The sequence below is a fragment of the Silene latifolia genome, chromosome 11 (assembly GCF_048544455.1).
Source record: "Silene latifolia isolate original U9 population chromosome 11, ASM4854445v1, whole genome shotgun sequence".
Taxonomy (NCBI): Eukaryota; Viridiplantae; Streptophyta; class Magnoliopsida; order Caryophyllales; family Caryophyllaceae; genus Silene; species Silene latifolia.
In genome coordinates, this window is record NC_133536.1 from 124,726,173 (window position 1) to 124,798,261 (window position 72,089).

At 36.9% G+C, this 72,089-nt stretch overlaps 2 protein-coding genes and 1 pseudogene across 3 annotated transcripts; 1 reads left to right on the top strand and 2 right to left on the bottom strand.

Moving 5' to 3' along the window:
* Nucleotides 1–10,658: 10,658 nt before the first annotated feature.
* On the top strand, nt 10,659–16,560 carry LOC141611896 (uncharacterized). The gene is made up of 9 exons (XM_074430547.1): nt 10,659–10,941; nt 11,204–11,229; nt 12,239–12,323; nt 12,396–12,605; nt 14,446–14,568; nt 14,961–15,018; nt 15,131–15,204; nt 16,047–16,135; nt 16,244–16,560. The coding sequence occupies exons 1-9, from the start codon at nt 10,843–10,845 to the stop codon at nt 16,311–16,313; spliced, it is 834 nt and encodes a 277-aa protein (XP_074286648.1). The 5' UTR covers nt 10,659–10,842; the 3' UTR covers nt 16,314–16,560.
* A 110-nt stretch (nt 16,561–16,670) lies between these two features.
* Nucleotides 16,671–45,842, bottom strand: LOC141611897 (myb-related protein 315-like). Of its 2 annotated transcripts, XM_074430549.1 has the most exons (4): nt 45,655–45,842; nt 45,353–45,538; nt 25,512–25,641; nt 16,671–17,264 (listed from the first exon to the last, which is right to left on the bottom strand). In XM_074430549.1, exons 2-4 carry the CDS (start codon nt 45,483–45,485, stop codon nt 16,754–16,756), a joined length of 774 nt encoding a protein of 257 aa, XP_074286650.1. In that variant the 5' UTR covers nt 45,486–45,538; nt 45,655–45,842; the 3' UTR covers nt 16,671–16,753. The 2 variants fall into 2 exon arrangements, with proteins under 2 accessions (XP_074286650.1, XP_074286649.1); XM_074430548.1 differs by having other exon boundaries at nt 45,353–45,842.
* Nucleotides 45,843–51,164: 5,322 nt separating this feature from the next.
* Nucleotides 51,165–51,263, bottom strand: LOC141616019 (small nucleolar RNA R71; annotated as a pseudogene).
* Nucleotides 51,264–72,089: the final 20,826 nt, after the last annotated feature.

Below are 72,089 nucleotides of genomic sequence, written 5' to 3' on the forward strand. Positions count from 1 at the left end.
TTGTAATATCTCTGGTGTGTTCATCATATTTGTATAGTGGTCGGATATATATAAATATAAAACTATATTGTCATATCTTGGTAAAGTCGGTGGCGTTAAATGTCAACTTGATTGTTCTAATATACTCGCATGAATATTTATAATAATTATGTTTAAATGTTTACACATGGATGGTAGTAATGAGTATATCTAAATGTTCACACATGTAGGATGTCATCTGAGTTCTAATGTCTTCTATGTGAGTCTGTGTGCCTATAGTTATACTTATTACTTTCATTGCATTAATTTATTTTGATTGAACCTAAACTTATGATATGATAATAAAATAGTTTTGTTGTTCCTTATGGGATATGTTCATAGTTGTATTGTTATGAACTGCTAAGGTGATTATTTTGACGGAAAATTTTTTTTTTTTTTTATGTCGCCTATGTTGGCCAATTATAATGAGATAACCCTTTGATGATTCACATGTTATGCGTATGTTTAAATGATAGTCGTTATAGTTACGTTTAATTGAGCCGCGAGTTGCCTAGTTGTTCAAACCGTGCAAACCAGAGAACTTGTTCACCTTGCTAATATTTTGTCATAGATAATGTTTTACAAGTTATATGATGGTATACGTACATGTTTAAGTTGTTTATGCGAGATCTTTTTTTTCTTTGAAAATGAGTTATACTAAGTTCTTTGGACACAATTGAATGATATGGTTGCTAAAATGTTAAACACATGTGTGATATGGAAGTAATGTTGTTGTTGTCATGGATCATATGTTGTTACTTTTATTGGGAAATATGTTTTTAATTTATATCGTGCAAACAATTTTGATAATTTAAAATATGAATTATGAGTATGTTGTTGATTGTTTAAATTCATCGGTATAATTCGTGACCTAAATCAGTGAGTGAGTAAATGGCTGTATGGACATGTCAATAAGATCCTGTGATTGTGATGGATAGTAGTGGTAGATCTATTTCCTGTGATATGTTTACAAATGTGAGAAGTTTCTTAAATTGTTTTGTTATTTTTACTCTCGCTCGTTCATGGTCTATAATTGATCATCAAATTTGCTTAATTACATACATGTCCATTGCCCTCGTGCCTACTCTATCCCAACACCAACTTTGATTATGAAGACCATTAGTTAGTGAGCTATTTTCGTCATATGCGAGGACGTGGTTGAGTTTTATTTTCTTTATCGAGGTAACACGATATTACCGTCCCTAATACTTTTATTATTGTTCGGGGTTGTATGTGTATGTGTCATTATTTGTCATCGTTTTATGATATCAATTTATACATGGTAATTGTGAATTTTTGATGATCGTCACTATTTCGGTTTGCAATTATATAAGTACGTATTATATATCTTATTGTCAAGAGGGGGATTTTGGTGAGATGGGTTTGGGTAGATTTGAATGACATATATGATTGGTTGAGCACAAGGATTGGAAATCTATAAGTTCGTAAAGGAAACAATTAGATTTGGTAATGGTTGGCAGTAATGGCTTTTCGTTTGGTTGCTAGGAGATAATGGAGGTACTACGTATTAATTAAGATTGTGTTGTGCTATTGATTCTCATAATATGTAGCTTAAGTTATACTACGATATACCGTGTGGACTTTGGCCTTGAGTTGAGCCTTATTTCATTCGGATTCTCATATATTGATTTTTGGTTCGTATTGTAGTTAAATTGTCTAATCCTTGACCTGACTCGTGGGTGAGTAGCTTAGAGTTTTACTCGCCCGAGCATACCTTTGACTTTATATCAAAGCGACTCGAGATACGAATTTTATGCTAATGTACCTGATGCCGAAAGTACGACTGAACCACCCAAACCAGACTTTGGGGAAGAGGTGAACTAGGAAGGGAATGACATAAAGTCACCAGAATCAGAGTAAGCGCGACCTAAGGACTGTTAGGTTAGAGCTAGTAACACCATGACCGGTCTGTTATGAAACCGTGTAAACCTTTGGCTCCTTCTTGTTGTTCTTTTAGTTTGATGTTGTGTTTTTAAGTTAAGCATGAGCTAAGTAATAAGTGTACTTGTTGACAATCAGTTAATTCCATAATAAAACCTTGTTTTCGACTTTAATGTTACTGCGCAATCTCTTATCATGTGTTCTTTTCTGTTACATGTTGTTGACAGTGATTTTGTTGCATAGGAATATGAAAGTTGAAAAGAGGTTACGAGGACGTAACCATGTTTTTAGTTGGGTAGGATTGTAAAATCTTAATGTTTATGTTGCACTGTTTGTAGATTGTGGTTTTGATCAAGTTGATGTTCCGTTGTGCGGTACCTATGCAAACGAGTTCTCTATGTTTTGTTCTTACTTCTGATTAGTTGGGTTATGTGAAGATGAGTTAAACTTCGGGACGAAGTTTATTTTTAGGAGGGTAGAATGTAACATTTCGTGTCTGTTATATTTAATTGATGTGTCAAAAGTGTGTGTTAACTGTGTTAGAAATGCGTGATGTCCGTATGTACGATAGACAATACCCCTTTTGATGTTTGAGTACGGGAGCGAACTTCGGGACGAAGTTTCTTTTAAGGAGGGTAGACTGTAATACCCCGTATCTTATATAATCGATCAAACGGATATTATTATATATTAGTTATTATACATTTCATATTGGTTGCATCGTAATATCGTGAATGTTATTAAGTCGGGTTTATATCGTATATGTTGAGTCGGGCTACATCACATTTTGTCTTTTGGGTCAAGAATCGTATCACCCATCTACCCATCTACATTTACCCAATTACCATACCCGTTTAAACCATTTGCCTTACCCGGAACATGTAACCATCACTTACCCTAAACCTAATCTAAGAGCCGCTCTCCCTGTCCCCTCTTTTAACAGTTGAGTCATTTCTAATTTCATTTTATCATTCATAAAACCATTTCTAAACTTAGAGAGAGGGAGAGGAAGAAGAATTGTCGAGCCTTTCATTTGATTGAAGATTTCTCATCGATTCCAACCTAATTCGATCTCCCTGTTTGTAAGTCGATTTCATTCCATTGTTTATACTCTTTTAAAGTGTTCGTCTTCAAAAAGTTTGAAAAGAGAGTCCTGTTTATTTGATGTCTAGTTTATGCATATAAAATCTCATAGTCAAATTCGTTATGGTTTGTCCTAGGTGATTTATTTATGAACATGTCGCTGAAAAGTCCGCGAATCTGATTTGGTTGTGGAAAATGATTTGAAACCCTAATTTTTATGTCGATTCAGTTATGAGGCTTCTTCATACATCATCTTTGTATAGTCTAGATGATAATAGGATTTGGAATTACTGCAGAATGATGTTTTAAACTCGTTTTATGAATCAATACTTTTTATGCGACGGTTTCTGTCAGTTTTTGGAAATCAGTCTGAAAACCCTTGATAAGTTTGGAATTTGAAAAAAACACGTTAGATATAAATTGTAGCTAAGACTCATGGGGTTCCAATTCAATTGGCCTTGCATCAATTCGAATTTTCTGGAATTAGTTATTCATTTTATACCGAGTCTGCCATGAGCAGGAAAATCAGGAAAAGTCGTGTTTGTTCTTTAAATTGATATTCCTATTAAGTTATGATGAGTCTAGGTTATGTGCATGATTAATTGACTGAGTAGATGGTAATTATACATAATTATGTTATGTAGGTGATGGATAAGTGAAGGAACATAAGTGATTGCTTGTGTGTGCTTGGATTGCGAAAAGGTAGGGAAATACACTTGACTTATTATCGTTGATGTTGAATTGTGTTGACTTGTTTGTGTTTCGTATGACCAAACGGTGAACGTTGACTTGCTTCGGATGTTGATTTACGTTATGATTCATATCTTTGGAAGGTGATTGACTGAATTGATCGTATTGAGTATGTTATCACAACATTTGGTAACCGGCATGATTTTATGATTGATCGGTTCAAAGATATATATATTGTGTTGCATTAATTTCTTTTGAGCATTCATATGCATTGGAGATCGAGGATGTTGTGGTGATGTGGTGTGGTGAAGATGATGTTGTGATAAGGCCCGGGCGGGTTCGCAGACTTGCCTGGTGTCCTCAACAAGGAGCGGCAGATCGGCTACGGTCGATATATAGTCTACCGGGGATCGGTATGGTGGGTGTTCGGGTTATGAGATATGAGTTGAGATGGAGATGGAGGTGACGGAGGAGCATGCATATCATATTTTGTTGTTTCATTGTATTCCCTACTCAACCTCGTGGTTGACCCCGTGTATTCGTGAACACCTGTGACGATCCAAATATTGGGGAGCGGGCTTGACAGTACCTCGAGACAGAGATAGGAGCCGGATGGGAAGGGAGCTTGGATTGCCGACTTAGAGCTAGCCCACTTTTAGTTCATTGTTAGTTATCGACTTTATTTTTAATTTGAGACTTGTTTCATTTCAGATGTAAACATTTATAAACTTTTAATTTAAAATACTGTTTATCTTTCCTTTGTTATGCACTGCCTCGGATTTTCGAGATGGTAACACCCTTCTTTATCTAAGGAGTCCTAGTCCAGGCCTTTAAATAAATGGGGGTGTTACAGGTAGCTGCTTGTTGTTTGTGCGATTGGAATCGGGTTTGCTGGTGAGTTGCTTGGTGGTGATTGAAGTCGAGTTGATTGGTGCGGGTGTGTCATGGCGGAGCTAGGTGGTCTGCTGGGCTCGGGTTGCGAATTGTGATCATGGTGGTACCGCTGCTGCTGCTTGATCTTGACGTAAATTGTGATTGGGGTAGAGGATGGTGAGTGAGATGGTGGGGAATCTGGGTTGAGAATTACTCGGGTTTCGATTCCGAGTTCATGCTTGATGATGGTGTCGGTGAAGATGAATGGAGATGGTGAGGGACGGTGAATAAAGGACAAAAATGGTGATTAATGCTGTGTGAATTGAAAAGAGTAGTATCGAGAATTCGAGATCTTTCAATTAAATTGTTTTTTTTTTGGAGAGAGAAAGAGACGATGGATTGAAAAGAGTTGCAGGATGTTTTAGTAAAGAGTGGTGATTGTTTTTTTTTTGTCGTCTTTGGTTTGTTAATTCAATCTCAACCGTGACTTTATCTTTATCCAATGGCTGAGATTTGTGAGCACGCAAACTCACAACTCACCGTAAGAACCCAACTCACGAGATCCCGCCTCTATATATATATATATATATATATATATATATATATATATACAGAAAATTCAAAAAAATTGAAAAAATTCAAAAAAATGCACGTTTTTTTTAGCATATAGGTCGAATCGGAACGGTAGTATTTCAATGATGACATTGCATTTTCATCCGTTTATGCCTAAGCCTTGCTAATTGACATGTTATTAGTAGAATCATATGCATAGTCTACGAGTTTTCGTTAATTTATCTTGCTGGACTTGAGACTTGACTTAGAATTTTGGCAAACTACATCATTTTCTGAGATTTAGAGCCTATAACGGGTGTCATTTATGACCAGTTTATCTAGGATTGTGAGTAGTTACTCCTTATGAGACATGTTATATCAATATGCATAAATATGAACTTTATCTGCTTAATAACTGTATGCATTCGGTTCGTGGTTAGTTGACACATGTGGAAGAGGTATCCTTTATTCGTTTTGCCCATAAGCTCCACACTGCCAAAAATAGCCTTTTTGTCATGTTAACTACATCCTACATTTAGCCTGCTCTTGTCAAGCTAGTAGTTTATGTTCTTGGGATTGTTACTTCATTTTTGGTTGCATATGCTCTTTTGAGATGATGTTGGGAAGATGAAAAAGGAAGGAAAGAAAGAAGGAAAAAAAAAAAGAATGATTCGAAAAAAAAAAATGCATGTTGTACTGTAGAGGGCGGTCGATCGACTGCCCATCTTGGTCGATCGACTGAAGCCCGGGAAAAGAGAAAATTCGAAAATCACATGGTTGGAGTTTTGATTAGTTGGTGATTTTATACTCCCATGTATTATTTCTAATTATTGGGGAGTCTAGTTGTTGTTGGGTTGTGAGTTTAGTGCTTGCTATTAGCACCGTTTTGATTGAAATTTTGAGCAAGAAGTTGGATGTTGTTATAATTTGGTTCCCTTAGTTACTAGCTTGGCTTTTAACTCTGTTTTTATCCAAATTTATCTTAGCCTCTTCTTACCCATTACCTCACATATCCATATTTACCTCGGCATGTGTCTGTCATGGTCATTTGATTGGTTGGTATGCATATGTACGGTTGTAGAGATTACTTTCATATTAGATTGCAGGCATGTTCTTATAGGTCGTAGTTAGGTGAGAGTCTTTACAATATTACTTCTTTCTATCTTTTACATATACTCACCCGTGTTCATTGAGTGATAGGAGCGACCCGTGAGAGTCCATCATGATAAGTCTCTATAGTTGACGGTTCAGCAGTTTTTAATGACTTCATAACTCGTTTGCATGATTCATATTGCTAATTGATTGTTAGATGTTACATTAAATTGGTTTAGGCTTTACAGTTTGCATTTCGCTCTGAGATTGAACTCGTTCCATTAGGTTTTAGGATCGAGTCTAGTTCTTGCTTGGGGACAAGCAAGAGTTTGGTTTGGGGAAGTTTGATGCGTGTCCTAAATATGATGTTTTACACCCCATTTTACACGCATTTCAGAGCTCAAATATGTAGTTTATGCTACTATTTTCCCTATTTCCGTCTACTTTCGTGTTTTTGTATAATATTGCAGAAATGTGAATAATCCAGCGGAAATCGAGCCGAATCCGTCCCCGAGTATCCAACATTGCATTTGACATGGAGTAGAGACTCGAGAAATAAACTTGGTGCGCATTTCGAGGCCTGAAAGACAACTTTATGAAGAATTAGAAGCGGACTACCAGCTATAGTGGTCGATCGACCAGAGCGCGACTTACAGAAGCTACTGTTCAGTGCAGACCAGTCGATCGACTGCCCATCTTGGTCGATCGACCATCACGCGAGCTGACGCGCAAATTGAAGAAATAGAACGAGAATTCCAAAGCCCATTGTATATTAGGTTTAGGAATAAGTGTTACGTTATGTTCCTATATAACGTAACCTGACTTTATCAAGTATTCATTCAGTTTTTAGATTATCATCAAATTTATTAGGGTTCTATATTGAGTTTTGCATTAGGGGTTTACATTCATTCAATACAATTTACTTTTCGTTCGAACTTTCCCATTCTCCTTACTTCCATTCGGTATTTTTCTGTTCTTTAGTTCAGTTTCGTTACTTTGTTCGTTCATAGATTAGAAATTGCTAAAATAGTTTTCCCAAAGCCAATTATTGTTTTATGTTAATCATTTATTTAGCTATTTTAATCATGAATTCGTCTGTTTTATTAATCAATTTTATCGTTGTTATTATTTCCAGTATGAGTAGCTAAACCCCATGTGCTAGGATGTAGGGAATCTGTAGTATATGCGGTATTAGAATAGTATAACCTGAAATCGCGCCATGGTCGATCGACTGGCCACGTGAGATATGCTTCGTTTTAATTAATTTAATTGCTATTTTTGACGAATCGAGTGCACGCGACTAGTTGAATGTTTAGGAATTGACCGACCCAATAAAGATCGAAAGATAGGGGAGGGAGATAGCCTACCTAATTAAGACGACTAGATTAATAAGATCGAAAGATGAGTTAATTTAAACTTTTTAAATCACTTTTCAGGACGAAAGTTAGCATTAGTGATATTAGGGACCTGTAGCGAGATCGAAAGATGCTACCTGTAAGAATGGACCGAGAGGACTTCTTATTTTCCCGTCTCACGTGTTTGTTTTAGATCTACCTAGTATACTACCGCCGAAACTATAGTGAACCGACCATCTTAGCACCCTTTTAATATTTGATTTCATCCGTTCATTTAGTTTACTTTTCATTTACTGCCTTTAGTTATAGAACAACTCAAATCAAATCCCCCTCACATTTGTTACTTTAAGACTAAAATTAGACAACTTTTATTTGCATCGCCTCCTTGTGGTTCGACCCTGACTGCCACTAGCTATAGTAGTAGTTTGGACTATAAATATTATTTTTGGTGCATACAACGACATGCATCAACACCCTAATTTATCCAGGAGCGTTTAGCAAGACCTTCACAGGTAAATAAGGGCGTTACCATCTCGGTTTCCTAAGGCAATATATATCATAACAACAATTAAAGATACTTCATTACAAAAATTAGTGAATTATAAAACCGACTCATAAACAATAATACAATCGACAACTTTACAGCGACAAGACAAAACCCACTAAATGCATTATTATCGCGTCTAATTAAATGACTCCTAATGCTATGGAAGTCCGCGACCCAACTCCAGAACCAACATCCACAACAATAAAATATCCAAATCATAACCTCTTAGACACACTGCTCACCATTTGACCGGAAATATCAAATGGGTCTTCGCAGATATTTTATAGAAGATTTACATAACATGTAACACTCCAAGAGATTGACAGAAAATTTTTCCCACATCGGAAAAATAAGAAGCTTATTATATGTTTATAAGGGATTCCACTCACCACTTAGTAACAAGGACTTGTACTTTTAGGCTTAAGTGAGGACAAATAATGGACCCAGAGGTACAACATCCCATCTTATTGGGGTTATGTTACGACGGTGGTGGGTCGGGTTGTTATAAATGGTACAGAACAACCCTGCGACCGTGTGGTGAGCCTGTGGTTAGGAGTACTCGGGTCACCCACCTAGTAGGGGAGGATTCTAGGCTTGGCTGCGATCAAGTTGGTGGTACAACGATGACGTTGTGTTCTCTAAATTGGGAAGTTTCTAACACTCCAAGAGATTGAGAGGAAATTTGTCCCACATCGGGAAAATAAGGAGCTTATGATATGTTTATAAGGGATTCCACCCACCATTTAGTAACAAGGCCTTGTACTTTTGAGGCTTAAGTAAGGACAAATAAATGCTACGAATCACATGCCACCTCTCTCATGTTTACTACGGATCAAAAGACATGTATCTCGATGCGTGTTATGGATCACACGTCATCCCGTGCCTATTATGGGTCATAAGTCACGACGTGTTTGTTGAACAAGTCATGGAAAACACAGATCATTAATGTGCACATCTCTCTTGTGGCGGGTACACAAGAGGCGATTCCATGCCGGAGTCAATCACCCGTATTGACCCCTCATCAACAATCACAATAAAACATCGGAACAATCTCAACCATCTTAATCATCATTTCCAATAACACAATCAACCTCATCATCATCATAAGCAAGATCAAACATAAAAGAGTAGGAATAACCCTGCCTTTTAGCAATCCGATTATAATCACTACCTTTCCCACAATTCACAATGAATATAGTGAATCCATCACCTACATCATCCAATCATATATATGCAATTACTAATAATCAACCACTATCTATTACAATCCAATTAAGACACAACTATACAAAACTTATCACTTCAGAGTTGAAATGAACATTAGGACAGTGATCTTGATCCCTCCACGCCGCATCTCTTCTCTCTCTCTAGGGTTAAGATGATAGAGTAAGGTAGATTGTGTTTAGTATTGATGGCTAGGGTTAAAACAGGGTTTAAGAAGAGATATAAAATGAATTAGGAATAAACCTCTTTAATCACAAATTCATAAATATCAAGAACCAGTTATTCTCGCTGACTCGCTTCACTCGATCGAGTACCACATTGAGTGACCCCGAAAACAGCTTAAAACCTTAATGAAAGATATACGACAGAGGATCCTTACCGTCCTAATTACATAGACGGGTATCAGAGTTATTGGACCCGACTCGTAACCGATCTGCCTTACCGTTGACAGGTTTACGCAATATAAAGAAGCAAAAAAAATATAAAAGGATTTTTTGTTAAACACAACCTTTAAAAAAAACGTTTTGCAAAACACTACTTTTTTTAAAAAAAAGTTTGTAACACAACCTTTAAAACCCAAAAAGTTGCGAAACACTACTTTTTGATCGAATTCTGTTAGTTTATTTCATTTCCGGTGTCATAATAGTTCGCACGTGTCATGTATGTTTGACTTTTTCTGTTATTTTTGTTTTCCCTCGAATTCATCCTCCTCTTTCTTAATTTTCCCTCCATTTTTCCTATATTAATTCCCCCAGCAAGATTCAAAGGATAATCGCAATGAATTGAGGTTGTTTATGAATTAGATTATTCAACTGTAAAAATTTGGGATTGTATAAGGTGATTTAGATTTAAAATTAAGAAGTAAAGAGAGAGTGAAATAAAATGGAGGAAGGAGTTTGGTCATCACACATTCACACGTGATAGATAATTTTTTTTTTATTAAGAGATGATTGAGTAATTACACAAATTCTCATTTTTGAGGGATAATATCCGTCACAAGCTTGTAACGGGTCAAATAATACCTATATGGGTAGATAAAGACAAATGATTTGTAACTTCCTAGATACTCTATTTTTGTCTTATCTACCCATGTGAGTGATATTTTGACCCGTCATAACAAGGAGACTTATTGGGGTAATTAATACTGAGTCATCAACGGATTTTTATTAATTGGGTCAAACCCCGGCCTAAAAGTAGTTTTTCGCAACTTTTTGGTTTTTAAGGATTGTGTTTTACAAACTTTTTCTTTTTAAGGTACAGTTTCGCAAAGAGTTTTTTTTATGGTTGTATTTGACAAAAAAATCCAATATAAAAATAAGAATAAATCGAGGGTTTGCCGTGGTTGATCTAGCTAGTCACAGAGTCCTACGGTCATAGACATACCCTTGCGAAGAATTAAAATGACCAGGAAATGATGTTGAAAGCTAAAGAAATAGGAGAGACAAGGAAGCTATTGTGTCCGAAAGCAGCTGAAAATATAATCAGATTGTAAGATTAGTTGGTGAGATGGGCAATTGGATCTTGATCGCTCCGCTTCTCTTTTGTTATACATTAACATCTCTTTGGTGCACCCATGCCTCTTCCTTTTCCAATTTGCCATCTCAAGTATGTCCCAATCTCCTTTTACTTCCAAATTTCATTATGAACTTGCATACTTGATTTCACTAGACGCTCGGTACCAATCATTTATTTATCTTTGATTAAAATACCGCTCACCCCACGGAGAATTACAATGGTAAATAAATGATTGTGATGAATGGAGTATTTGACATTAATATTGGACTGTTCAATGCTACATGAATTTACTACACTCTTTTGTGATGTCAAAGTACATGTAACATTTATTTCGATTTATTTTCTGATACAGGATCTTGCAGATGGCACACATTCACAGTAATCATCTTTTTTTTTTCAATTCCACATGCTGTGTATCTCTTTTGCGGTTCTTGTTATTCTTTTGCTTGCTTACTTTTCCTTGTTCAAAATGTTTTGATTATCACCTACTACTAAGGGCTTTCATCTATTCCGGTGTAATTGTTACGGACAATAGACGTTGAAAACAAAAGGAAGGTGGAAGTGAGAATCTTGAAGAGAAAATGAAGGAGAACTAGTATCCCAATATTCAGGTTGTGCATTACCGAAGAGGGGAGGTGTCGAACTCGTATACTCCTTGATGATGTAACTATTACCTATGATCATCTGTTATCTCTATCCTCCATCCCTACCGTCCACTTTCTTTTTTTGCCGATCCCTGATAAGAAATTATTGCCAACATAGAATTCAAGATTCCCCCTGTTATGTTCTAAGATAGTAAGAGGGGTTTCTATGAAAAACCAAGCATTGTTAATCCATGAAGTGGCCAAGTAAAGATCTTATCTCCAATGATTGTTACAGCATTTCCAACTTATCGGATAATGTAGCCAATAACACCATGTTGCGACACATCTTCTTTTCCGTACTCCTTTGAAGTCATATACACTTTCCTTGTAACTTATAGGCTTTTGACTATGGCCGTCAGACTAACCCAGTGTTCTTTTCCTTCCCCAAGGAGTTGGCTCTATAAGAATTTGGTCAACTTGCTTTGTGTCCACACATGTAACACCTACTTTAGTAGAGAGGCAATAAGCAGGCTGTTGTCCTAGTCATAACCTCGCTTGTGTTACTTTTTATTGACACTGTCACTAGAAAGTCTTTACCTTTGAAGTAGCTTTGCATTTTGGTTGCACTTGACATTTGGAAAAATCAGGCTTGAATGGTTATCACATGAGAAATAACATGAAAAATGTGAAATAGTCTCTATGGATTTAATTGTGATAGTTGATGAAACGATTTGATGTTTGATATCTGTTTTTGCTCATAAAATATTATATACCTGTATTTTTTATTTGTTGGCATATTTTAGAAATTGTCAGCAATTTGGCCACCTTGCTGATGAGATACATTGCTCAAGAGAACGGAGCAGGGCAGCGTGGAAAGTTGTTGATGAGGTACGCTAAAATCTGAGTAGTGAACCATTCTAGGTCTAGATTGAGCTCCTGATATTTCATTGATTGGTGCAGTATCTCATGCCTTTCGTGGAAAAAGAGAATTATCAGATATCAAGGAAATGTAAACTTCATCCAGACAATGACATGTTCAGAGATCAGGAACTGCACAAGTTACATCATGACGTGAATGATTGGAAATGTGGGTACTGTAAAAAGAGCTTTTATGCAGAGAAATATCTTGATAAGCATTTTGACAATCGACACTATAACTTGCTGAATAATGTGAGTTCTCTTCACTTATGCTAAATAAGTTAGATGTCATCTTTGATCAGTTATCTAATTGAGTTTATGTTTCATTAGTTTCCCTGTTGTGCATAGTATGTTTTCTCCTACATGAAATAAAAAGTTGTCTATCTCTAAACTTCACCAGTAGAGCTTACTTTATTTAAGTTTGAGAAATAGAGCATGACATTCATTTTTATTTAGTACGTGTAATGTTCTAATTAAAGTACAGATGACAAATTTAGGGAATCAGTTTTTGCTGGTTAAATGTAATGTGATGTCTGTGTCATTGTGTTGGGCAACCAACATTCCTGATTTAAGAATTATCTGACACAAAAACACAATGTCGTAGTAAAGACTGTCAAACAACAACTCATCTGGTGTAAAATTCCTCAAATTCTCCCCTTGATAATTATTTATACAATATTATCGTGTACAGGTCAGAATACCCTGTAAATTTATCCGTAATGGAAGTAATTTATTAGAGGCTAGGTGCATAAGGAATGAATTCTTTTTCGAGAAAGTCTATGTATGAGCAACTCCAATGGTACAAGTGTGTGTGTAATCTAGCATGTAAATTTCAGCACCTCTAAAACAAGTGACCTCTGAAAGACAAAGCTTGACTCAAACTAGAGTACTATACGCCTATACTTGGCTACTGAGAGCAAGCATATGTTGTTATTCTACATCACTCAGTATTTCATTGATTATTGAGATAATTCTTACCGCCATTATTCTGTTCCATATTTTTAAAGACTTGAAAAGATCAAGTTATTGATGTTCTTTAACATTCTAGTTCATTTCCAACTCATAATTCCTTAATTCAAATTCCGTGTAAGAATATGTTAGGCACGTCCAGTGGCGAATCTTAGTAAGATTTTAAAGAGGGGCCGAAAGAATTTTTTTTTATTTTTTTTAACAGAACATAAAATTGATTGAGTAGCATAAAAAAAATAAAGTTCTTACACATTATGCTTTGCCTAAAAAAGGATTACACTTTTAGAAGTAATACAACCGTCTCAAAACCTTATTTTGTTTAAATGTATTATTTTCGAATTTTTACAAGTATATAAGTTAGATTACTACTCTGTATTTAATAGTAAAATTTTGAGCTCAACATTTATGCAGAGGAGAAATTTTTTATATCAAAGTTCAAAACTCTATGGCAAAGCTCAGAAATTATATAATATCAGGCTCAGAAAGAAATCATTTTTTTTGTGTGTGATAAAGTATAAACTTAAAGACCATTTATACGTTAGTTATGTAGAACTACTGGTATAATGAACAAATACATAGCATAAACTAGGTCTAAAAAAATCAAATTTAACGTACAATTCTGACTTGCGTAAGAAGTTCCTAAAACAAAGCCTTTTTAATAACTAATTTATGGGGAGTATTATATTTGTAATAATAGATTTGTTGTAAACAATTTTTATAAAAGCGACAATAGCAAAAAAAATTGAATAAAAAATATGGAAAAATAACAAAAGTAGCATTTTTACATAACTTATACGCGATAAGACAGAAACCAGTTGAGTTTTGTACTCTTGTGACACTTTTTGTACAATAGTGCCTTTTAAAATACCAACTTACCAAGACACACCTACGTGACTACCTAGAGTCCTACTCTCTTACTCCGTATTATGGAGTACAAGGCTCCAGTTTATCCAACTTGTTAAAGTGAGGGGGGCCAGGTGGCCATTTTCAGTGTATTTAAAGCCCAGCTCCTTATAATGTTTGACTTGGGCCATAATTAGAGGGGGGGCCTGGCCCCTGTCCAGAGCTGAAGAGATCCGCCACTGGGCACGTCAATCTTCTAATGCATTTTTGTTAATTAAAGAGCAAGGGGAACTGTCTGGCGGACTTGTGTGGAGCATTACACTGTGACCTGGTGATGGATTCACAGTCGAGGAAGACGAAGTGTAATCCAGCTGCAGCTGTGAAAAACCGTCATTTGTGTGAGGTTTGTCACTGATGAATGATGATTGAAGCCTTTAAAAATTAGATAATAAGTACTTCCTCTATTCCATTTATATTGTCCCCAGTTGACTTAGGTGTTCAAACAATGACGATTTTCACCAATATTTTCTTAAACATGCATTATTTACAATTTTTCTTTTTAAAATAAGAATATGAAAATTGTTATTTTGATAACTCAAGCTTGACAAATTTTACAGTGTAACTTGACTTGTATATGTAGAAATTAATGGTCACTGTTGACAGCTGTTGACCACCATAATCAAATGAGGACAAAAAAAACTTGGGATGGAGGTAGTATTTTTTATCTTTGATTGCTCACAAATTGTTCTTTAATTCTTGTATAGTTTGGTAATCAATGTGATCACTTGCATGCAGAAAGTGGCTGACAATTGTTTTCCAGTTTCCGGGGGTCCATCAGCAAGTCGTCTACATGGTATCTGGCTATCTACTTATCTTTAATTCACCCAGTCCTACACCTGAGAGCTGGTGCCTTATGCTCTGATCATGTGACTCAAATTCTGTCATTTGTTGCCTTAAAATGACAGAGTTCTTCTTGCGGCAATTTTGTGATGCACATAGTTGTTCTGGAGGTCTAAAACCATTCTCAAGAGGTGGCAAGGTAATTAACAGGATGGTAAAAAGTAGTTTTGATGTCAGCTTTCAGCATACGATATGTTAGAATTGACAGCATTTGGCGTGGGCATTCTTCTTTGTTACCATCATTAAAAAAGTTAACTGCTTGGTTAACAAGGGAATGCTCAAATTCATTTTGAGTATTATTTCTTCTATTCAAAATAGGACACTTGCTAATGTTGAAAGTCTCAACACTTTCGTTGAAGTTCCTCTCCTCCATCAATTTCAGTAAAAAAAAAAAAGCCTAATGCTTTAAAAATTATCTGATGTTATAATAAATTTAATAATGCCTTTCTACTGTAATACTCTGTCTTTGTCTCTTCTGTTTCATGAAGTGTTTAAGAAGTATGAATTTGTGTGATAAATAAGGAAGAGTTACTTACATTGTGTCATGGTCAGTAATTTCTTCAATTTCGTTGGCCAATTTTTGAATCTTCATGTATGAAGGTTTCCTTATGAGTTGGATTGGATGAGTTGTCCTTACTTTTGAATTTTGATACTAGATACCATACATGTAACGGGAGATGCTAATATTTGTTTTGTGAATAATCATTGATTCGGTGGATTTAGTTGGAAATTATTTATGACATCTCTCCCCCAGACCAATATCATTGTATGGGCTATTATTGTTGATAATCCTGTTGATAATATGTGATGACGTGGGTTCCTTTCACAATTGAGTCCCATACAACAGTCATAGTGAGTAATTGTGGGACTGGGGTAATGTTGTTTTGTAACAACAATCTTAGTGAGAATTTGTATTTTCTCTTTGTTGCTTTCAGTCTTTCACTGCTATTATGGCTGATCTCTTTACTTTTGGATTTGCAGAAACATACCAGCAGTTTTTATATTGTCGTTTCTGTTTTGATCCTTATGTTGTTGCCGCTGTTCTATGGCTTTGTATATATGTACCAGAGGTATGTACCACTTTCAGTAATCTGCGGATTCCTCTATGTTTATTTATTATCTGCATCTGCTAGACAATTTATGCTTTCTAGATATATTTATTTATTTATTTATTGTAGGGGTTTGAAAACGAGTACGCAAGATCTGAGACGAGTTTCGCAAAACAGGCTGAAGAAGAAGCCCTCTTAGACAGTCGTGTAAGCTTAGTCGCATGTTTTTGAGGGCTATCTGCCAAAATGTACGGTATATTCTTTTATGACGGAACAAAAGTTTTGAACTTCATTGTTCACAGAGCGTCAACTGTCAATTGTCGTCATTATAAGCATCCAAACAATTTGTGTTAATTCTTGGTCCCGACGAATAGTTTGTGTAGCAAGCCTTTTACCATTTCATTTGCTAGTGTGACAGTTTACAAAGCAGCGCGAGGTGCGCATAAGCCTTTCTCAAGTGACACAATCAGCATTGTCCTTTTTTTTATGCCGCCACCAATAACAGCCGTGACAGCCATACGAAGAAGAGTGAGGTTGACTTTATAAAGAGGTTGAATTCAAGGCACAAATACAATAAACATTGGTCAATTATCTTGTACAACATTTCCAGATAATTTACATATACACCAAAGAAAATTTTCAATCAGCATCAGTTAAGAATAAAAAGTCATCTTCTATTCCACTAAAGCCATCCCATGAAAGCATAGAATTCACACTTTCGACCCATGGATTAAGGGACTCTTGCTTGACGGAGTAGTTTCCGGCTATAGCACAGTTAAGAGAATTGTCCTCAGACACTGAAGTGCTACTTGATCTACTGTTGAACATTACTTTGGTTTCTGAGTTAGCTGAAGGATCCGCCATATCCAAGTTATCCAGATTCATATTGTATACACCATTCGATCTATGTAGAGAGAGCTCATTGAGCTCTTTCTGGGCATGGTTTTCTTGCAAATGTCCATACACGAATAATTGCGGTTCTTTGGGTGAATTTGTCTCTATGCATTGGTGTTCTCTTCTGGGATCGATTGGCTCGTGTGTTAAAGGGTCTATGCCAAGGAGTTTAAGTTTCTTCTTAATTCTAGTATTCCAATGGTTCTTGATTTCATTGTCAGTCCGCCCCGGAAAATGAGCTGCGATTTTTGACCATCTACATCAATCCAAGCGTTAGCGATTGTGATACTGAAGTGACATAATGTAATCTGAATTAGCTTTCTTACAATGGGGCTGAGATGAAATTTATCATCAAAAATGGGTAAGTCTCAGCCTTGAAGATAGGTTCGTATTAATGTCCATAATGGGTGTAAAGTCGCTCAGCGAGCAACTTATCTACTATACGAGTATTAATTTTGGAATGGGTGTTTGTTTGGTTTAGCAACTTAACTACTATGTACAGAAGTCCATAATGGGTGTAATGTTGTGGTTATAAAATTACTAGGGGTGTTTGGTTGGAGGTTTTGGAATAAATCCAATTTAATTTTGGAGAATTTTGGATTGATGTTAGATACATGATGAATTCTAACTCTATTCCAACCCTTTGGATACAAAATTGCTATGGCCCGTCCCTATATTACTCAGCCCGCCCCGTAAAATGAGCTGCGATTTTTGACCATCTACATCAATCCAAGCGTTAGCGATTTTGATACTGGAACGACCTATTGTGATCTGGATTAGCTTTCTTAGAATGGGGCTCAGATGAAATTTATCATCAAAAATGGGTAAGTGTCAGCCTTGAAGATAGGTTCGTATTGAAGTCCATAATAGGTGTAAAGTCGCTCAGCGAGCAACTTATCTACTATATTAATTTTGGAATGGATGTTTGTTTGGTTTAACAACTTATCTACTATGTACAGAAGTCAATAATGGGTGTAATGTTGTGGTCATAAAATTACTCGGGGCTACCAATTTGTCAAAAAATACAATAGAATATGATTTTCTCTCTCTAGAAAATATGCTCTCTTCTGAAAACATTTCCTCTTCGAATTCCGACGAGGATCCTAACAATCGCTCAACCAAAAAAATCAAAATGCATAGTAATGAACATGGTCTGGAACGTAATCTGGAAACAACAGTCTTGTTTCCCAATACTAACAATGGGAATGGTGTGAAAATCTCCTATAAGGATTCTCTCAACAATGGCGGGTCACCATCCTTTGGTATTGATCAATCGATGGGGTTCAACGTTACCAACAATGGGGCTTATGAGGAGGAATCTGACGATGACACTGAAGACTCAGAGTTCGCTAATGACCCGCTGTGTCCAACCATTTTGCTTACGAAGGAAGAGAAGGCGAAGATTCGTAAGCACTAGAAGGATACTCTTATTATCAAAATGTTTGATAAGAATATAGGTTATTTCACGCTTTTACGACAAATTAAGAAAAAATGGGCGATAAAAGGAGGACTTACTTTGATGGATGTAGGTCATTCTTTTTATGTAGCCCGATTTACGAATAGGGAAGATTATGAACATGTGCTAATGGAAGGGCCTTGGATGATTGGTGATCACTACCTAACGATTCGCAAATGGGTGCCTAATTTCATAGCTACGGATGAACCTATCAGATTCTTGACCACATGGATCCGCATCCCGCGTCTATCAGTGGAATACTACCATGAAGACATTCTTCGAAAGATTGGAAGCATGGTGGGGAAGGTCATTCGAATTGACAGGCCTACTGCGCTTGCGGAAAGGGGTCAGTTCATTCGTATGAGTGTCGAGGTTGATTTATCGAAACCGTTACTATCCAAGTTCCGTATGAATGGAAGGGTATGGATTATTCAATATGAAGGGCTTCGTATGATATGCTATAAGTGTGGAAAGCTAGGTCACAATGAAATGAATTGTCCTCTGTTTGAGGGAAATCAAGAGGCACCTAAACAGGGGTCTGAATTTTCAAATCAGCAGGCAAATACTCGAAAAGAGGTTGGACAGGGGAGACTTGATGACTTGGTACCTAGTCAGACCTATGGTTCCTGGATGCACGTTAAGAAACCAGTACGACGAAAAGCTACGCGAAATGAGAAAAGCAAGTCTAATGAATCTGAAGGCCAAATTAAGCCTACTAGTCCGAAAATGTCTAACATGCGAAATTCTGGTTCAAGGTTCGAAGCTCTGGAGTTGGAAACCAGTGAGGTTGAGGGGTTGGATTCCTTGCAAATTCAAACTCACCAAACTCCAATTACTCCTCAGGTGGTTATTCAAGGCAAGGATATTGCTAATACGGGGGTAAATCAAAGCAATTTTGGAAACTCAGCTAAAGTTATGCAAAAAAATTCTGCTAATTTGGCTAATTTGGAGGGCGAGAATAATGATGGTAATGAAACAATGATTTGTGAATCCATTCCTAATAATGCCAGCCTAATTCCGCTCCTTCCAAATAATCTTATGCCTAATAATCCTCCAGCAAATAAGGAAAAGATTTCTCAGCAAAATCAACCGTTGACCACTCCAATTAATCAATCTATTAGCAATCTTTCACAAAGGGATAAGTTACCTAAAACTCAGAGAAAAAATATCTCGAAGATATCTCAAAATCCCAATGTGAATAAGGAAAATCAGAAAAAAATTTCACTTGCCTGTAAAATCCCTCGAAACGTTTACAAGAAAAGCAGTCGTCCTATCATCCCGTCCCAACCACAGTATGACCTCAACGTCGCCCCCACTTTTGATCCCCATCATCAGACAAGTAACCATCCCCCCATCCATACACCTCTCCTTAATGTCACTAATGGACGTCCCTACTCTGTTAGTGGCTCTTCCCCTATCTCACTCAATGGTGATAAGATTGAAGGGGACGGGTTTTCTAACATCGTTGCCCCTGGATTTAGGAATGGAAGTGGAAATTCCGAAGCAAGTAATGGGGATTCTCATGAAACTCTCTGAAGCTTTTATGTCTTCGATTCCTTACATCCCTGATAATTTAATGGATCGTTTTCCAAATCATTTAAACCGTCGGACAGCTTTGAGCTTGATGACGTGGAATGTTCAAGGAGCTGGTAGTACGGCTTTTTTAGCTATGCTGAAAGAATTCGTTCGTATTCATAAACCTCATGTCATTGCTCTACTTGAAACTCGCATAAGTGGAGCTATAGCACAAAAGGTTTGTGACAAAATCAATTTTCGAGGAAGGACAAGGGTAGATGCGGAGGGTTTTAGTGGAGGGATTTGGCTGTTCTGGCATCCGGAGGAAGTGACAGTCACACCTATCATTCATCACTCGCAACACATTACGGTCGAAATTTCTCGAGCAGGTGAACTCCCTTGGTACTACTCGGCCATCTATGCAAGTCCGGATGCTGAAAAACGAGAAGTGCTATGGAGGGATCTTGAGGAGTTTGCAAGAACCCATAACAAACCATGGTTGGCTATGGGTGATTTCAATGATACCCGCTATTTGAGCGAGCGCAATGGCAGCAGTGATGGTATGAGGAGAAGATGTAACAAATTCAATGCCTGGTGTGAAACTAATGAATGGATTGATCTGGACTATTCGGGACCAGATTATACGTGGGCTAGAGGAAATACGGTGAACACGAGGCAATGGGCTAGATTGGACAGAGCGATGTGTAATTCTAACTGGCGTGTCATGTTTGCTGAAGGTTCGCTACGACACTTGATTCAAAATCAATCGGATCATTGCCCCATTATTGTGAGTACGAATGGCTTTGCCCCAATTCCTAAGGTACTCCGTCCCTTTCGCTTTCAGGCCGCTTGGATGTGTCATTCCAAGTTCTCTGATTTTTGTAGTTGATAATTGGTGCAATGATCAACCCCTCTTCCCTTTTATTCATAGTTTTGCCGAGAAGTTGCAGACATGGAACAAGGATATCTTTCATAATATCTTTGCCCGAAAACGTAGCCTTGAACGTAGGCTATTAGGAGTTCAGAAAAAGCTCTCGTATGGAGGGCCAAATTATCTGTTTAAGTTTGAAATGAAACTCAGACGGATGTTAGACGAAGTTTTACGGGAGGAAGAATTATTGTGGTTCCAAAAATCGCGGATGGAAGCAATATGTGATGGGGATAGAAATACGAGAATGTTTCATTTAAGCACGATAATTAGAAGGAAACATAATCGTATCGAAGCTCTACAAGACTCGACAGGTAATTGGGTTTGGGATGCTAATACTGTGAAAGGAATGGTGCTTGATTTTTTTCATGATTTATTTGCTGGACCGACATCTAGTATTAATCTTGAGGGACTCACACTCGGCCTGTTTCCGGCTTTATCCATGGATGAAAAAGAGAAGTTGAACCGTAATTATGTGGTGGCGGATGTACGGTGTGCGTTAAATCAAATGTCACCTTTCAAAGCTCCGGGGCCGGATGGTTTTCAGGCGCTATTTTATCAATCTCATTGGGATACGGTTTCTCCGAGCCTTTGTAACATGGTTTTTAAGGCCCTCCACGAGAATGTATTACCTGAGGGATTAGGGGAGACTTTTATCTCTTTAATTCCCAAAGTTGATCATCCTAACATGGTATCGCAATTTCGACCGATTGGCCTATGCAATGTTGCTTACAAGATTATCACAAAAATGATTGTTAACAGATTGAAACCAGTCCTTCCGGTTTTAATTAATCCTGTGCAAAGTAGCTTTGTGCCTCGCCGTCAGATTACGGACAATATTATTATTGTCCAGGAAGCTTTACATTCAATGAGAAATTTGAAGGGCAGAACAGGAATTATGGTCCTTAAACTGGACCTCGAGAAGGCTTACGACAAGTTGGAATGGCCTTTTATTCGTTTTACTTTGCGAGATATGGGCCTTCCTCTGCGTATGGTCGACACAATTATGCTATGTATTCAGTCGGCTACTTTGAATGTTTTATGGAATGAAGAACGAACGGACCCGTTTACTCCTACTAGAGGCATTCGACAGGGTGACCCGCTATCACCCTATATTTTTACGATTTGTATGGAGAAATTAAGCCAACTCATTGAGGTTCGAAGCCAAGCCGGTCAGTGGCGTGGTTTCAAAATTTGTAGAGGAGGGCCAAGTTTATCGCATTTATTCTTTGCGGATGATATTATTTTATTTGGTGAAGCAACGATGGATCAAGCAAGGGTTGTGAACCGGGTTTTGGATGCGTTTTGCCAGGCCTCGGGACTGAGAATTAGCAGGGCAAAATCTAAGGTTTTCTTCTCTCCAAATGTTGATGGAAGTGACGCTTTAAATATAACTGATGAATTACAAATTGCATCGACAGACGATCTCGGCATGTATTTGGGTATACCAACATTGAACGGCCGGGTAACGAAAGAAACTTTTGATTTCATAGCTCAAAAGGTGGATAAGCGTTTGTCGGGTTGGAAAGCAAAAAACTTATCCCTAGCTGGTCGTGCTACCCTTATTCAGTCCACCTTATCCTCCATTCCGTCTTTTGCAATGCAAACGGCGAGACTTCCCCGGGCTATATGTGATGACTTGGATAAACGCTCAAGACGATTCTTATGGGGTGGCGATCAAGATAAGAGGGGTCTAAGCCTTGTTTCATGGGAAAAGGTGACGAAGGACAAGGCTGATGGTGGTCTCGGACTTCGATCGATGAGGCAAGTCAATGTTGTTTTCATGGCCAAGCTTGGCTGGAGGCTACTTTCGGAGCCTAATGCTCTTTGGGCCCGTATCTTACGACACAAATACTGCAAGGGTCGGTGCGATATTGACATGTTTAAGGCCAAGCAGGTAAGCTCAAATGTTTGGAGAGGCATGGTAGAGGGGTTTAAGGATTTAAAGAAGGGGTTGCATTCGTCTATTGGGAATGGAAAGAAGACATTGTTTTGGAAGCACGTCTGGGCAACCGATGTTCCACTGGAAACGCTCACCCCTTTATCGATTCCCTCAGAGTTGGTGGAGGCTTCGGTGGAGGACATGTGGGAACCTACATCGGGATGGCGTTGGGAACTTTTCGCGGATTTTTTCTCCTCGGAAATTTTACAGACGATTGCATCATATGAAGTTTATCCGGGTGACGAAAACGAAGATCAAGTGTTTTGGGCAGCGACACCTTCGGGTTTCTTTTCTATTAAGTCGGCTGTTAAAATGCTTCGCAATGAACCCGAGGATGAGACGGATTCTTTTTGGAAGTTTACCCATGGAAGACTTGGGCTCCCCAAAGGATTCGGATTTTTTTATGGCTACTTCTTCATGACAGGGTAATGTCGAATTCGAACAGAGCTATAAGAGGTTTTACTGAAGATCCGTGTTGCGGGGTATGTAATGACGTGGAGGAAACTACTTTGCATTTACTAAGGGATTGTAGTATGGCGAAGAAGGTATGGAATTTCTTCCCGTTTGCTCGCTCGGATGCGTTTTATGTTTCCACTGACTTGCGGAATTGGGTTATTTTTAACCTGAGTGTAAGGAAATTAAATGGAATGGATGGTTGGCCTACTACTTTTGCTGTCGTTGTCTGGTGGTTATGGAGGTGGCGGAATTACCGAGTTTTCAATCGAAGTGAGGAGATAGCAACAAATATCTACCCTTTTTTGATGCAGCGAATTAGCGAAGTCCGCAATGCCTTAGCATCAAATGATTTCTGCATTGACCAACAAAAGAGGGGATACAAGGAAATTTTTGTTCGTTGGATTGCCCCACCGATGGATTGGGTTGCTTTAAATATTGATGGAGCTTCGAAAGGAAATCCGGGGTTGTCGGGAGCGGGAGGAGTCTTTAGAGATTCGGCGGGTCAGTTGATAAAGGCTTTCTCGGAACGAATTGGGATAGCAACGGTTACAATGGCGGAAATCATGGCATTGAAAAGGGGATTAATGATGGCTCTGGAGCTTCGAATTCCGCGTCTCATCATACAAACCGACTCGAAGGTGGTGAGGTCTCTTATGCAGTCTGAATTTGCTTTCCCGACTGCTCATTCTCATATGATACAGATCTGTCAGTCTTTTGTTAGAGACAATGCGTGGAGGGTGGAGTTGCACCATGTTTACCGAGAAGCTAACTCTTGTGCGGACTGGTTAGCGAACTGTGGGGTGTATTCATCGCAACAGTTGGTTAGATATGACTTGTCGAATATGCCGGATCATCTTTTCAAGTTGATGGAGCAAGATGTGGGGGGAGTTTCGTGGCCGCGGATGGTTCCTCTGTACCTCACCTAATCTCGGCCTGTAGTGTAGTTGTTTTAGTTTGTTTGCTTTCTGTTTTCGTTTGTTAGTTTTTTGCTCTGTTTGAGGTCTCTGTACCTTGCTTTGTTTCACCAAAAAAAAAAAAAAAATTACTCGGGGCTGTTTGGTTGGAGTTATGAAATGGATTCGATTCAATTCAGTGTTTGGTTGGAGCAATTTTGGAGAATTTTGGACTGATGTTAGATACTTGATGAATTCTAATCTATTCCAACCCTCTGGATACAAAACTGCTATATTCCGCCTCTATATTACTCATTCCGCCCCTATTTTTCATTTAACTTTCCAACTTTACCCTTTTCTCTCTACAATATATTTAACAAGAATGGGCTCACTTTCCAAGTTTTTTTTTTACCATTGCGTTTGTCTCGTAAAGTTAAGCTACAACAACAACAACAACAACATCAGAGCCTTAATCCCAAAATGATTTGGGGTCGGCTGACATGAATCATCCTTTCGAACCGTCCATGGGTGAACGCACGCCTCAAAATGCGAATAAAAAAAGGGAAGATGAAGAACAAAAAGGGAGAACGAAAATGTAATGGAAAGTCAAGGTGAACTTAGGGGTTTTAAAATCGAATTCCGTCTTTCTTCTATAAAAACTTAAAATTTAAATCGAGAGAAAAGATTAAAACGATTTTTAAAACCGAAATAGAGTTAAGGATCCGGAATGAACCAGGTAAAATCTATAAGAAAGTGGTTGTTGAAAAAGAAAGTTAAACTACATGAAAAAAAATTTCGTCAAAATCGAACACACGACCACAAAGTTATAACCGTTTGAAGTTTTTTTATTTTCTAATCTTCATTTTTGTTTCTAATTTAATCGTTTTTTGGTTATTAATTACCGTTTCATAATATAAAAAAATCAACGTTACTAAAATACGTAAAGAACGAAAGCGATATGTGGGATTTTGATTTTGTTAATTTTTTAAATGGGTTTTTTAAATTTTGAAATCGAAATTTTAAAATGAGTGAAAAACAAGTAGTGTATAAAGTAGTTTTAATAACACAAGGGCAATAAGGTAATATGTTAGGGACGAAATGGTAACACTAGAGACTGAATATAGCAAATCTCATGTCATATTTACCTCTCCCCAAGTTTCCAATTCCATTCCATCCAATATTATTTTCAATTCCAAGATCGAACCAAACAATTATAAACAAATATGAGGTTTTAACCCCGTATTACCATGGTATTACACTCCATTCCAATCTAATATAACACTTTGAACCAAATGAACCCTTCAAAAAAATACCTGTTGCCAAGAGTAGCGTGCAGTTGTATTAGTTGATCTTCCTCCCAGTCGGTAAAAGCGCCCCTCTTGAGATCTGGACGCAGATAATTTATCCATCTTAATCGGCAACTCTTACCACATCTCAGCAAACCTTCAATAACAACCACCTGGTTATTTTAATACGACATATTTTTTGGTATGGTTGTCATACTTTAGCAAGGGCCAAGGGGAAGCATATTCAAAGTTTTTAGCATGCTTGACTAATCAATATGTCAATATGATATTTGGTTAACAACATGTTTAGAGTCAATATTGTTTTAAACATGTTGCTTACCCGGGATATTGGTTGACATAATTTAAAATAACAAAATCTACTTCATTTTACAAAGAAAAATAATAAGCTATTAATCTTAATATGCTAATTACCAAATACTTTAACTAATTTTGCTTTTTGAAATATGTTGGTCAAACTTTTTAATAAAATCTATCATTTATAATTTGTTTTTACAACATGCTTATCCTGGAAGCAATTCGCTAATTACCAAACAAGGCGTAAGTCTTTAAAGTCGTGTCGATCATTTCCGTTTAGAGTAAGTGTAATGGTGGTTTTCAGTCTGGATTTCGACAATAAGAATATAAAAATTAAAGTTCGTTCATTGTGGGTATCATTCGATTTGTCAAAATAATACTCCATCAATTTCACTATGATCTTCCTATTACTTGTGGGCACAATGTTTTAGGCAAAAGGAATATGTGGTTCTTATTTAAGGAGGGTGTGTGAGGTAAGAAATGAAGTATATTAGCTACATATTCTATGTCAAAAAGAAAAGAGAAAGATCTTAGAGAAAAGGCGTAACATGGAAAAGAAGAAGATGTTAGTGAAATCGAGGGAGTAACTTGGTTCTTAATGAGTGATGATAACTTCACTACACTTTTGTTTAATGCCACTCAAATACAAGCTAATTATATAATTAACCTTCTTATTTAATAACGAAGTTCTTAGACTATTATAAAAAGTAAAATAAATTAATCAGAAGAACAAAATTAGTATTGGGTCTCAATTAAAACAAGGAAAATCCTATGTTGTACCCTTGATTTTTTCGGTTTTCTATGTTGCATAACTACATTTTTTACACACTTTTAACCCCTTAACCATAACCTCTTTAATTCTCCATTAATCCCCTCACTCTCTCAACCACCCTCCTTCAACTTTAATTCTCATCCATTAACATCATATAACCCTCTTATATGAGAATCATCAGATCACTTTTAACATTGTACAAACTACATTTAAACACCTTTCATTAAGTATGAAACAATAATGAAGATTCCATGAATAAGTCTATCTACTAAGAGAATAAGTCTATCAAAAATTTTCCTCCAAAATCATTCATACTTTAATAAGGAAATAAATAAATTTATGTATATTACATTATCTCCATTTTAATAAGGAACAAATGAAATTGAATTCATACCTAGTGATAAACTAGGGCTTACATTAATTTAAAATTAGAAAATAGAAACTAAATAATATTCGTGACCATGGCATCCTTAACTTTTTTAATTTGGCACATGACCTATATGATCTTATCTTAATAAAAACAAGAACATTTAAAGGATTTCTGTGCGTCCACGTCATCACAGCAAGTTTTTTTTAAATTTTTTTTTAATTCCTGAAATGCGGGACCCACCATAAAACAACATTTTTTTTCTAAAATTGTAACTACGTCCTCTGTTGAATTTAATTTCCTCGACATAAGACAATTTGATAACTTCTTCATAAAACCCAAGAATTTCGCCTGAATAAATAATTACAACGAGAAAAAATGAGATTTTTTTTGCTTACTTCATTTTAATAGAATAATGAGAAAAACATAAGAAAATTAACATCAAAAGAAAAATGAGACAAAATTAAGAAAATTATTACTCTTATATAATATATTTACAATGAATTGCGGTTGAGTCCCAATTATATGCCAGATAACATCAATTTTTTTTATAAATCCTATTACTATCGAAAAAAGAAGTAGAAAAATAACTTAAACAAAGAATAAGCGAAAAATGTCTTAAAAGGAAAAAAGTTAATACTGTTTTTCAATTGTAGATTAACTATTAATTTTCACAATAATAAAAATATTAAAAAGGAGCGAAATAGACAAATATTTGCTTGAAAAATTGTGGGAATCTTTTTGTACCAGAAAAATTAATTAAGAGTGAAAATTAATTATAATCGAGAAAAAGGTGATAAAAAATGACTAATTTCTTTAAAAAATGGTGTTCGAAAATAATTTCAAAGGCATGATAACACATACTTATATAATCTTCACTTCATGAGGATAAAAAAATTAAGGCTGTAAAGGATGAGATTTAGGGGTGAGTTTGGGTGCGGGATGATGAGAGAGAAGTGATCGACGGACAATGGTTATAAGAGCTATGGAGCGGCGTTATTAGTGATATAATCAAACAATTAGGTAGAAACAAGAAGTCAGACTTATCTCTTAGCCTAAAAGTTTGTATTTCAATGGCACGAGATTTATGTGGGATTGTAACTGGTGGTAGAGTTTCTAAGTTTCTTGGTGATAACAATAGTGTAATACTACGGATTTCTTAGGCTAAGTACTCGACCGAGTAGAGCCTACTCGGCCGAGTAGTGTTGAGTGTATATTCTGTTTGGCTACTGCCGAGGAATACTCGGCCGAGTATGATGAATACTCGACCGAGTAGCGGATACTCGGCCGAGTATACTCTATACTCGACCGAGTATCCGGTCTGGCGTGTAACTATTCAGCGGTTTGATGCGGGAGTGTTTAGGGATTATTTATTTGACAAAGCAGTTTCTAAACGTCATTTTACAACCCTAATCACTCTTACGATATCCTAATCACTCCCAAATCTCCCACTGTGTGTGTGTGATCATCGTAGCTTTTGCATTCAATCTTTCATTCCACCGTCGGTAAGTCCTTATCCCCATGTCATTGATGATTTATTATAAGGGTTTGCTTTATGTATGAATTGGGAAAAGGGGATTGTGCAATGTGTAATCGTGTTATGTGATTGTTGTATAGGCGAAGACTTCGTAGAGGAGCCATTCTAGTTGCCTGATTCTTCGTATTGCTGTTGTTGCTAAGGTAGGGTTTCCCTACTCAGTTACTGTTAATTGATTTAAGATTGTGATTGTATTGTAATTGTTGTTATCTGCTGATCATCGGAGTATGGGTGTTGTGGTGACGGTGGTGGTGTTGTGATAGCTGTGATGCTGTGGTGTTGTGATGTGTGTGTTGATTGTGGTGGAGTCACTTGCGAGAGTGGCTTCACACCCTAGTTCGCCCTCCGTGGAACCCGTCACGGGAGGGGATGTGCACATTAAGGGACGGGGATATCGCTCGTTGATGAGCGGGATTTAGGTGGAGATTGGCTGTGGTCCCCCACTGGCGGCGAGGATTACCTGTTGCGATGGGTAATCTGGCAGGGATACACACTTCGGTGTGTAGTCAGTTACTGTGTGAGATGGGGTGGAGGATGATCGATCAGCCGGTTACATTGTTTGTTTGTCTTATCTTGATTGAACGGTACTGACCCCGTTGTTGTTGTTTGTGGAATCTGCGGTGATCCATTCGGGGATGGTGAGCAGGCTTGACAGGTATTGCATTTGGTGAGCTTGGGCGGTCATGGGGGAGTCGTCATCACCAGTTGTAGTATCACAATTACGAGTCTTAGTTATGATTTTGTAGTTGTCAACAGTTGGACTCACTTTTGTTGGATTTGGATTTTGATTTGGTCTATTGTAATCATTTATATTTTACAGTACTTTTAATAAATGTGATTGGGACAGACGCTTTTGATATATACTAACCTCGGGCAACCGAGATGGTAACACTCTTTCATGGTAGGGTGGTCCTGGTAATGCACCTTGGTATGAGGGGGTGTTATAAATAGGGCCAATTTAACCCTTTGAAATACGAATTATGAGCCCAATGATACTATTAATCTACAGTTGTGATTAATCTATTAGGCCTTATGGGTCAAGAGATATCGGCCAAATGCAGACATGATAAATGGGTCAGTCGGGTCGGGTTATACGGGTCGGGTCGGAATACGAGTTGGGCCAAATACGGGTCGGTTTGAGTAAAGGTCAGAAAAAAGTTTATGCTGCCTTTTATTTTATCATTTTTCAGCCGATTTTTGTTTAAATTAGATCATTCTTAATAATAATAAATAATATTATATTCATTATTTTAAAAATTATTTTCTTATTTAATGGTATAAAAAAGTTATATAAAATTAATTTTTTAATTAAAAATATTAAAATAATTTTTTTATTATTGCAAGTATAAAAAAAAATATTAATATTTTAATAATATTCTTAATTTATTTTTGACCCATCGAGTCAAACGGGTCTGGTCGGGTTTCGACTTTAAAATAACGTGTCAATTCAGGTAGGTCAAGATTTACGGTCTTTGACCCTAAAAAAATCAGGCCGAGTCATGTTTTCACAAGTCTAGCCAAATGTGATTACAAGGTAAAGTTTAAATTTAAGAAACTATATCATTGGCAAGCAACTCTCTTATTATAAGACCCGTCGACAGGTCGAAAAGGATAATAAGCTTAACTTAAAACTTTAATTTTATTGTCTTAAAAAAATAAGAGATGTCAAAGTGTCGTCTTAGAGGCCGCACAAAAGCAAAAGGGAAGATAAAAAAAATGAGAGGGAGTATTATTGTTTTAACAAAAATATTGAGTAAAAAGAGTCAATTTGCAGGATGCATGTAAATTACCCGGATTTTCGTTGTATTTAAATTATTATAACATACGCCGTAACAGTTTATTATTTGTTTTTGAATTAATCTTATCTATATAAAACCAAAAACATTTCAAGCATTCTCTTTAAGCCACATCATCACATACATATTTTTATTTTTATTTTTATTTTTTTTAAGTAAATATGGGACCCACAGAAAAATATCTGGAATTAATTGCTGAAAAACTACTATGTTTAAGTTTTAGACGTAAATGTTTACTTTTATATTTTCTACACGTAAATATTAGTCAATAATAACGTAAAATAAATAATTTAAAACATAAATAATTCGGCCTAAAGTTTTACTAATAAGTTACTACGATGATAAATTACAATAACAATTAAAATAAAGTAAGAAAAAATACATCAACTGATAACAATTAATATTGTTACAAAAATACTAAATACTAAATTTAAGTTTAAATTAACCGTAAATGGAGTAAGAAAATAAAGAAACAACATAATAGAAATTTCTTTTTAAAAAATAAAAAAAGAAGCTATTATCTCATAAATATATTCAGTCAGATATAATTTTTCTATATGACATGCATATTGTTTTATATACATTGCATTTAATATACTTTAGACCATGTTTTAACATTGCATTTTTGTAGTGTTTTAATCTATTATCATTATAAGAGAAATAGAGTATAAAATATTCATGTATTTTGGTTAATATTTTTTAAATATTAAATCTTTACAACAATGTTATTAAAAATATACCCGTGCAATTTTGCACGGGTTGAAAACTAGTAAAGATATATACTAAAAATAAGTGGATTACTTAATTTTGTTCTGCAAAGGGGACACGCATTCTGTACAATTACTTTTCCAAGCTTTTGATTACTTTTCTAAAGCTACAGGGTTGGTGATGAACAGGAGTAAGTCCAATTTTTATTGTAATGGGATGGATGGCCATCTGATTCATGAAATTGAATCTGTGTCTGGTATGACAAGGGGTACAATACCTTTTAAATATCTAGGGGCCTGTGTTTTCCCCTAAAAGACTTTATGTTCTTGATTGTCAATGTCTGGTGGACAAGGTTGTGGAGAGGATGAGAAGATTGGGGGCTAGGAAGTTGTCCTATGCAGGTAGGACAGTTCTCATTAAAGCTGTTTTATCTACTCTCCATAGCTATTGGGCTCGTATTTTCATTCTGCCTAAGACAGTCATCAGGAAGATAGAAGCCATCTGCAGGAAGTTCCTTTGGCATGGCAATGAGATGAAGGAAAGCCCCTCCCTTGTTGCCTGGGAACATATATGTAAACCCTTGAAACAAGGTGGCTTAGGCTTTAAGGACTTGCATTGCTGGAATATTGCCACCATAGGAAAATATGGCTGATGGGTGGCTAACAAGGAGGATCATCTATGGGTTAGATGGGTCCATGCAATTTATATCAAGCAGCATCAGTGGCAGGAGTATAAACCAGGAATTGGTAGTAGCTGGGCTTGGAGGAAGATATGTCAAGCTAAAGATAGACTTCAGCATTTGATTTTCTCTCCTGGTTCTGTCTATAGCATTAAAAGGGGGTATGAATGGCTTAAGCCTGATAGTGAGAAGGTTCCTTGGTATCCCTGGATGCTCAATAAGTGGATTGTGCCCAAACATAGCTTCTTGTGTTGGCTAGTGGCTCGTGGGAGACTACTTACACAGGATAGACTTGTCACAATGGGTGTGCTTAATCAGAATGTTTGTTATCTTTGTGGTGTACAGGAGGAGAGTGATCAACACCTGTTTTTTGAATGCATTTATAGCATGAAATGCATTCAAGTAGTGAGTGCATGGTGTATGGTTGACCTGCCACATAGGGATTGCATCCAATGGTGGATTGATTGGAGGCAGTCCTCTGCGTGCAGGAAGAAGATTGTAGCTGTGATTTTGGCTTGCAGTATGTACCAGATCTGGTATGCTCGGAATACTTGCAGACTTGAGGGGTATGTGTAAAGACCAGACAGAATTGGGCAGTGTGTGAAGCAGGATAGCATTCGTAGAATGAAGAGCTTAGTGTTTAAATGTAAGAATAGCAGAGTAATGCAATGGAGTGAGAGTATTTTGTATTGATGAGTCAGCTGCAGGATAGCTAGTGATAGATCAAAATGATGATGATGTAATATGTAACTTGGTTTATGGTTATTAATGGAATCACTTACATTTTCCCAAAAAAAAAAAATAAGTGGATTATTTCATAGAAATAATCCAAACTATGAGTGCCCTTCTTATATTATTTCAAACTTCAATTTAACCCAATTTAATTCATCATATCACCCTTCTTTCCCAAACCAGACTTAACTAATTTTTTTAATGGCTATGTCAGGTAACTTATATACCTTTTTTATTTAACTCTGAATTAATTCATTGTCTTTCTTCTTTGTTTACTCACCTCCTTCCTAAATTACCTATTATAGCCAGTAAAAAATTAGCTAAGTCTGATTTGGGAAGGGAGTGGATATGAGGGATTAAATTGGATTATACTGAAGTTTGAACAATATAAGAAGCGCACCCATAGTTTGAATAGTCCTATGAAATAATTCTTTATTGTCGAAAAAAATATAAAAAAAAGTTACAAGTGCTACAAATCAATGTATATATATAAAATAGGTTTTTTTTTTCAGGCAACGGGAGAGACTCTAAATTTTGTAAAAGACTCGAATTAAATTTTAATTTTAAACTCCAAACATCCCAAACATCACTTCGACTAAGCTGACAAAACTTATCTATTTACAATCTTTCATTGTTTTGGTGCAACAAAAACACGACATTAACTCTAAATTCTTCATGTTTTGATACGTTTATTTTGAATTGTTTTTGTTTTTTATTGTTTCATATAGATTTATATATATGATTTTGGTAGTTTTTCCTACTTTATTACTCCGTATATAATGTTTCTCATACAAAATTATGGTGTAGGTACCAAGTTGTATTAGAAGGATGGATTGTTTTTTTTTTTTTTTTTTTTTTTTTTTTTTTTTTTGGGTGTTGTGGGAGTATCCCCAACCGGTTGGGGCAATCTCCTTCGGGATACTGAAGGCAATTTAATGGGTTGACCCCTCCCAAGTTTGACTTTTTCATTCGCAAGAATCAGGAATCGAACCCCTGACCACTTGTTTAAGAGGAGAGCCCTTACCACTCACACCAGCCAACTTTAGAAGGATGGATTGTGAGAATAACAAGTTCCTATTTGTGTTTAATTATATAACACCTTGATACATACGGGTATAGAAGTAATGGTTAGTTTTTTTTTCAGTTTTTTTCCCTAAAACATTTGTTCTATATTATTCTAACCAAAGTTTATTAAATGATAAAAAAAAGGGTTCTTAGTTAGGATGTACGAGTATAATATTACCATGACGTAGAAAAAAACAAAAAATCAGCCACTTAAAAGTCGTAAAACCTCCTACACTCACAATTTCATCATTCTTTTGACGTAAGTAATAACCTTTATGCCTTTCTTTTATGTTAAAGCCAATTATTTGACCAAGTCATACATAGAATTTCCGCATTTATCACGAGGAAAGAGATAAGATAGTGTTACATGGGTCTTCAATTGAACAAGTGTGTTGATGGATTTCACTTTGGCCGTATAATAAGGTTGACTCATCAAAAATTAGTTTATAAGTTAAAATATGGGCCAGCTAAATCATATGTACTCCGCACATTACTGAATCATAAATCGTAGGAGAAAAACAAAATAAAAATATGTGCAATTATATAAATGATTTAAGTCCATTGCAAGACGTATGTTATTTGATATTTAATCATACTAATCAAGTTGAGGTTTAATCACTAGGGATTTGATTATAGAACAGACATCCGAATAACTTAATAAATAAATTAATGTCCAGTTGAAGGATAGGAACAACGGAAAGAAACAAAAATAATAATAAGCAAGTTAAATGTGCGTGGGAGAGGGATAACAGAATGACACAAGACAATACAAACACGATAGTTGTTCCTACCCAAAAGAGTAAAGTCTCATGAGAGATCGTCTCTCACTACATTAATAAGAAACAACTAATAAATAAAGTAAAAACTAAATAAAAAGAAAAAACCCCTCCAAAAAAAAACCTAACTAAAAAGAAAAAGATAAAAATTAAATAAAACTAATAACTATTTCTACCGTCTCTCTTAAAAATTTATGCAAAAGTATAATGAGTACAAGTGTACAACAATGCATATTGCAATTACTTAATTTTATCTAATGAGCATTTAGCCAACATCAAACACTTACTGTTTGTAGGAGCTTTGCGTATTAGCTAGGTGATCCGTCTCTTTTTAGTTTTTTTAATAGAGTAATATATCTAATCTCAATCTTCTAATGTAGGAGTATAGCTTTTCATTATTTTTAACATTCTATTTTAATTGGGTCATTATAGTGTGGAAAACATGAAATGCTCAAGTTCATTTGCGTACATAGAACTATAATTTGCGCACGTTTAAACTCTTCTACGGATATGAGTACATGAGGTTAAAATTTTAGTACAACTCCTAATAATATATACTCCCTCCCATCCAGACCAAAGGTTACAGTTGCTTTTTGGCACTATTCATGGTCGTAGGGAATCTTTGATATCAATACTATATATTAATTCCAGAAACCAAGGGACTTTAATGTAATTAAATAAAGTTATACAAATTAATTATACTATATAGTTTTAAATCACTAGCACCATGTGATGGATCCGATTAAGGGATCTCAATGCAATACTATATAGTTTGGGTTAAAATAAAATTACATAGAACTTGGTAATTTTCCTAAACATTTGTAAGAGACTAAAACATGGTCAATTTCCTTAAAATAAAATAAATAATTAAGATGATCAATTTTATTAAAATAATTAATTAATTAAGATGGTCAATTTTAAGAAGACTAAAAGAAAGAAGATGCTTGGTAAATTTCCTAAATATTTATAGAATACTAGAAGATGGCCAATTTCCTTAAAATAAAATAATAAATTAGTATAAACATGCACACTTATGGTATTAATTATTATCATCATGAAATTATATATTAAATTTAAAATCTATGCAATTTTATTAAACTTTATAGTTTATTAGATGTATAGAGATGTTAATTATTTAACATACAAAAATATAATATAAGTAGGTTATAAATAATTCAAGTTAGATTCCATAATATATAATATTGCATAATTCCTTCGATTTGATTTAATGCATATATGTAATATATTTATATAAATATATAATCCTCTTAAAATTTTATGCCTACGTAGTAAAAGTAATTTTATCAGTAAAGAAAAAAATTGTAGTAACATTGGATATAGTTATATGATAGTAATCACTCATTTGAATAGTAAAAGTAACACTATTATCAGCGAGATTAGTGAAAGTGGTAGAAACAACAACAGAAGTAGTGAAATAATCAATATTAATGCGGCAATAAAGAAAGTAACAATAATTACGGCGGGAGTAGTGAAATTATAAATATTAATGCGGCAGTAGTAACTGTAACAATAATTAGGGCGGAAGTAGCGAAAGTACGTAACAATGACTACGGGCAAGTAGTGAAATGTTATTACTATTGTTTCATTAATAAGAGTAAAATATTAATAGCGGGAGTAGTGAATTTGTCTCAAAATTTATTTCATCGTATTTTAGGATATGTCATAGAAAAATATATTAATTATAAATTTATAGGTTATGCAACTTTAAGTATTTTTATTTAATGAAAAAAAAAATTAATGGTAAGTAGAGGTAGCCCGAGCGAAGTCGGGCACCAATACTAGTTATTCTTAATCTATAAGACAAAATATAGTCATGTGGGATCTTGTTTGATTTATCGTCATGAATGCTATAAGAATATCAAATTTTTATAATTTTTAATAATGTGTAACAAAAGATATACACGTTACAAAACGTGTCTCGACAAGTGTGATAAAACAACTGTAACCTTTGGTCTGGATTGGAGGAAGTAGGATAAAAGTTCGCAAGTTATGTATCAAATTTCGAACGTAGCAAACAGAAAGGTAGCATAATTGGAGGTGGCTACATGTTGCCCAATAGATATGATTGACACTTGATAGGTGTTTGAGTTGACCAAAAATATCAAATAATTAAGGAAAAAGATATCTTTCATTCCCCATTTCGCCATTCTTTGCCCTTTTCCATTTTGATTCTACCGTCATTTGTTGTCATTTCTATTTTAAGAATGAATTTGATGAGTAATTTGATCATTCACCCTCAATTTATTCCACTTGTCATTTAGTAATTGGCCCATTCTCCTTTCCTTTTTCTTTTTTGCGCAAAACCAAAGCGACAACAAACAACAAAGGGACGGAGGGAGTAATTGTTAAAGTGAACAAGTAATTAAGTAAAACTCACCCATAAAGACGAACAGTGTTAATAATATGACTTTTATACATTAAATCTCCCTCGATTAAGCTTACTTACACAATCTAACTCACTTATTAACAAAAGATAATAACCTTCTCAAAGTTATCTTTAAGATGGTTGTTTATGTAATGTGTCATATTCCAAGTCAAACATATGGCTTGTTGAAATCTAATATTCAATATAATTGTTTTCATTCATTTTTATTAATTTTCCCCTCCTAAACAATTAATAACTCTCACTACTTCATTTATTCTTTATATATTATTCATTCTTTATTATTTTATCTCTCCTATAAACTTTACAATTATAATACTTTATTCTTTCTTTCTTCCCCTTTCTTATTTTTTGTGCCCAAAAAAGGGGGAAGATAATTAAGAAATTGGAGGGAGTACAATATTAATCTTACAAAGTCCATTATACATAATTTTAAAGTCATTAGTTACGTGCGACAATATAATTACATTTTCACGTATAAGAACTTACATTTTTCACAAATACACTTTAAAAAAAACATTATTTAGTAACCGTGCAACGCACGGGCACTAAATCTAGTTTTAAAAATAAAAGCAAAGTTTGGAAAATAGAGAAATATATAAGGAATTTTCTATGTATTATTTTAATAATATTTTGACCCTAAACCTCGAAAAGTTTGATTAATATACTCAATCGATTATTTGAATGAAACAATGTCAATTTTTATCTCTTTTATATTTTCATTTTCATCTTATATATTACCCCGTACTAATTACGCGTTTTAACGTGCACCATAAAGTAATATTATTGTAAAGTTTTGATCATTTATATATCTCTTCCTTAAAAACCATGCAATTGCATGAGATCTAAATTAGTAGTCAAATAAGGGTTAGTGGGGGAATTAGCTTGGTTAATGAGTGGAGTAATAGATCAATTAACACAATAAGTTAATAGAGACAACTAGTAAAGGTACAACATAAAATATAAAAAATGCATGTGTATAAGGAAGACAATATAGAGTTCCCTAACAACGAAGTAAATTTTTTTTCCATTGGATAAAAAATTCTTAAATATATGGGTTGGTAAAAAATAACTTAACATATAAATAACTGTATATAATACTATTCCATTCACTCCCTCTCATGTAGGGAGTAATAACACCTAAATAATGTGTTTTTAAAGTTTCAAGTCAAAAGCCTTTTTTTTACAACGATTCAGTTCAGTGACTACTACCCACAATTTAAAAAATGTTGTTTTGTTGTTTCTCTTTGGTGTATTTCGAAGTTTAGTTTGACTAATTAGCTGCTGAGTAGTTAAGAAATTTTCCGTGCCGACCATTTAAAAATGGGTAATATATAACTAAATGTTTGTCAAAAGCCATTTAGAAATACTAAAATTTCACAATGTCTAACCAAACTTTATCACCCTAACTCCGAATAAGACACTTCTTACAAAAACTTAAACCATATATACAACCACAAAATCTCATTATAGACGGCACATATTCGTCTATAACTAAAGACGTGTCAAATATAATACCACATTCCTAAGAGGACAGGCAACAAGTGGGGTGATGGGGGCCAAAAATGTCACCACTTTCAAGCTATTTGACCCGTCTTTAGCTATAGACGGATATATCCGTCCATAACAAGACTAGCTGATATACAACGGAGTATCTAGAAACAAATTGTGTGATTTAACAATATGATGATTATATTTTACGTATATTATACCCTTACAACTCTAAGTTCAAGATTTTGTTTAAGTTCCTACTTATAATTATAAATAATAATAATAATAATTTTGCTAATTCACTTCGGCTGATGGATATACATATACTAACTTATTTTTGGTAATCGTCAGTGACTTAGAGAAAAGTGAGCTAAACATGTAAGATATTCCATAAAATAAATAAGTATTATATTAATATTTAATTAAGTTATTTTATGGAAATTAAGTTGGTCCATTGTATGGTGGAATTTATCTAGGATTTTGTTTTCACTATTGTCTCCCATAACTTACCACTCACAATTTAGAAACTGTTCAGTTAACTTTTTGATGACAAGAGTCTATATAAGGGGAACATATTTATTCTGATTAAGGTTCACCAAGCTTTCTTCATTAAGAAAATACACCATCTAAAATGTGAGGCCGGGGGTTTGGAAGCCAAGTCAGTTTGGGATGTAAGAATTAGGGTTATTCATTAAGACGGATCAATTATTTCAAGCAATTCCTGGAGGTAAATAATCGATCTCATTAATAAAATACACCATCTAAATTGTGAGGCTGAGGGTTTGGAAGCCGAGTCAGATTTGGGGTGTAAGAATTAGGGTTATTCATTAAGACGGATCAATTATTTCAAGCAATGACTGGAGGTAAGTAATCGATCTCTTTTATCGCTTCCCTATTCAGTTTATACATGTTCATTATGAAATTAGAACATGTTAATTTAGATTATAAAACTTACAGTTGGTATCAGAGCGAGTAATCGTATCTGCCGCTTAAATAAAATCTCCATGGTCGTATAGAATTCAACGTGTTCTATGAATTTTGCTTAGATTGAGAATTTTGTTTATACGACATGCAACTATAGAATATGGATATTGACGTGTATTGAATAATATTCCATCAAGTGTCTATGAATCCCTCATCTTATCTGTCCATCAAATACCTCGTGGCTTTGCTTCGTAGTTTTGTCATAAAAAAGAGTACATAGTTATCTTATTTTGTTAATATATGTTGCTCCCCTCTTCTTCAGCCTTGTATTTGTTTATTCATTGGTATATATACTCATAATAGTATTGTAAATTTATGGGCATCTTGTGTTACACGAAGGTCACGACCAATTGAGTGAACCAATTGAGCTTCACTGATACGCATAGTGTGGATGAATGTGTTCTAACCATGATCACTAATGGGCTAATATGAACAAATTTTAATATCATATTGTGAAAGTACCCTATTTTGTTTGACATTAAGTATTGAGTAAGACCAATTAAATTTTATGGTCATATAATATTGCCTGTATACATAAAGTTGAGTATATAGATTAAAGTTTAGTGTTTAATTTAATGTCGAGTGATTCAAAATTTTAGAGTTTAGCCACATCATCTCTAATTAATTGAAATTTTATTTTGGAATCACATGTGAAAACTAGACATTATTTGTGATTAGTCGTATGTAATATAATAAGACTTACCCACAAGAATCTTGTTATATGTATTTGTATGACTAGTTAGGATAATATATTGAATCTTGTTTCTTAATCTACCGACAGGAGTTAAGAGATGTATATGATTTGATAGTATTGTCATAAAGTTAAGTTTTTTATGTGTTTAATTGAGTAAAAACTTTAGCCCATATGCAAGTTTGATGCCTCTCGATTCATATTTGAGCATGATTTACATTGGTAAAGCATGATTAAGTTTAAAGTCTTAACTTTGGTAATAAACATGTTACTTCCTCCGTTTTTATTTGATCTACCCATTTGTTGAATATATGAGTGTAGTATTTTAATAAAATAGGTAGATCATATGAAAACGGAGGAAGTATTTATTATATTTGCAACAATTTTACCTGGGAGTTCTATTGATGTTAAATTTGACATTCCTGAATTGAATGGTGATAACTATAAGGTCTGGAAAGAGAGAATGCTACTGCAGTTGGGATGTTTAGATATTGATTATGCTATTCGGAAAGACGAACCACCTAAATTAACTAAAGAAAGCACTAAAGAAGCAATTGATCTTTATGAAAAGTGGGAGAAATCTAATCGTCTCTCCATTATGTTCATAAAGACCAAAATGTGTGCTAGTATTTGTGGTTCTGTCTATCAGCATACTAAAGTTAAAGATCTAATTAAGGCCATTGTTGAGCAGTTTGCAACTTCTGATAAAGCTCTTCCTAGTACCTTAATAATGCAGTTTTCATCTTTGAGGCTCACCGAGACTAAAGGTGTGCTTGATTATATCATGCACATGAGGGATATTGCAGCTCGACTTAAGACTTTGGAAGTTACCATGTCTGACACTTTCCTTGTGCACTTCATTTTATGCACTCTTCCTCCAAAATATGCTCCTTTTAAGATCTCTTGCAACACATATAAGGATAAATGGTCAATTAATGAACGAACTTATGGCCATGTGTGTTCAAGAGGAGGGAAGATTGTTGATGGAGAATGTGAAAAGGTGAACCTTACAGTTGCTTCTTCTTCAAAGAGGCAAAAGGGTCACACTAAAGATAAGGGGAAGAGAAAAATTTCAGCTGAGCCAACCATTAAGAAGGAATCTACGTGTTTCTTCTGTAAAAAGAAGGGACACATGAAGATGGAGTGCATTAAGTTTAAAGCTTGGTTAAAGAAGAAAGGTAATTTTCATGCGTTTGTTGGTTATGAATCTAATATGGTTAATGTTAATCATAATACATGGTGGATTGATTCTGGAACTACAATCCATGTTTCGAATACCTTGCTGGGTATGACAAACCTAAGGAAACCAGTGGACAGTGAACTTTCAATCTATTCAGGAAACCAGATTAGTTCACATGTGGAGGCCATTGGGACATGTAGCTTAATATTAAGTAGTGGTTTTGTTTTGCATTTGGAAAAGACATTTTATGTTCCAATTTTGTCTAAAAATTTGATTTCAGTACCAAGACTTGTACTTTTGAGTTTTACCTTTAATTTTTCAGACTCTGGATTCAGTATTCTCAGAAATTATGAAATTATTGGTTATGGTATTTTGTCTGATAATTTATATCGTCTTGAATTGCAAAATAATATCACTCATAATTCTATGCATGTCAATGTTGGTTTAAAACGTTGTATTATGAATGAGAATTCCTCTATTTTGTGGCATCGGAGATTGGGACATATCTCCATTGAGAGGGTAAAAAGAATAGTAAAGGATGGAGTACTTACACATTAGACTTTACTGATTTTGAGCTCGTGTTAGTTGCACTAAAGGTAAGCAAACTAACATGTCTAATAAAGGTGCAAAGAGAAGTTCTAGCCTATTAGAAATCATACATACGGATATTTGTTGTCCGGACATGAACGCTAATGATCCAAAATATTTAATCACCTTTATTGATGACTACTCACGTTATATGTATCTTTACTTGCTTCGTTCTAAGGATGAAGCTTTTGATGCCTTTAAATTGTTTAAGGCTGAAGTAGAGAATATATGGGGTAAGCGCATTAAGATTGTGAGATCTGATAGAGTTGGTGAATACTATGGTAGATACATTGAGAACGGACAAGTACCTGTTCTATTTGCTAAATTTCTTCAAGAGGATGAGATTATTGCCCAATACGCTATGCCTGGTTCTCCAGATCAGAATGGTGTAGTAGAAAGAAGTAATTGAGATGGTGCGTTGTATGAGAAGTAATGTTAAACTTTGTTCATTTTTGTGGGTTGATGCTCTTAAGACGATAACGTATATATTAAATCGGGTTCCTTCTAAGGCTGTCTCTAAGACACCTTTTGAATTATTTAAGGGATGGAAACCGAGTTTGAGACATATACGCATTTGGGGATGCCCGTCAGAGGTGAGAGTGTATAATCCACAGAAAAGAAACTTGATCCAAGGACTATTAGTGGGTATATCACTGGATATGCCGAAAAGTCTAAGGGTTATAGATTCTATTGTCAGTCAAATAGTACAAGGATTGCGGAATCAAGAATGCTAAATTTCTTGAAAATGACTTGATCAATGGGAGTGACCTAATTCAGGACACTGTCCTGGAGAGGGATTATCATGAAGTTCCACCCTCTGATTCAAGTGACAGATTGATTGTCATTCACACTCCTCAAGTTCAATCGAGTGTTAGACAACCAGTGATAGAAATTCCACAAAATGTTGATCAAAATATGGTAGATCATAATGAGGAAGAAGTTCGCCATGAAGATGAACAAGTTCCATTAAGAAGATCTATTCTTGAAAGGATATCGTCTATTCCTGATGACTATGAAATATATCTACAAGAATAGGATTATAATGTTGGAGCTGATAATGAACCTATGTCGTTTTCACAAGTTGTAAGTTCTACAGATTCTAACTTATGGATGAATGCTATGAAAGATGAGATGAATTATATGTAATCTAATGGAGTTTGGGATCTCGTTGTATTGACTAATGGTGTAAAACCTATTGGGTGCAAGTGGGTTTATAAGACTAAAACAGATTCACTTGGCAACATCGAGAGACATAAGACAAGACTCGTTGCTAAAGGATTCACTCAAAGGGAAGGAATTGACTACACAGAGACGTTTTCTCCTGTATCAAAGAAAGATTCTTTTCTTATTGTCATGGCATTAATAGATCATTTTGATTACGAGTTACATCAGATGGATGTGAAAACAATATTTCTCAATGGTGATTTAGAGGAAGAGGTTTACGTGAAACAACCTGAAGGATTCTTCTCTAAAGATGGCGAGTATATGGTTTGTAAGTTAAATAAATCCAGATACGGTTTAAAACAGGCTTCCCGCCAATGGCATAAAAAGTTTCATGAAGTTATTTCTTCATTCGGTTTCGAATAAAATATCATGGATCAATGTATATATCTTAAAGTCAGTGGGAGTAAAGTTTGTTTTCTAGTGTTGTATGTGGATGATATTTTGCTAGCAACCAATGATAAAGGGAAGCTACGTGAGGTGAATAATTCCTTTCAAGTAATTTTGATATGAAGGATATGGGTGATGCATCTTATGTCATTGGCATTAAGATCCATAGAGATAGATCTCGAGGCATTTTTGGGTTGTCTCAAGAGGCCTATATCAATAAAGTACTTGAAAGATTCAGGATGAAAGATTGTTCACCAAGTGTAGTACCAATTGTGAAAGGTGAACGGTTCTGCATAGACCAGTGCCCCAGGAATGACATTGAAAATGAACAAATGAAGAATATTCTATGTGCTTCAGCTGTTGGTAGCATTATGTATGCTCAGGTCTGTACCAGGCCCAACATTGCATATGCGGATGGAGTGTTACGAAGATATCACAGTAACCCAGGTCTTGATCACTGGAAGGGTTCAAAGAAAGTGTTGAGATACCTTCAAGGTACTAAGGATTACATGCTTATGTTTAGACGGACTGAGAATCTTGAAGTAGTAGGTTACTCCGACTCCGACTACGCTGGTTGCATAGATTCACGTAAATCCACATCAGGATATGTGTTTATGTTAGCTGATGGAGCTGTGACATGGAGGAGTATGAAGCAAACCTTGATGGCTACTTCTACTATGGAGGCTGAGTTCGTATCTTGTTTTGAGGCTACCTCACACGGTGTTTGGTTGAAAAGTTTCATATATCTGGGCTCAGAATTGTTGACTCTATTTGTAAGCCGCTAAGAATGTATTGTGATAATTCAGCTGCTGTGTTTATGACTAAGAATAATAAAAGTGGAAGTCGTAGTAAACACATCGACATAAAGTATCTAGCCATAAAAGAACGTGTTCAGGAAAAGAAAGTGATCATTGAACACATTAGCACAGAGTTGATGATTGAAGATCCCTTGCCTAAAGTCATGCCAATTAAGACTTTCAAGGATCATGTAGTGAGAATGAGACTTGGTTCCATTATGCACTACCTTCATTAAGTTTTGTAAGAAACTTTTATTATGTTGGATATTTTATCGCTTGGATTATTTGCGCATATTTATTAAAGTTATGTCGAGAAATATCATTTTGTTTGAACCTCGAGTAAACATGAGGTTTACTCATTAAATTAAATGTGTGTGGTGTGAGTGACTAGATATATTGTGATACATGGAAGATTAATTCCTGCTCTAAGAGAATTCGTCGCCATGATCCATATGTTGTGTCTCTTATTAAATGGACCAAGTGGGAGAATATAAGATATTCCACAAATAAATAAGTATTACATTAATATTTAATTAAGTCATTTTCTGGAAATTAAGTTGGTCCATTGTATGGTGGAATTTACCTAGGATTCTGTTTCCACTATTGTCTCCCATAACCTACCACTCACAATTTAGGAAACTATTCAGTTGACTTTTTGATGGCAAAAGTCTATATAAGGAGAACATACTTATTCTGATTAAGAAAATACACCATCTAAATTGTGAGGCCGAGGGTTTGGAAGCCAAGTCAGATTTGGGGTATAAGAATTGGGGTTATTCATTAAGACGGATCAATTATTTCAAGCAATTGCTGGAGGTAAGTAATCGATCTGTTTTTTCGCTTCCGCGTTCAGTTTATACATGTTCATTATGAGATTAGAACATGTTAATTTAGACTATAAAACTTACAAAACTCAATTAGTTTACGAGGCATATCCTGATTTCCGCGTTAATCAAATTGTTGTTTGTGTGAGAAAACATACAATAGCCTTTTATCGTGTTATTTTAATATTTATAAGTAGTTGTTTGTGTGAGAAAAATAAATTATCGTGTTATGAAGTGTATCTAAGAATTATGCTTAGTCAAATTTTTATTTTCTTTTTTTCCAAAAAAATATAAGTGAAAAAATGAAATAGTTAAGGGTACACATGAGAAAATCCCTTATAATTTATCTAGAGAATATTAACATACCAACAATTTTACAAAAATGTTTTCATAGTTGTGAACTTTTAGTTGAATACTCCCATGTGTTGGTGGCGTTTAAGAATCAATTTCCATTTTCAAAATCATTAATAAATTTCTCGTCTTTCATGCAAATAACATAAGCATTTTTTTTTTAATCAGAACGTTATTAAAAAAGGAATGAAGAAAAGAACCTGCAAGCTTTGGAACGGTTCGCCAACATTGAATACCATTATTGAGGATGAAATTCATAAGCTTATGATCTTCCTCAATAGTCCATGGTCCTCGCTTCAACCCAACCTTGTCGCAACAAGGCTGCCTTCCCATCTTGCCAGGCCAGATAGATAGCTTCCACTTGAATTTTGAACCAGGTCACTTTGCTGTGTATCAATGTATCATAATATAAGACCAACGATACGATGGACCGATAATTGCATGTAAGTTGGTTTATATATAATTGTTGAAAGGTTTTAAAAAATGCGGAAAAGGGACGGACCATAAAGGAACTTAAATTCCAAGCAAAGATGCTGACAGATAATACTCGACATTTTAAAACAATGTTGTAGTTTATAAGGGGAGAAAAATGATTGATAGAATGATCGTAGCCGTGAAAAGCATGTAGCAAGTCTCATAATATATCAAATTTTAAGCTACTTTTTTTTTAGAGAAACAATGAAGAGAGTCTAGTTTTTGTAGGCACAAATGATTAGCATAACAAAATAAAAAAGGATATTAAACGCGGCTCATCTTATGTTGACCACAAATTCTTGTTTCAGACGGACACTTTTGGTCTTATTTGTCAGACGGATAAAATGTTACCATTTTTTAAGAAAATGTGACCAATTAATTCACAAAATGTTATGACTGGAGGTGTCATTTTTTACCCTGAAAATTATGTGAACAATAATGGTAACATGTTATCAGAAAATAACAACATTTTATTGTAAAATGATGACATGTTACCCGTCTTATTTCAGACCAAAAGCAATGGTCTTAAGAAAAACGGACCGGTTGTTGACAAGTAATTGTTAATCACAAAGTTAGAAGCAATTTGGTGTTTTCTTGGACATTTGTGGAAAATAATAAACCAAGAAGAAGATTGATTAAGATTCTTTTACTTTGGCGGCCCCTTCAAGGCTGGCTTAGCTTTGTCGTTGCATTGCGCGCACTTCCACTCCTAACATACAACAATTAGTCTCGCTATAGATGGATATTCGACAACTATAAACGGGTCAAATATACTTAAAATAATAACATTTTTGGGCTCCACTATGCAACTTATTGTTTGTCTTATACTTAAAGTGGATGGATATTTGACCCATCTATAACTATAAACGGATATCCCCGATTATAATGAGAATTTGTGAACATACAATAAGAGTTAAGACTAATTGAAGTTTACTTAACATTCATCGAAATCATCTCCTATATTATAATAAGAATATAAAAATTCTCAAAAAATTTCACTCAAAACACATCTACTTATATAAGGAAATAAATGAGATTCTTTTACTAGTGAAAATTTTATGGTCTAATCATAAGGCATAGGAAGCTACATGGGAAGCTGAAACTGTAATGAGGGACAAGTATCCTAGTTTTTTTTGTTTAAGTAAGTTGGTTACGGAGACGTAACCCTTTTTTTTCTAAGGGAGATAAGATGTAATACCTCGTGTTTTTGTGACATTTTGAAGTTAGTTTAATAATAAAAGTAGCTTTTTATCAATTTAATTTGTGTAATTCGAGTTGTTTTTTTTTTTTCGGCCAGTTGGGTGATTTGAGTGAACTTGGGGACAAAGTTCTTTTTAAGGAGGGAAGACTGTAATAACCCACATTTTAAGGCTTAATAAATAGTTAGTCAACGGTGGAAATATTAAAAGAGTGTTTTATAAATTATAATTATTTATTAATTAGGAATTATGCTGTGAGACGGAATGAAATAATAAAATAATGAATGAGTCGGGATGGTGAGTTAGCCGTGTATAATAGCCGTGTATGGGGAGGTGTTGGACTAACAATACTAATAATACAATAATAAGATAGTAATAATAATAATACATAATACATAATTGGTAGTTCCTAGTACCTTCCTAATAACTTACCTTACTACTATATATAGATGACAAGTACCTTACAATTGCCTTTATTCACTCATAAATTCATAAGCACAAAATGATTCACAAATATAGTGAGAGAGAGAGAGAGAGAGAGAGAGAGAGAGAGAGAGAGAGAGAGAGAGAGAGAGAGAGAGAGAGAGAGAGAGAGAGAGAGAGAGAGAGAGAGAGAGAGAGATCTAGAAGGGAAGAAAGGGAATTGACTCAATTAATCGTCTCAAGGTAAGATTTCTTAAAAACCGTCTCATAATATAACTCATCTCGTAATTATTTCATATAACTCGTAAATTGGACCACCTTGTGACTTAACAATGTCGTGACCTTAACCGTGGATGTAATACCCGCCTTGTTTAGGGATCCGTTGACTGACCTGTTGATCATGGGAGGCCCTTAATAAGAAGATTATGCTGTCATCGTGACTCGATACTCGACCTAGTAAACGTTACTCGGCCGAGTATCTGTGGTACTCGACCGAGTACCTCGTCTGACGGCGTGTTATTACAAAACGCGGTGACTAAAACATAATTCATTTCGACGTTTCATTTTATCATTTCTAAAACCTAAACTCTCTCTCTCCCCCTCTCTCTCTCCCAATTCTTTCATCCCTCTCTTCATATCTTGGGTAGCCTTGAACACTAATCCGGGAAGGGAGGCAATCTATGCATGATGTTACCGAGTCGGGTGTCGCCGCCTTTGACATCGCTTTGTCCTTCGAGGCGAGTTTGTGTATAATTGTGTGTTGTGCAGTAGATCTTGAATAGCTTAGTAATAGGGTACGGTTGTTGTTTGTAGGAAACGATATGGAGTCTTGCCTGACGTGGTGTGATTGATGCTTTCTATGGAATAGCGAAAAGGTAGGATTTCCATATTCAGTTGATTGCATAATTGGTTATAAGATGGCATTTGTATTGATTGATTGGTATTATTATTGTGATTTTGGTTGATTGTGATGTCTCTGTGACGTGACTCACACACTAGTCCCCGAACTAGCCTCGTTCCTATGCTTTCTTGCATGCATTAGGGTCGTTTCTTATCTGTAGCTTCCTACTTTGCATATTCTTTGAGGTTTTGTGTCCTTGGTAGGAGAGGAATGCTAACCTTGCATATATGGAGCAAAATGGAGCTAAATGGATCACATCTAACGACCAAGCAACAAAGGGGAGACCAATACTAAAGGCCTAGGTCAATAAAACAAGTATTTGGGCAATGATATAGGACCCCAAGGCTCCTCAATGATCCCTACGGATCATGAGGCAGAAAATTAAAGAAGAAGCCACACTGGCCTATGAGACGGGCGTCCCAAGCTCAGCCCGAGCGTCCTGAAGAACAAGATGGGCATCCCTAGACTCTGCCCGAGCGCCCCACAAGCAAGACGAGCGGATTTCCTTACAGCATGGGCGTCCATCAGGGTTAGGTCAAGCGGCTCCTTAGAGGACTTGCAAGGCGTTAATCTTCATCTTAGAGACTTAATCGTCATTTAAGCCCTTATTAACCTAATATTTGTACTTAGTATAAATACTCGCTTGTAATAGGAGATTAGTATCAAGTCATTAGAGTAGATTAGAAATCAATTAGCTTAGTCCTCTATTTACTAAATGAATAGGTGAAATTAAGAATTTTCCCGCTCAAATCACCCTCAACTACTTTTGGGCCTTAATAGTAAATAGGTTTGGTTATTCTCAAATATTGGGCTTAAACTTTGTTTAATCTATACAATTTTTGGCCTACTTTATACTTCTAATTTTTCAATATTTATAGAGAAATATTTTACACTTAAATACTTTAGACTACCATATATTTTACATATATGCTATATTCCATGATATATGTCAGTTTATAAGATTACTATATATTTTACTCATACTATTATTATCACATTTTAACCATAAATATATTTTAATTATTATATTTAAAAATTTTCTCAATCTCTCTTATTTGAAAAATACATCGCCGAAATACTAATTAGTGTGATTTTATAAAATACGAAAATCTCCCTAAAATACAACACCAAATACACAATATTTATTAAAATTAGTAAATGTAATAATATTTTGATTTTTCGTAAGTAAAATTGTCCTCACGTCTTCCCTTTTCTATCTTAATAATTAATGGAACACATCAATATTGTAGACTTGACAGTAGATTTAAAGTGTAGTTATTAATAATGCTCATTTCTCTATATATTACAATCTAAAATACCGTGCATATGTGCACGGGATCTAAACTAGTTACACATTAATCCTTCCTTAATTATTGTTGAAGAATTCTTAGATCTAGTTGGGTAATTGGAAGATTATTTGGGATTTATTGAAGAATTGACAACTCTTTATTCATCAATCAAGTTCTCTTCTATTATTCTTTCCTTTCCATTTGTTCATCATAAGTTTGGTACAATTTCTTTACTCCTTGCTTAATTATTGTTTATTGAATTTACTCATTCGATCACCATGTTTAGCCTTGTTAATATGATTGACACCCTTATTAGCATGTTTTCCATGATCATGAGTGAGTAGTCTCATAACTAGGGTTAATTAGGAATTAGGTGAATTAATCATGGGGTAGATCTTAAATTAATAAGTTCATATGATTGCTTGCTTGTTGTAGTTTCAACTTATGCATATATTATGCTTGATAAAATGCTTGATTGACAACCTAGCATGAATCTCTTATCCATTCAACAAGACTTGTAAGACATAAAGCAACTCAAGGCTTGTTAGACCATGCATATAGTTGAATAGGGAGAATTAAGTCGACTTGTAGGAGTTGTAAAGTCTTGACCGACTCGGCTCCGAGACCCAAAACTTCCTAGGAATTGTAAGATATAAACTAACTAGATTCCACTACAACAATAATTTGCTTGCATCTATGAAACTTGTTTATGTGATCTCACCATGATTCCCTTACGAACCCATGACACCCTAGTGCCTTAGTCAATTGTTTACAAACCCTATTTTCTTGCTTTGCTTCGCTTTCATTTGTTTACATTTTCTTTGTTAAGTAGTTTAGATTTCAAACCTCAAAATCAACTCAAATTGTGACACCCTAAGACATAACTCTTTACAACCGATAAATCAATACAATACCCGTCCCTTGGGATCCGACATTTACTTAACAGTCTACTAAGAGTAGTTAGTTGAGATTAGAAATATTGTTTTGATTGGTAAGCTTAGACGACAATGTTTGAACCGAATAAAAAATGGCGCCATTGCCGGGGACGGTGTTCAATTGAATTGTTATCACTTGTTGTTTTTAGTTGTATCTTTCTTAACCTTGGGGAAGTCAAACTACTCAAGGTAGTTTAATTGTTTTCTAGTTGTTTGATTTTTGCATGTCCAGGAGATCACAAGGCGGTCTTTTGCCTATTGATTCCGAGATTGAGAGAATCTTGACCAATATTAGAAGAACCGTTAGAGGGACTTCGACAATTGTGGGTATTGGAGAACTTGTCGACACTGGTATCATCCACTCGGATAGTGTTGAGTTTACCAACCCTTTTGCAAGACAAGGACAGGAGAACCCAATTCAAAACCAACCACAAAATCAACCTACAATGCCTAAATTTTCATCTCATTCCGTACCTACCGAAGAAAACCTACCAAATGGTACTCCAACACCACTCCACTTGACCGGTAATTTTATTGCCAAATACGCATTCATACAATTAGTTGAGAGAAGTCAATTTGGAGGGATGCCTAGTGAAGATCCTCATCTACACATGGAGACTTTTTCTGACTATTGTGATGCAATTTCCCAAACGAGGGTAACTCAAGACCGAATTCGATGGGTATTGTTGCCTTTTTCTTTGATCGGAGCCGCAAAGCAATGGTTAAAGAGCCTAGACAAGGCCACTCTTAGAATTGATTCATGGAAGAAGTTAGCACTTGCCTTCTACAAGAGCCCAAATCACCGGGTTCAAGTAAAGAGATGAAGAGTCTCTATATGAGGCTTGGGAGAGATTCAAAGGTACATGTCTCTTTTGTCCTCATCATGGACTAAGCGAATGGTTTCTTGTTCAACAATTTTGGAACGGATTGTATGAAGATGTAAGGAATGTGCTCAACATGGGTTGTAATGGAAGATTCACCGAGGTAGATGACAACCAAACTTGGGCAAAGATAGAGGAGATGGCGGTCCACAACTCTCAATATAGTAGGCCAAGAAAAGCTACTCGGGGAGGGAGACATGAAATTGACTCCGTCACACAATTTAGTGCCGATTTGGGTGCCCAACTATGCTCCCATATTGACACAATGAACTTGAAATTTGGGAAAGCCAAAGCCAAGATGAATGAAGCTTCTCAATCATCCAAGCAACTTGTCAATGCCATGGTGGCAACATCTTCTATTCCAAATGGAGTGTGTGAAAATTGTGGAACTTTGGGACATGATCAACAAGAGTGTAGGGGCACAAGTGAGCAAGTGAATGCTTTCCAAGCATACAATAATGACACCCCGTACTTCAACAATTACAATGAAAACACCACATTTCACCCAAACTTCTCATACAAAAGCCAAAATGTTCAAAATCCTCAACCAACATACACCCCACCTCCAATGAGAAATCCTACTCAAAGACCATACTTCAACCAAAATCAACCCTCTTACAATCAATCCAATGACCAAGCTTTTGATGTTAAAAAGCGGTCCTCCAAATGCAAAAGAGCCAACAAGATTTCTTTGCTCAAATGCAAAGATATAGCCAAGCCAAATACACTACCATCAACAATATCCTTGCTCATACCAAGATGTTGGAAACACAATTGTCCCAATTGGCTTCTTCAAGTTCCCAAAGGCAAAAAGGATAATTACTTTCTCAAGGTAATCCTCCTACAAGACATGAAACCATCAATGCCAATCACTTGAGGAGTGGTTCAAGATATGAGGGACCTAAGGTGCTAATTGAAGAGGGTGTTATTGAGGAAAGTGTCAAGCAAATAAATGTGATGGAACCATTGAGAAGAAATTCTAAGGTAGTAGAACCAACTACTAATTACTCATTGAAGAAGAGAAATGAGGAGAAGGCAAAAGAGGTTGAAAAAGAACCTATTGTGATTAGACTTTTGTTTCCAAATCGCCAAGCCAAGCCCAAGCTTGATGAGCAACTTGGAAAGTTCATGGAGATTATGAAGAACCTAGAGGTTTCTATACCATTCACGGAGTTGATCAACCATGTTTCGGCCTGTACAACATACATGAAAGACATCCTTACCAAGAAGAAATCCATAAGGAAGTTGGAAACCATCGCCTTCATAAAGATAAGTAGTGCAATTCTTCAAGGGAATTCCCCACCTAAGGTCAAGGATCCGGGAAGTTTCTCCATTCCATGTACCATTGGCGACACCACAATCAACAAGGCACTATGTGATCTAGGTTCAAGTATGAGTGTCATGCCATATTCGATATGTGAAAGACTAGGAGTGGGAGAGCTCAAGTACGCTAACATGACCTTACAAATGGCAGACCGAACAAGAAGGAAACCACTCGGGGTATGGGAAGATGTGCCCATGAGGATTGGAAAGTTTTTCATACCAATGGACTTTGTTATTGTTGATATGGAGGAAGATTCCAACATTCCAATCATTATAGGAAGACCATTCCTACACACCGCCGGAGCGGTGATTGATGTAAAGCACGGGATGCTCACACTTGAAGTAGGTGATGAAACAATCACCTTTAATCTTGATAAGACTATGAGAGCTCCTAACATGCTTGAGCCATGCTTTATGGTTGATCACTATAGTCGGGAATGTGACAAGAAGAAAATGGAATCCCCATTCAAAGGACAAGTGAAAGATGGAAATCTCAAAGAGAAGGGCAAAGACACACAACCCAATTGGAAGAAAGATATTGATGTTGTTGAAGTGGCTCTATCCGAAGAGCATGTAATTTTTCACAACAAGAATGAGAGCTTGCAAAGCTCACCCATGACAAGTATCAATGGAGGCCTCATCGGCCATGCCAATAAGGAAGAAGAGTTGCTCTTGCCAACTGTAAGACCCCCGTACACAAAGACGCCTTACCAAGGACCATGCCAGTGTATGAAGGTATTACCATCTCGGTTGCCCGAGGTAGTAGATCAAATAAACAATAGAAGAACATTTATATTATAATACTTTAAACCTTTACAACTAAAAACAACGTAATGAGATACAAAATGATAACTATGACAACTACTAAGCTCATGCGTCGGGACATCTACTCCGGTAGCGTGGTGGCTCGACTCCCCTCCAAGCCCATCAGCAAATAGACCAACTGTACCTGCTAAACCAACTACTCACCATCCCCTAATGGATCACCACAGTTTTGAAAACACAACACGGGGTCAGTTACTGAATAACCAAACAAGACAAGTACAAAAGGCAACCAGCTGATCTTCAACCTCCTCCGGTCTCCCGATCTCACACAGTATCCGACTACACACCGAAGTGTGTAGTCCTACCAGATTACCCATCGCAACAGGTAATCCTTGCCGCCAGTGGGGGACCGCAGCCAATCCCCACCTAAGCCCCGCTCATCAACGAGCGATATCCTTGTCCCTTAATGTGCACATCCCCTCCCGTGGCGGGTTCCACGGAGGGCGAACTAGGGTGTGAAGCCACTACCGCTAGTGACTCCACCACAATCATCACAACACTAACACCACAACAACACCAACGACAAAATCTCAAATCAATTAAACAGGAACTGATTAGGGAAACCCTACCTTATCGCCAACCATGAAAATGCACCCACAATAAGCCAAGCAAGACTCCGAGACGCATCCTACAAACGATAACCATATCCTATTATAAGACTACCCCAAAAGCCTACTGAAAAGACAACAAAACGCGAATTACCTAGTGACGCGGACCGACGGCGACAACGACGACATCCTCACACGCATCCTTCATGTGTAAACCCGTCCCCTTCCATGGTTAAAGTCTAGGCTAGATGAGAGTATAGGGAAAGGTGGGTGATAGGTGAGAGAGGGATAAATTAGGGTTAGAGTGAAATGGAACCGTCGAAAATGAAATAAGACTTGCGAACTTGCGTTTTATAATAACGCGTCAACATCGGCCATACTCGGTCGAGTACTCTCATACTCGGCCGAGTAAGCCCTACTCGGTCGAGTGTTCCTACTACTCGGTCGAGTAGTCTCTACTAGGTCGAGCGAATAACCGCATAAGTCACTTATCCTCCCTTATCTTCTCACCTATCCCCCCCTAGGGTTTTCCATGGTCAAAAGGGTCGGTCAAAAGGGTCCTTAAACATAGTGGGTATTACAGTCTTCCCCCCTTAAAAGGAACTTCGTCCTCGAAGTTAAACCCATACCTCCCAACCGCCAAGACCGCAACATAAGGAAACCTCTCATTACTCAATCCAGCACATAGGATTCACAAGACTCCGACCGCTACAAAACACATGAGATGCACAGGACTCCGACCACTACAGAGTTTATGACAACATCACCCAGATATAGCGACAACATCACTCCGATATAGCATCCAATTCTAACATCGGTTACAAACATTAAGTTCGTGACAACATAGAAGGGAAAAGATGAACATAGAAAAGGAGGTGAACCACAAAGGAACTTTGGTTTATATGAACTTTTATACCGCGGTGTTATCTACCCCTCTAAAAAGGGACTTCGTCCCCGAAGTTCGTTCCACCCAGATAACTACGGTCAACCAAAAGCAGAACAACAATTATGGAACATATACCCTGGTACGAATTAAACACACACCTCTACACGTAAGTAAACATTCACTTTATGAATGCCAGACAAGGAAATGATACACACAACACACCTAACGAACTATAAGAAGTATGAAATGTCATTGTCCTTGATTAAAGAGGGGATTCTACTACATACTACTACGAACACAATCACACTACGTATTACCTTTACCATCATACTTTAAGCTCTCCCATATATCATGATCACGTGTACAAGGTACCCTATAATAAGGTCCGGAGACACCCACAAAATATTGAGGCACACATAAGACTAAAAAGTTAACCATTGAAGGCTATAACGATTTGCCACAACGTAAGGTGCGTAATCCGGGTACTTGGCCGAGTATACTAGTGTACTCGGTCGAGTAAGCGCTACTCGGCGAGTATGATGTTACACTCGGTCGAGTTTTCGTGGGCAATGGGTAAATTTTCGACATTACGCACAAGTTTGCCAATGATCATACCTGCACCAAGTCACATACTACATTTCTAACTAAAAGTTTATGTCTACGAGGTCCCGAACATAGTATGCAAAAGCAAATAGCGGCCTTATGGCCAATTACAGTCATCCGAAAGTAAAGAGTACGATAAGGAATGATAAATATCTATCAACAAACCGAAAACAAGTCCAGCAATACAACGAAATCACATATCCGGACCCTCCTTCATGTCCTCACCACCACCTGCACCAGATGTACCAGCTCCTGATGTACCTGCTCCCTGAAAAGCTCCCACTGAGTAGCCTCCACCGCCTAGCTGACTGCCGTAGTTGGCTCCCCACGGTCCCGCGAAGCAGCCAAACTCAGTCTCCTCGGGTGGCCTCCAAAAGCCAGGATCAACTCCGTAATTGTGGAAGACTCCAGTGTCCACTCCGGGTCCCCTCCACAAAACGGGCTATGCCAACTCGGTCCCTATACCCTGGTTATAGGCCATCTCATGCATGTTGCGGAGCACCAAGGTAGTGGAGATCCGCTTAGTCAAGTCAGTCACCTGCATCCTAGGATCATGCACTATGGGGTAGGGCGAGTACTTGAGCTCTCCCACCACAATTTCCCTCTATGACCCATGTAGAGGAAGTGTGCTCCCTTGGCACTTATGGGAGTGAAGGTAAAACTTTGAAGGAAGAGGTTGATGAATTTGAACTTGCAATCTTTGGAGAATTGAGAGGCCAAGAGGAAAACTATGATGTTGGCATCTTTGATCATAGTTTGGAAGAAATTGAAGCTCTTTTCTTTGGAAATGGTTCAAGTTCTAAGGAAGGTCAAGAAGAAAGTGAAGATAATGAAAGCATGAATGACCTCAATGATGAGAAGTTGACTCCTCCACATCTTATCCTTCAACTATCCCCTCATCAAAGAAATGAGAACTCTCCTTCTATTATTGAAGGATTGATGAATCAATGCTCTATCATCATAGAATTTGAAAGAGATGGTAAAGAGTGGAAGCCTCCGGATGAATATGGGCAATACTTCATACATTGTATTGACAAGAATCTTGTGCTTGTTGGTTTGAAGCATTGGAAGAAGCCAAGTGCCAAGGGCAAAACAAATGGGAGAGTGTTCGGCAAGTTCTATTCCAAGCCAAGATGGCTAAACTACGTTTTGACATCGCCAATCTCCTATTTATGCTTACATGAAGCCCATTCAAAAGCCTTTGACCGGTTGTTGAGAGCATTAAACAACATGGACAACATCAATAACCATGGCAACAAGGAATGAGTTTGGTGGAGTCCTCCCTCAAACCACCATTTGTAAGATATCCTATCCTTTATCTTTGCATTACATTTACACTTGCATTTAGTTATTTACATATACATTTAGCTTGCATTTGTATTATATTTCATATTGCATTTACATTAGTTAGTTCATATAGTATAGTTGTATTGTAATATATCTCACATGTTTCATGTAGATAGTTGCATATAGACTAGAATTCATGCATAATCACTAATGACCAATCCTATTCTTTTCTACACTAGAAATAGTGTTTAAATCGGTTTGGGGAGGTTTGATCATAAGTGACCATAGTTTAAAACATGCATCATCTAGTGTAGATTGCATTCATTTGTTACATATGTCATATAGAATTGCATTTAGTTAGAGCATGCATTCATTCATATCATATCATTGCATTTGCACTTTATTTCAAAAAATCAAAAATTCAAAAACATGTATTTCTTTTTCATTCCTACTCCTACATGTATATTGAGGACAATGTCCAAAATAAAGTGGGGGATGGGAATTTATATTCCAAAAATGCATAAAAATTGAAAAATTTCGAAAAATCACAAAAATATGTCTTTTAATTTCATAAAAACAAAAACCATAAAAAATTGAAAAATTGAAAAATCCAAAAACATGTTCATTTCCTTTGTAGTGTAGTCATGTATATATTATTGTATATATTGTGTTTGTTTATCCTTTTTCACATTGATTGACTACGCCACATCCGAGACATGAGGAACATGAAGACCGCATGGTATGATCTTTCCAATCTCCTTTTTCCTCTTTATGCTAATGACTATGTGGCTTTATTTTGATTGATGCGGTATAACAATGTGAATTTAGGACTTGCATTTAGTGTATTTGTCATATTAGTTGGTAGAATCACTTGCATTAGGATGTTTATATGCTAGTTGCATCATGGCATGTAGTTGCATGTTAGAAAATTTTGCGAAACCGTCTACTTGGTAAGCTTGACAAGTGTATATAAGGCCCTAGTAGATGCTTTTTCTTCTTAAGACTTTGCTTGTTAGAATACTTGTAAAACACCCTAGGATGTGTCATGCTAGTATCCTTTGACCCATGGATTAAGGCCTAGTCAAGAGTACCTTGTGGTGTGATAACTCCTTGGCTACCGTTTATTCCAAGGTGACCCTCGAAACCATGCAACCATCATTCATCCATGTTCTACCATACATTTTGTCATCAAAGGGAATGGGCACAAAAATAAATTGTTCAAAAATTTGAGTTCAAGAAATGAAAAGAAAAGTGAAAGAAAGTTTGCAAAATGCATCAAATGAAAAGAGGAGCAAAAATAGAACTCCTAAGCTTCAAATACAAGGCACCCTCATTACTAATTGGGGTGACTTTGAAAATGTTCAAAAGAAAATGCAAAAGTTGAAAGTTGTCAAGTATTGAAATGCCAAAAATCAAAAGAAATGGCAAAAGAAAGTGTTCTCAAATGTTATATGCCACAAGAAATTGGGGGAAAAAACAAAAACAAAGCAAACTCCCAAAGTGAAACTCAAATATCTATCAATCCCTTTATCCATTGTATCCATTTTTGTGCATGGTAGAGAGGGGACGACCCTTCTTCTTGTCTAGGCAAGAGGGGGAATTCCGCGATCCTCCAGTGTTTCTAACACCATAGGGAGTCTACTCTTGACAAAAGCATTTAACGATTGAGGACAAAGGTACCCTAGCTTGACACATTTTGGAGGTGATTTATTGGTATCCTTCTAGGCTTAGTAGTTTGAACAAATTGCATCTATGAAGGATTGTGTACCCTTGAATTGCTTCCCTTGTAGATAATTTCCGCCACTTAGATGAGGAAAGTGGCTATTCTTTTGTAGATGCATCCATTACTTGATTTTGTGTGCTTAATGTTTGGATGTGTCGCCATTTTGGCAAGACCCACCTTGCCTTGCAAGAAGGCATCCTACCTCATGGTTGTCTTGTTGTGAGTTGAAGGGGCGGAGTGAGACCCGCTAATTGTCTCATATCGGCTATATTATTAGGATAGTTTAAATAAAGGTCTAGTTTTTGTCACCTCTTTACTCGGGACGAGTAAAGGTTCGGTTTGGGGATATTTGATGTGAACATTATTTGCGCACATTTAGTCCCCTAATTGAACCTATTTTGCATACTTTTATAACATTCTATGGCCATTTTATCCGTCAAAACCTTCTTATTTGCTTTTCTATCGCATTTCATATGTTTTGTAGAAAAGGAGATAATAAGGCGGAAATTCCCGTCTTTCGTGCATATTTGGAAGCTTATTGATGATATTAGATGGACTAGTATGAAGAGGAGGCAAGAATGATGGCCAAGTATGTAGGAATAAAGTGTATATAGAAGGATCAAAGGGTTAAAAGCAAGGATGACGAGAAGGAAGGCATTGCATGAAGAAATCGCTCGAAAACCAAACCAAGGGTTCCTCCTTTGTCTCTGAAAGTATGCTAGATGAAACGGTGTCGAAAAATCAAGTGATCTAGGCTTTTGAATCACTCCAATAGGAGTCCGGATGAGGAAATAACGTCCGTTTTACAATCCGAGCTCAAGATACAGCTCAACCCGCTCGGGTCAAATTCAACCCGCTCGGGTTGAAGCCCAGGACGCCCATATTTCGCTCGGGACGAGCGTATTCCTGGACAGAAAGTTTTCCCTTGCTACGTGAACCATAAATCCGCGCGTATTTCTTTTGAGACCGGCGTCTCCCTGCTTGAAACTCAAAAGTGTAATTACTATTTTACCCTTGCTTAACCTAATGATGCTCTACTATATATACCACATTTGTAATAATCAAACCATCAAGTTTTATTAGATTAGAATCAAGTCTTCATTAGGTTAAATCAATCCTTCCTTAGATTAGATTAGTAGTAGATTAGAATAGATTATCATTTAATCTTTCCACAAATTATACATTAATCTTTCCTTTAATCATTGTTCAAGTTTATTATTGAGTAATTCAAGTTTATTATTGGGTAATTAGAAGATTATTGGGTTTATTGGGAGATTGACAACCTTCCATCAATCATCAAGTTCTTCTATTATTCTTTGCATTATTATTTTGGAATCTCCATAGGTATAATTCTTGTTAATCTTTCTTACTTGTTCATCATGTTTGGCTTTGTTAGTATGATTGACAACCTTATTAACATGTTAAACTTGATCATGAGTGAGTAGTTACTTAGCTAGGATTAATGGGTAATTAGGGGAAACCAACATGGGGAATGATTCATGCTTAAATTAATATGCTTTCATGGTTTATTTGCTTGCTTGTTTTGATCTCAACTCATGCACATGTTATGTTTGATGAAATGCTAAGCCTATGAATCCTTGCATTTACTACCATCTCTTATCTTTTCAATGAGACTTGTAAGACATAAACCAACTCGAGTCTCATTAGACCATGCATGTTGTTGAGTAGGGAAGATTAAGTCGACTTGTAGGTGTTGTACAATCTAATCGATTCGGCTCCGGGACCCAAACTTTCCTAGGATTGTAAGATATAACCCAACTCAATCCATCACAACAATAATTGCTTGCTTATAATTTGAAAACATGTTTGTATGATCAATTCCCATGATTCCCCTATGACCCCATGATATCCTAGTGCTTTTTAATCAATTGTTTACATCTTTCCTTTTGTTGCTTGTTTATTGCCTTTATTAGATTAGAATCATCAACCCATTATAATTGTGACAACCCCAAGCATAACCATAATTGGATTGAATAATTTGAGTAACCACCGTCCCATGGATCGACCTCGACTTACCGCTAACTAGTTGTTTGTTGAGTATTATAAATGTGTTTGATTGGATGAGTGACGACATCACCCACATCAGCAGATCAGCCAGTCAGGTAAGGTAGGTAAAGAGGTGCTCCACTATTCTTTGTTACGTCACTAAGGTATCCCTACTCTTCCTCCTCTAGGTCCAGGTGGCCGGCAAACTCATTAAGGGTTAACTCGTGATCCTCGTTCATGAGGCGGAAAGAAACGGTCTTCCCTTTCACGTCATATGCGAAAGAGCTTAAGAACTCCAAGGTTAGGTAGGGGTAGGACTTCTTTCGTAAATGGTAAAGCCCCTCCATCCCCAAGGTCTCAAAGATATGTACTATATCCGCCTTAACCCCTAAAGTCTCCAGGATATCGAGGTTCACACACCGGGTTGGTCTCATCAAAGCTACAAAGGCATTACGCTGCTTGAAGTCAGAAAAGATTACCGATGGATATTCTTCCACCGGAGGAACGACGGGTTCATGGCTAGATTGACCCGTCTCCAATTGAACATTGGCACGAGTCCGCTTCGTGGCTGGGGCTTTTGTTTTCGGCATGCTGCAAAAAGATGAATTTTAAAAATTTTGCCATAGTACGACCTGTTTTTCAATTCATACACTTTTAAGACGAAGTTTTAAGACAGATCTTTCTTGTAAAACACAAAACATACTATCCTAGGGGAGCATTCTCATCACCAAATAGTCCTTTAAAAAGCATCCTAGAACGATCCAAAGAACCAAAAATCCAATTTAGGGCAGAACCCTAGAAAAGTTTTGTAACCTAGGAGAAGCGATTTTAATCATGACATCGTTTTTGTGAAAGCATAGATGATGTTTATGAGCAATTAAACTCAAAATATCAAAAGAGAAACACAAATTTCAGATCATACAAGCTAGGGATTCGAATTTGGAATAAGTTTTACCATAAATTGATAACGAATTGAGGAAATTGATTAAAAACTTTACCTTGATTGAGGTTTTGAGCAAGCAAGAAGGAAAATCCACAAGCAATTACCAACACAATCACCCAAGAGTTTTTGAGAGAGAAAGAGTTTTGAAGTTTTAGGAGTGAAAGAATGAGATGGGAGGCGGAAATAAGAAGAAAGAAGAAGTTATAGGGTTTTTAGAACAAACCGGCTTGAGTCGTGATAAAAGAGTACTCGGTCGAGTATCAGGTTTACTCGGCCGAGTAAGGACTACTCTGTCGAGTATTCGGTATGCTCGGTCGAGTATCCATAGGTCAGTAGCACATCTAAACTGACTTACTGGGTACTCGGTCGAGTGCCTCATTACTCGGCCGAGTGTGGCCTACTCGGTCGAGTATAAGCTATACTCGGTCGAGTTTAACAGAACAGGAGCGAAATTTCAAATTATCAAACCTGCAAAACAAATAACGACGTTCGGAGTTCCGTATTATAGAGCTCGTCACTGTTAGACCCTAATTCTACCACATCAAGGCGTACCTTAAACAATATAACCGTTACCAAGTTGACCTACGAGCAAACACGTTTCTTACGCAATATCGTAGCAACAATTTATGTTATACGAAGGCGCACAACTAATATGACCATACAACAGATAAGACCATGTTGTTAACCCACATCAACACACCCCATTATGCACTCATACCCACACACACCACGAAAGTCACATACAACACACGTCATGCACGAAATCAATCCTGCTCAATTGCGAAAATCTCAGGTCACTCATCATTTTTCTCAAATCATGTCGTTCTTTTATCATGCATACGATAACTCACAAACTCATCACTTCACAAGCATCAAACACACATCACTACACAAATTACAGCCAACAATTACATACGACACACACACACTTCACGCAACTATTTTTATTACCTACCCTTCCACAGTGGCTGGCTTAAGCATGATCGGGGCCGGGATTTTGAGATGAGGGCGCCTTCTCACCCAAAACCGACATAAGGGGGCTCCTAAAACACATACGCCATGTTCATTTTAATTTGACACCCTATGTTCATTTGGTTCATTGGTTCAGGTTCCAAAATCGTCGCTCTGATACCACTTTGTAACACCCCCGTACACAAAGAGGGCTTACCAAGGACCATCCCAGTATATGAAGGTGTTACCATCTCAGTTGCCCGAGGTAGTAGATCAAATAAACAATAGAAGAACATTTATATTATAATACTTTAAGCCTTTACAACTCAAAACAAAGTAACGAGATACAAAATGATAACTATGACAATTACTAAGCTCATGCATCGGGACATCTACTCCTGTAGCGTGGTGACTCGATTCCCTTCCAAGCCCATCAACAAATAGACCAACTGTACCTGCTAAACCAACTTCTCACCATCCCCGAATGGATCACCACAGTTTTGAAAACACAACACGGGGCCAGTTACTGAATAACCAAAACAAGACAAGTACAAAAGGCAACCAGCTGATCATCAACCTCCTCCGGTCTCCCGATCTCACACAGTATTCGACTACACACCGAAATGTGTAGCCCTGCCAGATTACCCATTGCAACAGGTAATCCTCGCCGCCAGTGGGGGAACACAGCCAATCCCCACCTAAGCCCTGCTCATCAACGAGCGATATTCCTATCCCTTAATGTGCACATCCCCTCCCGTGGCGGGTTCAACGGAGGGCGAACTAGGGTGTGAAGCCACTCCCGCAAGTGACTCCACCACAATCATCACAACACCAACACCAACACTCCCACAAAGATCAGCAGACAATCAATCGTACACAATACAACATAATCTCAAATCAATTAAACAGGAACTGAGTAGGGAAACCCTACCTTATCGCCAACCATGAAAATGCACCCAAAATAAGCCAAGCAAGACTCCGAGACGCATCCTACAAACGATAACCATATCCTGTTATAAGACTACCCCAAAAGCCTACTGAAAAGACAACAAAACGCGACTTACCTAGTGACGCGGTGTAACACCCCGACCCAAACCGGGTCGGGAGCGGTTACTTATGATAGCTCACCAGGCTGTGTACATGGCCCACAGATCAACACGGGTCCTTTATAGCGCATTTTGTCCTCACTCATGCGCATCCCGGGAACCTTCCCAGGAGGTCACTCATCTTAAGACTACTCCCAGCCAAGCACGCTTAACTTTGGAGTTCTTTCGCATGGATGACCATAAAAGAAAGTGTACTTTGTTGATATGAGTAGTACTTTCAATCCCTTTAAGCACTAGTCATTGAAGCCTATAACTGGACCTCTTCAATTACCGTGGGGTGTTACAATCACCCCCACTTGAAGAACGCAACGTCCTCGTTGCACCTGGGAGCATAACCGCTAACCCAGAATCCTCCCCCACTAGGTGTGTGATCACAATGGAGCGTATAACCACCGCCTCCAGCAGCGTATAATAACTGCCTCCAATCAGCACATGGTCGCAGGGTTGCTCCGATACCACTTGTAACACCCCGACCCAAACCGGGTCGGGAGCGGTTACTTATGATAGCTCACCAGGCTGTGTACATGGCCCACAGATCAACACGGGTCCTTTATAGCGCATTTTGTCCTCACTCATGCTCATCCTGGGAACCTTCCCAGGAGGTCACCCATCCTAAGACTACTCCCAGCCAAGCACGCTTAACTTTGGAGTTCTTTCGCATGGATGACCATAAAAGAAAGTGCACTTTGTTGATATGAGTAGTACTTTCAATCCCTTTAAGAACTAGTCATTGAAGCCTATAACTGGACCTCTTCAATTACCGTGGGGTGTTACACGCGGACCGACGTCGACATCCTCACATGCATCCTTCATGTGTAAACCCGTCCCCTTCCATGGTTAAAGTCTAGGCTAGATGAGAGTATAGGGAAAGGTGGGTGATAAGTGAGAGAGGGATAAATCAGGGTTAGAGTGAAATGGAACCGTCGAAAATGAAATAAGACTTGCGAACTTGCGTTTTATAATAATGCGTCAACATCGGCCATACTCGGTCGAGTACTCTCATACTCGGCCAAGTAAGCCCTACTCGATCGAGTGTTCTCACTACTCGGCCGAGTAGTCTCTACTAGGTCGAGCGAATAACCGCATAAGTTACTTATCCTCCCTTATCTTCTCACCTATCCCCTCCTAGGGTCTTCCATGGTCAAAAGGGTCGGTCAAAAGGGTCCTTAAACATAGTGGGTATTACACCAACTCAAGATCCTCCCAACATAGGGAAAGAAGCAAGGGAAGTATGTGGTCTAAGGGACAGCGAATTTGAAGGATTTGTTAACCCTTACATTGGAAAGGCTATGACTCTAGACCAAGGCTTTATAGATCCTTGTCACCTCTTTGACTCGGGTTACTACATGAATGAAGACAACAATGTGCCAAGGTCTATGCAAGACCTCTATCATGACAATGAACAAGCCTTTGACTACTTCTTCAAGGCATTGAGCAACATCAATAACGCCCTTGCTTTACCCCCTTGACACCTCTCAAGAAAAGGAGAGTGATACCTGTCGATGTGAGTATCAAAAATAATATTTATAATTTCCAAACTACAACTAGCAAGCGGTAGTAAGGGTCGATCCGCAGGGAGGTAGGGAGTTCTAATTGTCTTAATTTTAGTCTAAGATTGGGGGTCTTGATTGAATTATAACTAAATCTAAATGCAAAAATAAATAAACAAGTAATAAAAATGGGTGTAAACAAATGATGAAAAGGAGCTAAGACGGTCGGTTCACTATAGCTGTGATGACACATAATCCTAGGTAAGTCCGAAATACAGTCGTGTAGGATGGGTATAACATATCCTCTCGATCCAAGTTAACTAGTAGCTCCTTTCGGCCTATGCTACTAGTCCCTAGGTCTCACTAATACTAGCTCTCGCCCTGAAAAGTGATTCCTAAAGCCTAAATTACTTATCTTTCAATCTTAGCAATTTAGTCGTCTTAATTCATTAATTAATGTCCTCCCCTATCTCTCGATCTACGAGTTGGTCAAAACTAAGCATTTAACAAGTCTCCTCTTGGTCTCATTGTTAAATATTGCACTTAACGAATCAAACGATGCTAATCAGACACGGATCTGGTCGATTGACCAACTATCTCAGTCGACCGACCACACGACATAGTCGATCGACCAGTTAAGCCAGTCGATCGACCATGCCCTAATTCGGGGTCACTTATTCTACGCCATCTACGCTATAGCTCCCCTACATCTTAGTAAAGGGTACTCATGTGAATAATAACAACAACGAATTTGATGAAAACTATAAAAGAAAACATGATTAAAAGCAATAATAACGCAATAAAGCAATTAAGATTTCGGGATCTAACTAGCAATTTCTAGACTAAATGAAGCAAATAAAGGTAAACTGTAAATTAAAGAACAAGAATTACCGAAAATAAAGGAAGGATAAATAAGATCCGGAAGCAATGAACTTTATTAAGAATGCTAAAACTGAACTAATCTACCGTTCTTCTCTCATGCGAGAGAGACCTCCTCAAAACCGATGAATGATGTTTTGTTTTTATAGAGAAGTCCTGTAACTTATTCCTAAAACCTAATTAAAAGTGGGCTTCGGAATTCTAATTTTAATTTGCGCGTCATAGTCGTGGGGTGGTCGATCGACCACTGAGACCAGTCGATCGACCAAGGGTGCTGTACAGTAATACATTCTGACGAATTCTGCAGCGCGCATCGATCTTAAAACAGCTGCCATTTCTTTGTTACTTAGTCAAATCAGGTCTTCTACGCGGCCTTGGAAAGCTAAGAGGATAAGCTTTCACCTCTAATTGGAATCACTCGATTATATGCTCTAGAACTCGAGATATAGACATTTTAAGCAGCCTGCAGTAAACTGTTCAGCATTCTGACAGTCTATAGACCATGTAGGTCAGTCTATAGACCAAGTCAGCTGGTAATCCGCTTTTGAAACTCTCTCAAATCTATCTTTCAAGCCTTGATACGTGCACCAAGTTCGCTTCCCGAGTCTCTTCTTCACGTCAGGTCCTATGCCTAGTACTCGGGGACGGATTCGGCTCATTTTCCGTTGGATTTTTCACATTTCTGCAATAGTACACAAAAACACGAAAGTAGACGGAAATAGGGAAAATAGTAGCATAAACTACATAATTGAGCTCTGAAATGCGTGTGAAATAGGGTGTAAAACATCATATTTAGGACACGCATCAAACTTCCCCAAACCAAACCCTTGCTTGTCCCCAAGCAAGAACTAGACTCGACCTTAAAACCTAATGGAACGCGTTCAATCTCAGAGCTAAATGCAAACTGCAAAGCCTAAACCAGTTTAATGCTAAAAATCAACAATCAATTAGTAATATGAATCATGCAAACGAGTTATATAGTCGTTAAAAATTGCTTAACCGTCAACTATAGAGACTTATCATATTGGACTCTCACGGGTCGCTCATATCACACATAAGCACAGGTGAATATATGTAAAAGATAGAAAGAAGTAATTTTGTAATGACACTCACCTAACTACGACCTATAAGAACATGCCTGCAATCTAACATGAAAAGAATCTCTACAACCGTACATATGCATTCCAACCAAACAAATGACCATGACACATGCCGAGGTAAATATGGATATGTGAGGTAATGGGTAAGAAGGGGCAAAGATAAATTTGGATATGAGGAGTTAAAGCCAAGCTAGTAACTACAGATCCAAATTACGGGAATATCCCAACTTCAAACTCAAGATCAATCGATACAAAACGGTGCCAATTAGAAGCACAAATCTCACAATTTTCGCAATTAGTCAACTCCCCATAAGATACAAATACAACATGGGAGCAAAAATCGCCATTTAATAAAGACTTTGAATTATGCGATTTTGATTTTTTTCTTTCATTTCCGAAGTTCACGGTCGATCGACCCATGAGTCCAGTCGACCGACCAAAGGTCGAACTTGCTTTTCATTTTTCTCTTTTTTTTTTCAATTCTATTTTTTTTCTTTCTTTCTTTCCAACATTCCACCAACCTTCTCATAAAGAGCAATATAACCAAAATGCAATAAACACATTCCCACAACTACCAATACTAGTTCAGATAATGTAGGCTAAATAGAGTATGTAGCTTATGGGACAGAAGACAATTTGGCTATGTGAGGTTTATGGGTAAAATGAGAAAAGGGGACCTCTACCACATGTGTCAACAAACCACAAACCGAATGCATACAGGTATTAAGCAGACCAAGTTCATATTTATGCAAATTTATGTAACATGCCTTATAAGGAGTAACTACTCACAAATCCTAAATGAACTGGGCATGAATGTCACCAGTTATAAGCTCTAAACCTCAGAAATATAAGTAGTTTGCCAAAAATCTAAGTCAAGTTTCAAGATTCAGCGAATAATTTAACGAAAACTCGTAGGTATGCATATGTGATTCTACTAATAACATGTCAATGAGCACGGCTTAGGCGTAAACAGATGAAAATGCAATGTCATCATTGAACTACTACCGTTCCGACTCGACCTACATGCTAAAATAAACATGCATTTTTTGGAATTTTGTTTTTTGAATTTTTGAAAATTTTCAATTTTTTGGATTTTCTGTATATATATAGGAAATGAAATAAACAATGCAAGACAAAAATGTAAACGTGAATGCAAAACAGAATGGATGCAACGCAAAACCCTTCCCCAAACCAAATCACACAATGCCCCCATTGTGCGAAATCATATAAGAAAGATAAGCAAAGGAAATTGGGATTTTGCGGAGTTATAACTAAAATTGACATAAAAGAAGGACTCGGAAACTCACAAGACTTTAAGCGCGCAAAAGGAAACCTCCCCAAACCAGCGTGAGCTAGGAGGTTTCAGTAGCCAGCAGGGCTACCATAAGTACCTGAAAGGACATAAAATACCGTGCATTATCCGAGAAAACAAAGTTGAAGCGGTAATTATGTGCAAAGAATTAAAAATAGAAGAAAAGGAACAACAACAATACTGGTCGGTCGACCCATGGCACCTGTCGATCGACCAGTGCTCGATGAACAGAAGCTACTGAAACCTCCTAGCTAAAGGTGAAGGTGGATAATCGTCACAAATGCATGGGGATGTAAAGTCAAATGGGTCAATGGGGTCTCCTAAAATAGGCTCATCATCTATATCATCATAAGTATCCCATTTGACCTCAAGACTGTGTAAATCTACCTCCTCACTCTCTGTGTAAGAATCATAAAGGGGTTGTTGACTATCCTCATAAAAAGGATTGTCAACCACGCTAGTGGTCTCCTCTATGTCTCCGTCAGCATTTCCTAGATTGGTTTCTAAGGTCTCACCCACCCCCTCATTCAAGTTAACATGAAGAGAAAAGTCAGGTTTACGAGTTTCAGCAGCAAACCAATCAAAAAATTTCTAATACCTCATTCACGGGGACTCCTTCGAAATCCCACTTACCAATAGATTCAAGGTATGCTCGCGTAGGGTCATTCACTCCATGGATGATAGTCCAGCATAGTTGGAGTCCAGTATGAATTCCCCGTCTGGGTTCGAGCCACTCCAAAAACCTGGCTAAATAAGCACCAAAAATCTCGTCTTTTCCCTGCGGAAATCTCAGAAGGAACGACATGAGAACGGTCTCAAGGAATCGAAGCTCCTTGAGACAAGAAATAAACTAAATAAAAACAGATAAAACTACGCTGTCTCCCCGGCAACGGCGCCAAAATTTGATACCTGTCGATGTGAGTATCAAAAATAATATTTATAATTTCCAAACTACAACTAGCAAGCGGTAGTAAGGGTCGATCCGCAGGGAGGTAGGGAGTTCTAATTGTCTTAATTTTAGTCTAAGATTGGGGGTCTTGATTGAATTATAACTAAATCTAAATGCAAAAATAAATAAGCAAGTAATAAAAATGGGTGTAAACAAATGATAAAAAGGAGCTAAGACGGTCGGTTCACTATAGCTGTGATGGCACATAATCCTAGGTAAGTCCGAAATACAGTCGTTTAGGATGGGTATAACATGTCCTCTCGGTCCAAGTTAACTAGTAGCTCCTTTCGGCCTATGCTACTAGTCCCTAGGTCTCACTAATACTAGCTCTCGCCCTGAAAAGTGATTCCTAAAGCCTAAATTACTTATCTTTCAATCTTAGCAATTTAGTCGTCTTAATTCATTAATTAATGTCCTCCCCTATCTCTCGATCTACGGGTTGGTCAAAACTAAGCATTTAACAAGTCTCATCTCGGTCTCATTGTTAAATATTGCACTTACCGAATCAAACGATGCTAATCAGACACGGATCTGGTCGATCGACCAACTATCTCAGTCGACCGACCACACGACATAGTCGATCGACCAGTTAAGCCAGTCGATCGACCATGCCCTAATTCGGGGTCACCTATTCTGCGCCATCTACGCTATAACTTCCCTACATCTTAGCAAAGGGTACTTAGCTACTCATGTGAATAATAACAACAACGAATTTGATGAAAACTATAAAGGAAAACATGATTAAAAGCAATAATAACGCAATAAAGCAATTAAGGTTTCGGGATCTAACTAGCAATTTCTAGACTAAATGAAGCAAATAAAGGTAAACTGTAAATTAAAGAACAAGAATTACCGAAAATAAAGGAAGGATAAATAAGATCCGGAAGCAATGAACTTTATTAAGAATGCTAAAACTAAACTAATCTACCGTTCTTCTCTCATGCGAGAGAGACCTCCTCAAAACTGATGAATGATGTTTTGTTTTTATAGAGAAGTCCTGTAACTTATTCCTAAAACCTAATTACAAGTGGGCTTCGGAATTCTAATTTTCATTTGCACGTCAGAGTCGTGGGGTGGTCGATCGACCACTGAGACCAGTCGATCGACCAAGGGTGCTGTACAGTAATGCATTCTGACGAATTCTGCAGCGCGTATCGATCTTAAAACAGCTGCCATTTCTTCGTTACTTGGTCAAATCAGGTGTTCTACGCGGCGTTGGAAAGCTAAGAGGATAAGCTTTCATCTCCAATTGGAATCACTCGATTATATGCTCTATAACTCGAGATATAGCCATTTTAAGCAGCCTACAGTAAACTGTACAGCATTCTGACAGTCTATAGACCATGTAGGTCAGTCTATAGACCAAGTCAGCTGGTAATCCGCTTCTGAAACTCTCGAAAATCTATCTTTCAGGCCTTGATACGCACACCAAGTTCGCTTCCCGAGTCTCTTCTTCACGTCAGGTCCTATGCCTAGTACTCGGGGACGGATTCGGCTCATTTTCCGCTGGATTCTTCACATTTCTGCAATAGTATACAAAAACACGAAAGTAGACGGAAATAGGGAAAATAGTAGCATAAACTATATAATTGAGCTCTGAAATGCGTGTGAAATAGGGTGTAAAACATCATATTTAGGACACGCATCATAGAGTTTGGTGGAGTCCTCCCTAAACCACCATTTGTAAATATTCTAACCCCTTAACTTGTATTTCATTTAACTTGTACACTATTCATTTTTTCCAAAGCATTTTATGTGCCTTGTTGTATAATTTTAGTAACATGAGAGCAAGTGAGGGAGGGATTTTAATGTGTTTTGAATGTGTAGTATTTGATGATCAAGTGTGGGAAAGCAATTGCCTAGGCTAGCCAAGCCTTTGTAGTGCAACCTCATGACAAAGTAATGGGAAATGAAGAAGCAAAGATTGCAGGAAAGGGATCCCCACGGGCAGATCTCAGCTCGTGGGGGCTGAAGCAAGGAAGAAAAGAAAAAAATGAGCTGCAGCAGAATCCGCCCGAGCTGGCTTCAGGACGGGCATCCCAGTACTCGATCCGCTTGAGCCGAGCTCAGGACGGGCGTCCCCAGAGCTTAAGCAAAAATCCTGATTCAAAAACCACCCGTCCCCTATAGAGGTCGAGCGTCCCTGGCTGTTATAAGAGCAAAAACACGGGACTCTCTATTTCATTCTTCATTTCTATTCTTCTTCAAACACAAACACAACAAATTCCCTCACTACAACCATCAACCCCATCATCCAAAAACACAAATTTCTCAACCAAATTCATCCAAATAAATTGCAAACTTGTTCAAAATCAAAACAAATCACTCATTTGTCAACAAAAAGACCTTCAAACATCAAAATCTTCACAAAATCAACCAAAATTTCTAGGTTTAGGGTGAAATCCGAAAACCCCCAAATTGATTGGAAATTTGGTTGAAATTAGAAGAACAAGAAGGGAGCATTCAAGCATACTCAAGGGTTGTTGACACAAATTTGAAGGAGAAATCAACAATGGCAAGGACAAAGCGCAAAACCAAAGCACCCATTCTCCAAACACTCTCCAAAAGACAAAAGGTTCTAGCATCTAAAGCTTTAGTGGTGGTTGAGCAACCGAGTGTACAAGGAAGGGAAGGCGTTGAGGCCGTTGAAGAAGTTACTACCACTTTACCGGAGATTGAGCAACTAAAAGATTATCCGGAGGTAACTTTTATTTCTAATGAGAATAGAAAGCCTTTGAATCCCTTGCTAAGAAGAAAATTATCACCACTAAGTTTGTATGCCAAGACACCTTGGGGAAATTGAGGGTGTTAGACCAAACAAGAGTATTTTTCGAGTCCATGGGATTGTCTACCTTGTTCGAAATGAATGAATTAACTTAATCTTCCCTCACATTGGAGTTTAT

What these genes read in the sequence shown, in the direction of transcription:
- LOC141611896 (XM_074430547.1), top strand. Translation starts at nt 10,843, where the DNA reads ATGGGCAATTGGATCTTGATCGCTCCGCTTCTCTTTTGTTATACATTA. An exon ending in ACTATAACTTGCTGAATAAT is followed by an intron (nt 12,606 to 14,445) that starts GTGAGTTCTCTT and finishes TGTTAATTAAAG; the next exon opens with AGCAAGGGGAACTGTCTGGC. An exon ending in AAAACCGTCATTTGTGTGAG is followed by an intron (nt 14,569 to 14,960) that starts GTTTGTCACTGA and finishes ACTTGCATGCAG; the next exon opens with AAAGTGGCTGACAATTGTTT.
- LOC141611897 (XM_074430549.1), bottom strand. Translation starts at nt 45,485, where the DNA reads ATGGGAAGGCAGCCTTGTTGCGACAAGGTTGGGTTGAAGCGAGGACCA. An exon ending in AACCGTTCCAAAGCTTGCAG is followed by an intron (nt 25,642 to 45,352) that starts GTTCTTTTCTTC and finishes TTGTTATTGAAG; the next exon opens with GTTTGCTGAGATGTGGTAAG. An exon ending in CACGCTACTCTTGGCAACAG is followed by an intron (nt 17,265 to 25,511) that starts GTATTTTTTTGA and finishes GGATTGATGTAG; the next exon opens with ATGGTCAAAAATCGCAGCTC.